Source organism: Miscanthus floridulus, chromosome 1 (genome assembly GCF_019320115.1).
Source record: "Miscanthus floridulus cultivar M001 chromosome 1, ASM1932011v1, whole genome shotgun sequence".
Classification (NCBI taxonomy): domain Eukaryota; kingdom Viridiplantae; phylum Streptophyta; class Magnoliopsida; order Poales; family Poaceae; genus Miscanthus; species Miscanthus floridulus.
In genome coordinates this window covers 15,839,783-15,908,964 of record NC_089580.1, presented here as the reverse complement: position 1 = coordinate 15,908,964, position 69,182 = coordinate 15,839,783, and the positions used below count along the sequence as shown (strand labels likewise).

At 45.2% G+C, this 69,182-nt stretch overlaps 6 protein-coding genes across 7 annotated transcripts; 2 read left to right on the top strand and 4 right to left on the bottom strand.

The window, feature by feature from the left end:
* Nucleotides 1–11,973: 11,973 nt before the first annotated feature.
* LOC136549313 (chloride channel protein CLC-d-like) lies at nt 11,974–24,945 on the top strand. 2 transcript variants are annotated; one of them, XM_066540642.1, is made up of 23 exons: nt 11,974–12,563; nt 12,670–12,742; nt 14,873–15,094; nt 15,165–15,211; nt 15,289–15,387; nt 16,089–16,163; nt 17,439–17,527; nt 19,955–20,095; nt 20,192–20,262; nt 20,716–20,795; nt 20,884–20,910; nt 21,137–21,196; nt 21,289–21,363; nt 22,243–22,394; nt 22,585–22,720; nt 22,796–22,927; nt 23,036–23,113; nt 23,198–23,253; nt 23,435–23,512; nt 23,603–23,759; nt 23,842–23,943; nt 24,030–24,076; nt 24,436–24,945. In XM_066540642.1, exons 1-23 carry the CDS (start codon nt 12,366–12,368, stop codon nt 24,512–24,514), a joined length of 2,274 nt encoding a protein of 757 aa, XP_066396739.1. In that variant the 5' UTR covers nt 11,974–12,365; the 3' UTR covers nt 24,515–24,945. The 2 variants fall into 2 exon arrangements, with proteins under 2 accessions (XP_066396739.1, XP_066396681.1); XM_066540584.1 differs by having other exon boundaries at nt 20,884–21,033.
* A 481-nt stretch (nt 24,946–25,426) lies between these two features.
* On the top strand, nt 25,427–28,218 carry LOC136549518 (proteasome subunit beta type-2-like). The gene is made up of 3 exons (XM_066540853.1): nt 25,427–25,694; nt 25,851–25,974; nt 27,680–28,218. The coding sequence occupies exons 1-3, from the start codon at nt 25,537–25,539 to the stop codon at nt 28,028–28,030; spliced, it is 633 nt and encodes a 210-aa protein (XP_066396950.1). The 5' UTR covers nt 25,427–25,536; the 3' UTR covers nt 28,031–28,218.
* Nucleotides 28,219–28,388: 170 nt separating this feature from the next.
* Nucleotides 28,389–28,757, bottom strand: LOC136452526 (non-specific lipid transfer protein GPI-anchored 5-like). Its single transcript, XM_066453139.1, has one exon. It carries the CDS (start codon nt 28,755–28,757, stop codon nt 28,389–28,391), a length of 369 nt encoding a protein of 122 aa, XP_066309236.1.
* Nucleotides 28,758–29,874: 1,117 nt separating this feature from the next.
* Nucleotides 29,875–30,696, bottom strand: LOC136549594 (non-specific lipid transfer protein GPI-anchored 5-like). Its single transcript, XM_066540965.1, has 2 exons — nt 30,241–30,696; nt 29,875–30,118 (listed from the first exon to the last, which is right to left on the bottom strand). The coding sequence occupies exons 1-2, from the start codon at nt 30,587–30,589 to the stop codon at nt 29,994–29,996; spliced, it is 474 nt and encodes a 157-aa protein (XP_066397062.1). The 5' UTR covers nt 30,590–30,696; the 3' UTR covers nt 29,875–29,993.
* A 1,284-nt stretch (nt 30,697–31,980) lies between these two features.
* LOC136549444 (FLUCTUATING-LIGHT-ACCLIMATION protein 1, chloroplastic-like) lies at nt 31,981–36,615 on the bottom strand. Its single transcript, XM_066540758.1, has 6 exons — nt 35,785–36,615; nt 35,163–35,265; nt 34,543–34,598; nt 34,050–34,214; nt 33,645–33,758; nt 31,981–32,361 (listed from the first exon to the last, which is right to left on the bottom strand). The coding sequence occupies exons 1-6, from the start codon at nt 36,406–36,408 to the stop codon at nt 32,269–32,271; spliced, it is 1,155 nt and encodes a 384-aa protein (XP_066396855.1). The 5' UTR covers nt 36,409–36,615; the 3' UTR covers nt 31,981–32,268.
* Nucleotides 36,616–53,173: 16,558 nt separating this feature from the next.
* LOC136474162 (zinc finger BED domain-containing protein RICESLEEPER 2-like) lies at nt 53,174–55,153 on the bottom strand. The gene is made up of 2 exons (XM_066471757.1): nt 53,327–55,153; nt 53,174–53,242 (listed from the first exon to the last, which is right to left on the bottom strand). Exons 1-2 carry the CDS (start codon nt 55,151–55,153, stop codon nt 53,174–53,176), a joined length of 1,896 nt encoding a protein of 631 aa, XP_066327854.1.
* Nucleotides 55,154–69,182: the final 14,029 nt, after the last annotated feature.

Below are 69,182 nucleotides of genomic sequence, written 5' to 3'. Positions count from 1 at the left end.
GGACTGCGCTGCGTAGCGCCTCATGCTCCCAGACCTCAACATCCAGTGCCGCTTGCGCTGCAATGGAGGCCTCAGCCGCCTGGGAGGCCTCTTTCTCCAGATCTACGTCGCAACGAAGGGTCAGAAGTCAAACGCAAACCAGAACAAAAAGAACAAAGAGCACGATTCGGCGGAACTTACCCACGGCCTTGCTCTTCCAATCTAAGGCCTCGGCCCAAGAGGCCTCGGCCGCCTTGGTAGCCTTGACCAAGGTGACTTTGGTCAGCTGATGCTCGCTCTGCTCTGCACCCAGCTGCCCGGCTATGGCCTTGGTAGAGGCCGTCGCTTCTTGGGCCCGAGACCTAAAGGCGTCTCGCTCCTCCTCCAGTTCCTTGATCTTCGCTACCAGAGGGGCAGACTGCTCCTTAGCCGTGGCCAACTCGGCCTGAATGTCAGCACAACGAAGGCGAAGGTCCTCCACTTCCGCACTCCGTGCCGACAAAAGCCCCTGAGCATCGGCGAGCAGGCCTGTCTGCCACCGGAGCTGGTCCTAGATATCCTTCTCCCTTCGTAGGAATACCAATTTCCCAAGGGATCGGGTCTCCAGCTCCTAAAGGGGCAAAACAAAAAACGCACGTCAAACATTGCGAGGGGGCTCGGAGAGGAAACAACGCGGCACGGGAGAGGAAAAGTACTTACCTGGGTGACACCGGGCAAGTCCCGTCCCACAATAGTCATCGCGGTCTGCAGCGATCGCACTGCAAGTTGGCGGTACTGCTCGAGGGTATCCCACCGCCCCCCCTCTGCGATATCTTTAAGGGCGAACACAGGCTCCCCCTCGGGATCAGCCCGGTCCCGCCAGAAAACACGCGGGAAGTTCCACCCACGGGGCTCGGGCCATAGCCGGGCAAGGGCCGAACTCCCCTCGGTAGAATCTGGGACTGGCTGCTCCGCGGTACTGGCCGCCTCGACGTCCGCCGCCTCCTTCCTGGGGGAGGAATCATCAGACGAGATTGTCTAAACCAGGGGTGGTGCCAAAACTTGCTCCGTCTCCACTTCCATCGCCTCGGCCTCGACGGATCCAGGGGCTCCGGCCTCCGCCATCTCTACCTCGGTGGCCCCGGCATCCACCGCCCCGACTTCGGAGGCCTTGGGGGCTCCGACCTCACCCTCAATGGCCTCGGCAATGGTGGACGACCCAGCCTCCTTCGCTCCAAGACTCACGACATCGCGAGGCGTGGGCCCCTCCTCCTCCACTCGCTCCGCGGCCACCTCGGCACCCTTTTCCTGGGCAGCCGCCTCCTCCGAAACGGCCCCGCCCGACGCCGTGCCACGCTGCACGCCAGCCTGCGCCTCCGCTGCCTGATGGGTGGAGGAGCTAACGTTCACCTTGAGCGCCTTACGGGGCGCCAAGGCAGGATCTTCCACCAGATGCTTCTGGCTGGAAGCAAAGACACTCCCAAGGTCAGCATGCGACCAAGGGACAAACAAGAAGTACTATGGACTCCACAAGAAAAGACGCTTACCGCGAACGGGGATGCAGCCCCACCGTCGCTCGCTCCACCTCCACCGTCGGACCCATCGGGCTGACGGCACGCTCCTCCGACACCCGCGCCTCGGGCATGTCAGCCTCAGCCCCAGGACGGGCCACCACCGGCCCCGGGACACCTCCTCCTCCTAGGGGCGTCCGGCTCCTTGCCGGCGCCCCGGGCACCATCTCCCTAATGTCAGGGAGGTGTTCTAGGCAGGCCGTCCCCACCTTGCGCCTGCCGCCGTCATCCAAAGAATCCGACACGGATGACGAGGGAGACGGCTCCAACGGGAGACCGTCGAGCTTCTGACACCGGTGACGAGCGTCCAGCTTTTCGCGCATGAGGAGCTGCTTCGTGTGCTTCGCCTCCTTGGCATCTTTCTTCTTCTTCTCCTCCTCGGCGCGTGCCCTGTTCACGGCTCGCAGCTGGGCATCCTCGGGAATAGGCGGTGGGGAGTCTCGCACGTCCCTTATCCCCTACGGGAACGACGAAGTAAGACAGCAGACAAAAAAGGTGGAAAACAAGAAGGCCGCGAAAGCGTCGGCAACATCCAACTCACCAGTGAAATGTACCCCCATGAAGGGCGCATCAGGAACGGCATCAAATCGTCGATCTTTGGCTTCTCGTCTACCGCCTCTCTCACCCGACGCAGGGTCTCGTCGTCGGTAAGGGCGAAGGCGGACATCTTGATACCGGCAATCGGGTCGCGCGGGGTCATCTCGAACAGCCGCCGTCGTCGGGCCATCAGCGGCAACACCCTCCGGCGGTGAAAGGCCGCCACAACCATGGCCGCCGAAAGGCCGCGGTCACGTAGCTTCCCCAAGGCCCGCAATAGCGGCTCTAGCCTGGGCTGATCAACCTTGATGACGCCGTATCCCCACTTCTCTAGTTGACTCTCTACAACCCGCCCGGTATAAGGAGGAAGTCCTCCGTCATCGTTGCGGAGGTAGAACCAGCCGTCGTACCAACGACGGTTGGACGATGACAGCTGGGCTGGGATGTAGAGGGACTGCCGGTCTTGGCGCACATGAAGGGTGCAGCCGCCGGCCCTCTGCACCTTCCGAGCCCCCCTTGTTCCCCCTGGCTTGGTGGTGAACATCGCTCGGAACAAGTGGAGCCACAACTCCCAGTGGGGAGCGATCCCTAAGTACCCCTCACAGACAGCGACGAAGATGGCCGCCTGCGCAATGGAGTTGGGGCTGAAATTGTGAAGCTCCACGCTGTAGTAGTGCGGGAGCGCCCGCATGAACTTATCCGCCGGCAACCCAAGGCCTCGCTCGTGGAAGACGACGAAGCTCACCACGTAGCCGTCGCGCGGCCTTGGCTCCGACTCATCCCCCGGAGCAATCCACTCTGGCTCGTCAGGGTCGGTGATCGGGCGAAGAAGACCGGCCTCCACGAGCGACTGTAGCTTCTCCTTGGTGACGTCAAACCGCTCCCAGGGATCCGCCGGGAGGATGATAGGACCACTAGCCATTGCGCGGCGAAGGTCGCTGCTACGGCGGTAATCTCTCTCTTTCTTTCAGTCTCTCGCTCTCGCCCTTCTCCTCCCCGGCGCTCTATGCTCTCAGCAATGGCACAGGGGCAGCGAAGGCAAATGCGGAAAAGGTAAGAAGGGGGAGGGCGAGGCTCTTTGCGTATTTATGCAGGGACGAGACGAAACCACCGGGCGACGAAATCGGGGAAGTTTCCCCAAAAAGTCCGGCGCGGTTATCCAGATCCGGTCTTATCGCCCACGCGCCCACTCCCTCCTCATTAATCACGCATGCAGGCACGTCCCGTCGGCTAGCGCCATGTCGCGTCCGACCACAGTAGCAGCAGGCACCGTTTTGCCTCCCCGAAAAAGCCGCCTCAAAAGACGCGCCTGCCGTTATCAGCCGTAGGGAGAGAAATAACCCCCCCGATTCCTTTCAGGCAAAGGAACTGGGCACCGAGCCGTTACGGTCCAGGGGTTCGAAGGCTGGGCCCTTAGGGGTTTTGACAGCCGCCCCAGGGCAACAGAGTCAGGGGCGACTACGGGCGAGCCTATACGAGGCCGAGACCCAAGCAAGCGAAACGCTTGGGACACCCTGTGTCGCGTCCGAGACTGATAGGGAGGTCTCCGAATGGGATCCCACCGTAGGGAGGCACCGAGCCACCGAGGCCCAGCGAACGGCCTCGGCACCCACTAGAGAAACCCTCCGGTACTCTTGGAGCGCGTCTCCGGACCGCTAGCCGACCCCTAGCGAACGGGGTATGGGCCTCCACTCGGACTTACCCGATAACAGCTCACCGGAAATGCCATCGCTCGTGCCCACCGAGGGTAGCGCGGCATGTCCCACCCCTCCTTCCGAGCGAAAAGGAAGCGCGAGGGTCGAATAAAAAGTCAGGAGAATCCCCGACGGCCCTCTTGCTCCATGCAGAGGCTAAGGGATTCTTCCTGCAAACCATTGCCGAGGCCCAGCGACTTGGGCTCGCACACAAGGGGGCTCGGCAAAACAAACCCTCCTTCCGAGCGAAAAGGAAGCGCGAGGGTCGTTCAAAAAGCCAGAAGATCTCCCGACGGCCCTCTTGCTTCGTGCAGAGGCTAGGGAGCTTCTTCTGTGAAAGACGCCGAGACCCCGCGACCTAGGCTCGCACCCGAGGGGGGCTCGGCGGACAGACCCTCACGCGCGAGGGGTGAACCAAAAGCCAGGGGGACCTCTGACCGCTCTCTCGCTCCGTGCGAGAGACTCGGGGGCTCCTCCTGCAACTTTGCCGAGACCCAGCGGCTCGGGCTCGCACGCGAGTGGGCTCGGCAAACAGCCCCCGTCCGAGCGAAAAGGACGTGCAAGGGACGGACAAAAAAGTCGGGAAGACCCCTGACCACCCTCTCGCTCCGTGCGGAGGCTCAGGGGCTCTTCCTGCACCCAAGATAAAGACAAGCGACCAGAGCCCGTTATGGTCCAGGGGTTCGAAGGCTGGGCCCCTAGGGGTTTCGACAGCTGCCCCAGGGCAAAAGAGTCAGGGACGGCTACGGGCGAGCCTATATGGGCGCGCCCTGTGTCGTGTCCGAGACCGGCAGGGAGGTCTCCGAATGGGATCCCACCGTAGGGAGGCACCGAGCCACCGAGGCCCAGCGAATGGCCTCGGCACCCACTAGAGAAACCCGCTGGTACTCTTGGAGCGCGTCTCCGGACCGCTAGCCGGCCCCCAGCGAACGGGGTATGGGCCTCCACTCGGACTTACCCGATAACAGCTCACCGGAAATGCCATCGCTCGCGCCCACCGAGGGTAGCATGGCATCTTCCACCCCTCCTTTCGAGCAAAAAGGAAGCACGAGGGTCGTGCAAAAAGCCAGGGGAACCCCTGACAGCCCTCTCGCTCCAGGCGGAGGCTAAGGGGCTCTTTCCGCAAGCATCGTCGAGGCCCTGCGATCCGAACTCGCACCCACGGGCCCGGCGAACACGAAGAAAACCCCTCGCTCGAGAGAGAAAAAAGTCCCTGAAGAAGTGAAATCACTCCTCCAGGGCCTCGGGGGCTACACCCGGCGGGTGCGCTCACGCGCACCCACCGAAACCTCAAGTACAAAACACCATCCCAATAGGAACTATCAAGGGCCAATACTCGTCAGAACCTTAGGGGGAGTACCTCCACTCCCCCTAAGGCTCGGGGCTACTGTCGGATACAGTGAGAAGGGGTACCCTAAGCAAGAACCAAAAAACGGCTGCTTAGACTTCGTAAAAGTCGAAACCAGCTAAACACCGCTGGCCTCGGCCGATTCTCCGACTCGCCCGAGGCCCCCTCACCGCTGGCCTCGAGCGACCCCCCACCAAGGGCCTCGGCTAGGCCACCGACTCTCCGTCTCGTGCGAGGTAGGCTCGGCAGCACTCCGCTGCCTCTTCCTTCACCCGCCCCTCTGACAAAACGTCATGTCACATTAACTCAGCCAACTGCTACCCCTGACATCGGCCGCATGCTCGGCACAGTACAGCAGAATGGCCGACGGGACAGGAGGCAGGACTGGGCAGAAGTTACCCGCCACTGTGCTAACCACTAAAGCACATAGTTGACGCCCATGCCTCACTGTGCTACCAACTCCTGCTCCGAGAACAACGCAGCGTGGGGAGCCACGTCGGAGATACTGTGGCCTCGGAATCAGCACCTAGGATCAATAATTCCCCCCAAGGCCCCGGCGGTATGCTTCAGGGGCTCGGCAGCCTGAGGATCCATGTCCGTCGAACCCCCCACGATGGCTCGGCCTCACCATCTATAGAGCCACAGCTCCCTACGACGTCATCGCACGATGACCAGCACGTCACCCGCCATATCCTGCATCAAGCTATACTGAGAGCCCCACGACGCACAAGATCAAGTACGACCAGCGCGTCACTTCTACACGACAAGGACGGGGCCACTCCATCAACCATACCACAACAGTGGCTGGCTACAGGGCTCGGACACGCCGCCCCCGTTTATAGAGCGAGAGATCTCGGCATCCCGACGCCAACTCCGCTTCGTGCGAGGCACCCCAGAGGAGGCCTCGGCAAGGGGCCTAATCTCCGTCTCGCGCGAGGCCTCATTCTCTATGTCGCTCGGGGCCGGCTTGTCCGCGGTCCGTCAACCCTCCCGACAGCGCGTCACGTCTCATTAATACTTTCAACCACTCCCGCAATCTCCGCCGGACTGCGACTCAACGTCACAGAATGGCCGATGCGACCCGAAGTCGCATCAGCGCCGTATCGGCTGGGACAGGGCACGGCGGGGGTTACCGGCAACTGTGTCCCAGCACTGTGTCCACGATCAGCACCTGGGACAGAGCGTGATGGGGGTTACCAGCCACTGTGTCCTAACGCTGCACCCGTGACCCGCCGCCCGCTCAAGGCCTCGGCACTGTACACCGGGGCCTCGGCAATCTCGGGGTTCGTGCCCGCTGAGACCTCCACCGTAGTACAAGCCTCGGCACCAACCAGGCCTCGGCCTCGCGCACAATCTGTCCACCAGGGCTTGCACGTTTGCCGTCACATCCGCTCCGAGACATTTCCGGGGCTCCCACAACGCACAGGACCTGATGGGACAACCACGCCGCTCTAGTATTCCAAGGACGGATCGCTCCTACGGCCACGCCACCACCAGAACGGGCCACAGGGTTCAGACGTGCCACTTCTATTGACACTACGTCGCATAGTGATACATGTACTACCTTCGTCCTCCCTTCAACTATAAAAGGAGAGGACTTGGGCCTCGTAGGGAGAGGAGAAAAAGGAGACGAACACACCGATAGAACGACACACTTCTACGCTACTTGAGAACAACGCCTCAAGCAGCCCGCACCACCCTCGCCGAGACCTGGGGCTTGATCCCTCTCTCACCCAGCCTGTAACCCCCTACTACGAGCACTCCGATGCAAAGAACATAAGATCGATCTCTCAGACTGGACGTAGGGCCTCGATTGCCTGAACCAGTATAAACCTTGTGTCTCTTTGCATTACCATCCGGGATTAGGGGCACGCAGCACAAATTCACTCGTCGGTAGAGGGACCCCCGGTTCCAAAACACCAACAAAGTGTGCCCTAATATTTGCCAATCAAGAACGTACCATCAATGGAGAAGATAGGACGACAGTGCCTAAAGGCCTCGACACACTAAGGGAAGCACTAGAAGGCATGGAAGAATATCTGCCTCCCATCCTTCCATGCATAGGTTTTGGGATGTACTCATAATGCATGTCTGGATTCACCGCTTTGATTGCATTGAAAAGAACTGGCAGCTGCTCATACCCATCCTCTCAATCCCCATATATCATCTTCCACGCTCGCTGCTTAGCTCTCCATACTTTATCATAAGTTATCACATATCCTCCATACAATGCTTCAACGGTCCTGATAATTATCCTCACCTTCATGTTGGGTTCTCCCTGCAAAATTCCCATCAACCACTTGGCAATGAGGGCAGATGTCAACTATCGATGCCTCAGTGTTAGCTCATGGTCAGCATAATTGTGTGGCCCGACAACTTTTGTGATCTTCCATTTTCTGGTTACCTGTTGCTTTCTTGCACAAACCCTCCATGGGCAGCGTTCCTTGTCACACACAACTGTGTAATGGCGCTCTGCATATGAATGCAATACCCTATAAGTCCTCTTTCGTATCACTGCAAAAGCCTACAACCACCTTTTCAAAGCAGGGAGGTCATTGAACACCCTCCCATTCTCAATTACCATGTTAGGACCGACCTCAGGAGCTCATCATCACATCCTTCTACAAATGCCTGATCGGAATGAGCAAGATCGTTGAACTCGTGAACTCTAGGATCACGGCGGCTAGGAAAGATACGCCTCATCATCTCAACATCACTCTCTATCAGCTCTCCAACAGGGCGATCATCATCAGAATCAAGAGCCCTAGCCATCTCATATGGCTCCGAATCATGCATAATTTTAACACTATTTGACCCACGAAATCTATCTCCAAAGTGCACTTGCGCAGCAATAGGGGCACATCCACATTCTCAGGAATGTCTCCTGCAACATCATTACAGAAATAAGGAAAGAATGAAAGAAATAGATGTAAGGAATGGGGTAAGCTCAAAAAAAAACATACGGTTAAGACACTTACTCGGATGATTCTGTGTCAAAGGGATCTCATAAGGAGGATCTGCCATGGAAAAATAAGTCTGACAACCATCTCCAAATACTGCATTGGGGGTAGATTGAGCATCGGAAATCGTAGGTGCAATCTGCACATGCAGGTAAGGTTCCAGAATGGGAGGGTCGATGTATGCCTGATGATCCATTACTAGGATAAACCCATAAGGGATGGGATCAACTAACACCCGACGCATAACCACGTCTAAACATTGCAGCTAGCTCTTCATAGCCGATCTTACATAGTTCTCCCACTGATCCGCACAACCAATTGAGATCATTCGTCTAAAAATGTTCGGAGGACAACCTAGGTGCAGTACACCATCAACTGCAATGCCATCATCTCCAAGGCAATGCAGCTCCTTCCAAGCCCTTGTAACAATGTCACTAAATGAAGGCCTATCATTGAATAGCACATGCACGCTTTGCATGTCAAGAAACTCAACATATCTATAGCGATCGTTTTTAATGGTGCCTCCATGATATATGGTCACTAGGTTGTCCATCTAATTCAAACACGTAACGAAACACATGTTCTTTAGTCCAAATTAGATGATAGATAGTATCTAACAAGTACTTTCTAACTATAAACTAAGTAATTAAGATAATAACTACGTATATATTTATAGTGTACTCACTAAATAGCTAGATCATATGTAGATAACTAAAAATATAACTACATATCTAAGTAGCTATCTAACTATATCTATGTGCCTATGTGTCTATGTTTCTATCTATCCACATATATATCTCACTAGATCACTAACTAAATCAACTACCTGAGTCATCACATTAACTAATAAATAACAAATGCCAACTAAGTAGATACATTACATATTCATAATTTTTACCTTTCTGGGCCGGCGGACGATAGACGTGGGTCAGGCCAAAGATCCGGGCCGACGGTGGCGCGACAGACGACAGCGGTGCCGCGCGGCGGGCGTGGGATGCCCAGGGCTACGCGCGGCGAGTCCAGCTTGACGGGCGCGGGAGGCACGCCGGTGGTGGAGGACTGCAAGGCGGGCCACGGCCGAGGCTGACGGTGGAGGGCAAGGCGAGGACGGCGGTGTAGGGCGACGGAGGCGGCGCGACGCAGCGCGGCGGCCAACCATGGGCAATAGCATGGCGCGGGGGGCGGCGTAGTGCTACAGCACGCCGAGGCGCGGCGTGGCGAGGGGCAGGGGGTGGCCTCGGGCGTGGGCGCGGGAGCAGGCGTGGCGGCGTAGGCTCGGCGCGGGGCGACGGCGCGGCGCGACGTGCTGCGGGCGCAGCGCGGTGGCGGTGGCACGGCGGGGGCGGTGGCGGGCGCGGGCGTGGCCTCGGGCACGGCACGACGGCGGTGGCGCGGTGGGGGCACGGTGGGGGCGGTGGCGCGGCAGGGACGCGGGCGTGGGCAAGGACGGCGGCGTCGGCGGCAGTGCTCGTCTAGGGCGAGAGAGGGAAAAGAAGAGAGGAAAGGCGCGGGCCCGTTAGATATTTCTGAGCTCGGTGCCAGAGTCACTGGCGCCGAGCTCGGCGCCAAGATCTACGGCGCCGAGCTCGACGCCAGTCACTATGGCGCCGAGCCCCCTGGCAGGTCATCAACCGTGCCCAGGAGCTCGGTGCCAGAGACGCTGGCGCCTAGCTCGGCGCCAGCATCAATGGCGCCGAGCAGGTCATCGACCGTGCCCAGGAGCTCGGTGCCAGAGACGCTGGCGCCTAGCTCGGCGCCAGCATCAATGGCGCCGAGCTAAGGGTCAATTTCCTGAATTTTTTCCGCCAGGGGCCTATTTGTGAGAAACTTTCGAAAAAGGCCAAATTATAAAAAATTCGGTAGATGAGTTTGGTTTTGCACAATTGATTGGGTTGTTTAGGCATAGACTTTCTTGCAATCGAGTGATCGGGTGGATCAAATATGGCGCTCAAATATATGTTGCAGAAAAAACATTTTACATGTACAGGCAAAACATTTAGACATAGTATTTTGAAAGAAATAAATAAACTATGTCAATACATGGTGTCTATACTAGAAGTTAATCCCTCTAATGCAAATGGGTGGTAAATGAACAAAATTTCACACTCTTTAAACATCTGGTGATGATCATTTAGAGCAATTAGTAGGGTCATTACTCAGACCTCTAAACCTAAGTTGCAATGAAAATGGTCATCAGTTTTTTTGAATGTCACCACTTTGCATGGATAATCAATCGTGGTGTGATGCATAGTCAATCATTCCAAGCCTAACATTATATCATAATTATTAGATCTCCCAAATAAGGACTCAGACAAATTTAAGTTTTTTAAGGGAGGTTACCAAATCCTACTTAGCCTTGATCTGATAGGCATTGCTAAATAAAATATCGCAAAAAGCTAGTTGTTTGGCTGAAGGTTTTTGCGGCTGATAAGTCGGCTGATGCTGGTTTGTTGTGAGATGAAAACACTATACCATGACTGATAAGCCGGACGATAAGTTCAAATGAACGACGCCAATATTACTGCATGTAGAAAAAACACTAAGCACCCACATTATACATCCTCTAATTAGTGAGCTATTACTCCTCTAACTCGAGTCCTATTTAACTATTACTACATGTAGAATAGGAAAAAGTCTACTTAACCCCCCACTTTTCATACATGGTCTACTTCACCCCCAACTATGAAACCGTATGTTTTATCCCCTAAACTTTCTAAAACGTCTATTTTACCCCCCCCGGACGGTTTTCAGCGGCGGTTTTGCTACAGTAACGTGGTTTGCTACGGTGCAGTGTTTTTTAATTTTCTTTTTTTATTTATTTTCGGTGAATTTTTGAAAAATCATAGTAAATCATAAAATAAACAATCTAATTTTATTAGACTCCACATGAGTAGATCTACACAGTAAATATATAATACGGTATGCTTTAGTATAAATTTTTTTTGTAGCTTTAGATTAATTGCAAAATCCAATTTTGTCTGTAATTAATTAGAATTTATCTATAACTAAGTTATACATAGTCCAATGAGTATGAAATTTTTACTATAGTTCAAGCATACAATAATTAGCGTACCATAAAAATTTCACCACAATTAGACCATAGAAGCTGTAGCTATGAATTATTCCAATTAATTACAGACAAAATTAGATTTTCCAATTAATCTAAGGCTATAGTAAAAATTTTGTACTAAACATACCGTATTATATATTCACTATGTAGATCTACTCATGTGGAGTCCAACAAAATTAGATTTTTTATTTTATGATTTTTCTATGATTTACTGTGATTTTTCAAAGACTCACCGAAAATAAAAAGGAAAGCCAAACACAATTACTGTAGCAAACACACTGATACTGTAGCAAACCACTGTTACTGTAGCAGACCGCCGCTGAAACCCGCCCAGGGGTAAAATAGACGATTTTAGAAAGTTCAGGGGGTAAAACAGACGGTTTCATAGTTGGGGGTGAAGTAGACCAAGTATGAAAGATGGGGGGTTAAGTAGACTTTTTCCTGTAGAATATTATACTTTACATATATAACTCGCAACGCCATGTTATAACCTCTTGACATTTTTTTCTTCTATTTTAGCATACTTCCTTTTCCATGAAACAAATACTTTATCTCAAAACAAATGATCCATCATTGGTAAAAATATTCTACTTGATTCAAAAAAGACTATTGAGTCAAAAAAGGCTTAATTAGATCTTACTCCATTCATTCTAAATTAAAGTCATTTCAACTTTGTGTGAGAAACTGAGGATCAAAACATACCAAATTTATATAAGCCGGAGAAAACTACACTCTCAATTCTCAACATCGCCCTGGGGGCTGCGGGGACAATCATTTTCGCTATGTGGAGTTTAATTGGACTTTGGGCCGTGGCGCAGCCACTCTTCCCAAGTTAAGGCCCACCACGAGTCTACGACCAGTTGACTAGCTCCGGCATCTCCTCCGCCGGTGGCATCTCCCCCGGGCGCTGCGCCGTCGATCCCCCGTGGCGCAGTCAAGCAGCCCAGCGGCGGTCTCCGGTTCAGATTCCAGCACCGCGCCAGGGCGCGCTCCCCTACCGCGGCGAACGACCGCCAAGGACACGCGCACGCAGACGCAGGCACTCTCCCAGCAAATCCCGTATGCCACACACATCCTAAACACGCCACAAATTGACGGGATCAACTAGACGAACTCTTGGCTCCAAAGCTTTCCCGGCCAGTCTCGTAGCAACCCTTCCCCTACCCCGATCGAGCCGTTGGAATCGCGCGTCTCGGTCGGGATCCGGCGCCGCCGCAGGCCGATCCGATGCTCTCCGGCGTCGACCACGACGTCCCCGACGGCATCGGGATGGCGCGGCTCGCGTGGACACGCCTCCCCACCGCCGACGGGGAGGGGGCAGGCCCCTCCACTTTCGCGGCCGCGGGCGGCGAGCTCTTGTCCGCCGCCGCCATGGAGAGCCTCGACTACGAGGTCATCGAGAACTACGCGTACCGGGAGGAGCAGGTACGCGCCGCCCCCGCCCATCTGCTCCTGATACTGCCCTCGGCTCTGGAGCGTGTGGTTTTGGTGTGCGGTCAGCTTAGTTGTTTGTGTTGCTGGGTCGGCGCAGGCGCAGCGGAGCAAGTTCTGGGTGCCCTACTACGTCATGCTCAAGTGGCTGTTCTCTCTGCTGATCGGCGTTGGTGAGCACTCTGTTTGATTCTTTGTTGTCATCATCATGTTATAATTAGCCATTTGTCTGGTTCTGTGAGCTTAGTATAGCAATCGTTTTCCCCTGAGGTGGTCTACTTGCCTGACTACACTTGTATCACTTAAACTGTGAGCCTAATTGCACAAAATTTAGTTCAGATGAGTGATGAGTCTCATCCAACTGAGTTTCGGACTTGGGTTTGTATTATCATATTACTAATGTGTTACGCAGATAAAGAAAATGTCCAATGCAACCAAAAAATCTACTACAGTATTTTTGAACTGAAAGTGCAGAACATGGAAAAGCGAGTTTCGGACTTGGGTTTGTATTATCATATTACTAATGTGTTAGGCAGATAAAGAAAATGTGCAATGCAACAAAAAAATCTACTACAGTATTTTTGAACTGAAAGTGCAGAACACGGAAAAGCCATGTAAAATCAGCTGTATAAAAGGATTAGATGCCCTCATGGTTTAGGCTGTGTAATTGCTAAAAGGTGGGGGTGATTGGCTTAGTGCTGGTTACCATTTTTTTCAGAACACTGAATTTAGCATGAAGCCATGAATGGGCAACATATGGAGTAATGGTTAAGCGAGAGCTTTGCTGCTATACTGCACACTTTCTGTTTAACGAATTGCGCATTCTTATCATATATGGCACTGCTCCTTCTAAATGTTGTACTGTATTTTATGAAAGTGGAATCCCAGAGTATGGTTTAGTATTTGTTATTTACCACAGTTTGCAGATTCTCTATTACCTTCATTCCTATTTGAGTACTTTTATCACAACACAAGGGGCCTGTTTGGTTGGTGCCTGCCAGGCAGCTACACCAGGTGTCTGATTTCGGTCGCCTAGGGTCAGATCCACCTGCCTGGGTGCAGGCCCTCAGGCCAGGGCGCCAACCAAACACCCCCAAACTTTTGTCCTCTATTTTGTTAAGTTGTATCTGATAGGATGACCATTGCAGTCCGTGCATCTGATCTAGTTTATTCTATACCTCATTATTTGATTCACAGATGGATTCTGGTGCTCACCATACATGAACAAGGATTATGCTTAGTAATTCTTTTTGGAAAACTTGATGGATTCGGGTGGGTAGCATCTTGGGTTCACTAAATTCCCAGTTGGGGTACAAACAGACATCATGAACTCATAAATAGTACCTAAACATAAAGATTGGTGTTGCAGGGTTCAAAACAATTCATGCAACATGTTACAAAAGGAAACTCTTTTTGTGACGGTATAATGGCCCTGTTTGGAATAGCTTAATTTTTAGGCGATTTTCTCAATAGCTGGCTTTTTCTATGAGCAATCTTTTCTAAGAAGCGCTTTATAGGAAAAGCTGCCTGTGGGCATCATGCTTCAGCGAACTAAAAGCAAGCTCCTGAGCTCAACGTTAGCCACAGGGTAGAGCTTGTCGCTGCCCCAATCAACCTTCCAGGCAACCAAATTGAGCACCTAGTTACGCAAATCGAACTTTAGTACACAAATCCCAATCAAACCCACACAAGCCAGCGGAGCTGGAGAAGCTGTGTGGCCAAGGGCTTGTGGAGCAGAAGTGGTGAGGGGCAGCATGGTCAAGGGCTGGCGGAGGTGTGCTGCTGGCAGCTCAGAGGTGCATGGTGTGGCTTCTCCTGGGCAGTGGCGGCGTCGACCATGACCTCAACGCCGGTGTGCCGTCTCCGCGAGCGAGCTTTGGGGAGGTGGATGTTGCCTGGTGGCGCTATGAGGAGGCCGATGCAGAGCGGCACTGCAAGGAGGCGGATGCAGAGGGAGTCACATGGGGGAGGAGAACGGTGCTAGTGAGGAGGGAGGGAGGTGCTGTGAGTTAGCGAGGAAAAAAGCTGAGAAGCTGGGGTGCGATGGCTTCTGAGCATTTCAAATTTCACGTTTGGGCTGGCTTGTGGCTTAAAAGAAACATAAGCTGAGATGGGGTTGCCAAACAGGGCCAACATATGTTGAATGATTCAGCTAATGAGAAACTATGCCTTCTTCTTCCTTTTTTTTGAATAGAGACTTTAAGCATATAAGACTGTTACTGTTATGAGATATATTTTATACTCCAAGTTTTACTTGCATTGTTTGATTCTTCTTGCACTTGATATCATTTTCTGGTTTGTAGGTACTGGATTAGCTGCTATATTCATAAACCTGGCTGTTGAGAACTTCTCTGGATGGAAATATACTGCGACATTTGCTATAATAAAGCACTCATATTTTGTGGGATTCTTCGTGTACACAGTTTTCAATTTAGCCCTGGTCTTCTCTTCTGTATATATAGTCACAAACTTTGCTCCAGCAGCTGCTGGATCTGGTATTCCAGAGATCAAAGGTTACTTAAATGGTAAGGTTTAGTTACTGAAACATTTGGTACTGTCGTTGAGAAATTGATGTAGTTTGAAGTCTTTATGCAGGAGTGGATACACATGGAATCCTCCTTTTCAGGACATTAGTTGGGAAGGTGGGTTTACAACTTTTTACATTGCTTTCTTCAGCTAATATGATGTATTATCTCATATATGCTGCTTTGTGCCATAGATCTTTGGGAGCATTGGATCAGTTGGAGGTGGATTGGCTCTAGGAAAAGAAGGGCCTCTTGTTCATACTGGGGCCTGCATTGCTTCGCTTCTTGGACAAGTGGGTTTATGATCATGATTTGAACATCTCCATTCACTAGTTATCCACAAGTTGAAGATGTGGATTTATGCTATGTACTTCACTACTTCTATCATGTCTATTGTTGTCTTCTTTGGTTAGAATAGATTTCAAAAGAACAGGCCGTTGTGGTATCTCATTGTCCTGAAGGATAGTAAATGAGCTGTCAAAGTCAAAAAGTAAAAAACAGATTCCCACAAGCATCGATTTAGGAACCTTGGAGACGTTCTCAATAAGTTGTGGCATTCAACATGACAATTCTCATGTTCATATTGTGTGCTGACAAAGGGCTTTGATACATGTCGACAAGTGTAGCTTTTGGTGTGTTTGTATGTAGAAAGATATAACCAATGGTTGGCTACTCAGATTTTGGTGCTAATATGCTGTGCTTGGGGCAAAAAAGGTAGATCTGCAACAATCAATGATGTTATACTAAGCAATAGTGAACTACTGAACTAGTGATGCTCACAAAGTGAACTAATCGACAGCTTTAGGGTCAACCTGTATTTTGAATTGATATTGACTGGCCCAACAAAATCTGTTCACCAAGGCCAACACATAAAGACATGACAGCAGATTAGCTTTTTTGTTCTACTTCATTTCCACTTGGAAGTATTTTGTTGCTATCATATGAAAATGCTTCATACTATCAAGTGTCGACTAATTCTATGCATGTGGTATAGGGTGGATCTGCAAAGTACCACTTGAGTTCTAGGTGGGTACGGATTTTTGAAAGCGATCGTGATAGGCGAGACCTTGTAAGTTACTTTTGGCCATGCAATCTATCTATTACTTATGCCTCCATGAATAGCTATTAGGTAAAGTCACTCAAGGCTTTTTTTTTTTGTCATACATTATACTTAAATCTTCAAATTATCTTGAATTCTTGGTTTCTTTGTGCCATTTAGTTGTACTAGGCCATCTTGTGACATGAAAAAAAAAGACTGTGTAAACAAATGTAAACCACTCATACCCTGTTTGCAGCCCAGCAGAAATTGAGTGTAGTCTGGTTCAAGGACATATTTTTGGACTTTTGGTAGTATATGAAAATGATGCTGTATTATTTACCGAGACATTTGCCTTGTCATAACACTGTTGGTCAAGATCATCCGAGTGGAGTGGTTCAGATGTGAATGTTCTTGGTTTGTATGGCAATTGCAAGACTTGCCTGTTTAGACTTTAGACACTCAAGTCTACACTTTGTTATCCTAGTGTTGTCAAATGACAGACATATCTGCTTGCAATACGCCAATACCTTAATGGCCCAGCTGCATCTTCTCTATTGAAATGTGAGGATTAATAGCAAGCACCACTGTCACACTTCCTTGCTGGTGCATCCTTACCTACCACATGAGAATTGAGCCTTATTGGCTGAGATTGCTGCAGCAGCAGCTTTGCAGCTGCTGAGCACCAACCAACCAGTTTCAACAGCGTAGAGTAGTACTGAATCCATGCAGCAGCAGCTGCTGCAGCTAAAACTAGCACAGCCGATCAGGCCCTTTGCTAATACCTTAGCTTCTCCCGATCAGTCAACCTTAAAAATTCACTGGAATTGAAATGCCTAAATAGATGAATCCGTCTCAAGTTTTTTTTTTTTTTTTTACTAATCCGTTTCAAGTTTTCCTTTTTCATGTGGCAACTCATTTTTGTTTTCGAGGTTATACAACTTAACATTCTTTGGCCAAGTCATGTAGATATTGTTAAAGCAAGCCCTCAAGAAAAGGCTGTTAAGATAAAGCAGATTGTTAGCAGGGAATCAAGTTTTAAGGCTAACAAGCTGCCAAACAAGTCTTTATTCAAATTTGTTTTTTCTTGAACTTGTTGTTTTTAGCACCTTCTGATACACATGCTCTATCAGACTCTTTAATTTCTGGAACTAAGGACAATAAGGAAAAAAGGAAAGTAATATGGAAAATTAGCACCTTTCAATCTTGAAGAATTCTTATATATAATGTCGAATGCATTCCGAACTTTTTTTTAAGAATGAAAGGGTTATAATATTGAAGCTCTCAAAACTATTAATGTTTCAAAAGGTGACATGTGGATGTGCAGCTGGAGTTGCTGCAGCCTTCAGAGCTCCTGTTGGTGGGGTACTATTCGCCTTAGAGGAAGTTACTTCCTGGTAAGATTGTTCTATCAACTTTTTACCTTATGATGGATAAATTGACACATAATTGGAAAGTTAGCGATTTAGAGCGCTGATGTTATGACCGGCATCCCCTATGCCAGGCGCAGGCCCAATAGTGGCTAGGGGGCCGGTCTGTTAAGGGGCTTAGAGGCCCAATTTATCGCTTATTTGGTATTTTCTTAGAGATAGATATAGTTCCTTAATTATAGCATCTATAGGGAAGGATAAATACTTGTAATCGGGGATTATTGGAATTAAGCAGAAAGCAACAATTAAGTTGCTGGCTTCCCTTGGGAGCCAGCCGTTCCTGCCCTCTCCCTCGTGTGAACAGTACCCGCGTTACTGTAACGCGACGTGAACTCTAGGGCTGCAGCAGCAGCCGTCGCTCTCGCTGCCACGGCCCCTCGCCGACGTCGAGAGTACAGACGACGTCCTCCCCTCTTCCACCCCTATAACCTGCGCAGCAACACCGGTAGGGCATCAAGTCCTATTAGCTGATGACTTGTTCGAGTTTCCGATCTGTAGTTTCCCTAATCGTCTTCTCTGAATTTAACAAACTACTATTTCAGTTATAGAAATATTGTGTTTTATATGCTTGAAAATAAACAGTGTTAACAACTCAGCTTTTGTTATTTCTTTTTCTTTTCTAACTTATATATCTTTTTTGCTACTTTATTTATTCCTTTAGCTGCTGGCAACAAAATCTTCAGTACTAATATAGTAATGTGATTCACCTTATGGTTGACTGTAGCAAGTTGAAATGGCTAGTGACATGAAACGCTTAAGAGTTCATTCTGGTCATTCTCATCTCTCTGGTTAATCGATAATAATACTCTTGTAATATGACTTCTATGCAAAATCTACTTATATGAACTACACAGGATCAGTATAAAGTTTTTAAGTTTGTTATCCCTCGAAGGTTGAGAGTTGACTGTATTCCCCATAGTAACAAGATTTTGTGACTGGAGGGAGTATTTAGTGTTTACCACCTTATTAACCATGCCTGTTATGAACTCCCTCATGATAGGCTGCTGTTCTGCCTGCAACATCATGAATACGTGATTGCAAGGTGCAAATTAATTCTAGATTGAATTACAGAGCGCTCTTTCAAGTAGAAGTTTATCAGGAACTGGCTACCTGAGGTGTCCTGTCCCGTAAATGCTATCACCAAACCATCAAGATTTGCAAACGTGAACTCAACAAGTGAACACAATGTTCATTGTGTGTGTATAATGTGATCAGAGTATGGTGGGTGGTCCTGAAATTCTATCCTTAGCGTTTTCTGACTGCATGCTTCTCAAGTTTCAGACTTTCAGTGTAGGATAAAACTGAGAGTTTGACTTGTAGTAGGACACACGGAGATATCCTGAAATATTAAGGTCATATAATTGCACAATGGTCTTAGTGCTATTGACATTATAGTTAACTAAGGCTTTGTGAGTTCATTGCCATCTCCCTTTCTGATGTATACATTTCTTTTCTAACTTTGTACCTAAGTGTTCATACTTCTGTGCGGTGACCTTTCATGCTGCTTGCCAGTTGTTATTCCCTTGCTTCACCTGAAAGCTTGTTTTAGATTTCAGAATAATACTCATTAGCTAGTTTTTGTGGATTTTGTTGGGTACTTTTACTGTGACCTAGAGCCGAGAAACCTAAAATGGATATATGTTATTTGTTAAATTTTTTGTTTTCTGCCTACTGTATTCTTCATGATGTGAATGTGGTTTATAGTTTGTTTTCTGATTAAAAATTTATTTGCTATTTGCACTGTGAGACTGTTTAAGAATATGGATGCGAATGTGGTATGAGGTTTTGGGGCCTGAATGTTATTTTACTCGGACTACTATGTTAGAGTTGGGTCCAACAAAGTTGCATGCATATTTTATTGCACTATGTCTAACTAGCTCGGAGGTTTACATTTTATAGTGTGATGCACATTTCTTCTGGTGAAATAAATAAATGAAAATGCTTAAATTGCTCTATATGAGGGTAAAAAGTCTTTGATGCCTTGATATATAGCAAACTATAATGTTATCTATATTTGGCCAAACTGAATGGATATTCAATCCATATTCATGTTTGAGCATATTTGAATTCATTTAGAAAATACAGGTAGGATGCTTTCAATCCTGAGTAGCATTCATCAGTTTTCATCCCAACATTTACTGTAGATATTTTGCTATTTTAACATCACAATGATATTTTGCTATTATAATACCGTTAACCATTTCGCCACTTCACCTTTGAAACACCTCTTCAGCGTATTTTGTGTCCATGCATTGGCAACCTCATGCAATAGATTGTTTCTTAGTATGTCTTTGTACTCAATCAGAGTGGCCAAATGACATGAAAAACTTGCTTCAACTGTCTGCACTGCACTGCAACATTTGATTGATTCTGTTCACGTTTACATTCCTGAAGGTGGAGAAGTCATCTTATGTGGAGAGTATTCTTCACATCTGCTGTGGTGGCCGTTGTGGTGCGTTCAGCCATGAATTGGTGCAACAGTGGAAAATGTGGTCATTTTGGAGCTGGAGGTTTTATAATCTGGGACATATCTGGGTAAGATAAATCCCCACCCCCCCAATCAGACTGGTCGTGCTTCAATCAGGAAATGACATTTGTGATATAAATTGTTCTTATCCTTTTGATTTGAAGAGGTCAAGAAGATTACTCATATCAGGAACTGTTTCCTATGGCAATTATTGGTGTTATTGGTGGACTTCTTGGTAAGTAACACAGTGTCGATCCAGTGTATCTATAAAAGACAAGTCAGGTTTCACTTAACAATAGTTTCTGTGCTGATTAGGACATCTTAATCCTTTAAATGTGGTCCTCGTCTTTGCATAGTTTATTGTCTTCTTATCGTGCTAGTCATTAACCAGTATAGGGCGGTATAGCTGCATCCTTACAAAATCACTATGCATCTGCTCTTAGGCTGCACTGTACCTATTTCCATGTCAGCTAGTAACTACTCTTTGGAGTCTTTTAGAGACTCCACTATTCAGAATTGGATGAAGTTCTATGGTAAAATGTTGTTATTGAGCGACGCACACAATCCTGAAAACTCATGCCCCAGTAGATTCAAAGTTCCAAACCGATTAACTGAATAAACAGTCCTTTCATGTGTATTAATTCTTTTATCAAATTTTCCTGAATCTAATGTGTTAGTTTCTTTTCAGGGGCATTATTTAATCAACTCACCCTGTATATAACTAAATGGCGGCGAACGTATCTTCATAAGAAAGGGAAACGAGTCCAAGTATGCTGAGTATATGATGGATTTTTAGTGGTAGATTTGCTTCTGTTGTCTGTAGTTCTATTTCTGACATCCATAATAACATTTTCAGATCTTTGAAGCCTGCCTTATATCTTTGGTAACATCCACGATTTCCTTTGTGTTGCCACTACTGAGGAAATGCAGCCCATGCCCTCAGTTAGATACTAATTCTGGAATCGAATGCCCTCATCCACCTGGTACAGATGGGAATTTTGTTAACGTGAGATTTACTTTGTGAATTTCTGCTCAACTTGCATGTTCTCTTCAGCTGTATGATAATGATACTTTCTTTCTTTTATTAATCCTTTGTTTGCATTATGCAGTTCTATTGTTCAAAAGATAGAGAGTACAATGATCTAGCAACCATTTTCTTCAATACTCAGGTTAAGTATCATTAGAGTACTTTCCTTAGTCGAGCATTTTCTTGTAAGTGTACAATTCCTTATGGTCTTATTCGACATGATTTTGTTTGCAGGATGATGCAATACGTAATCTTTTCAGTGCAAAAACATTCCATGAATACAGTGCACAAAGCCTGATCACCTTCCTGGTATCCTTTCTTTTCTTTTTTTATATTTGCATATGTAGTTTTGTTCCTTAGGTATGATTTCTCTATAGGGCTGGAATTGGCTACATTTTGCTGAACTTGTGGTTATATTGATTATCTAGCTAACATTTTGTCATTGTTATTTCGCTGTTATTTGCTATCCTACAATCTTCCAGTACTCTGCTAGGGTTTCATCCTATGCTGTTTATTTACTACATGTTATATAACTGTGGGGCCACTATTAGAAAGTGTCCATCAGATCCAAATAGTCATAATCTCTCACAGCCTGTTTGGATCCTTTCATTTGGTTGGAGTCGGAATCTACTTCATGAACTAGGCTATTTGGCTTAAATTTTGATATTCCACCACTTTCCAAATCTTAAGTGTAGACTTGTATCAAATTTAGAGAGTAAGAAATGGAAAGGGAAACAGTAAGAAATGGAATGTGAGATTCATCACCACCTCCACGGCCCGATCTCCTTCACTCGTCTCTTGAGAGTCTAGACAAAAAGCTCTGTGTGGGGGACTCTCACGGTTGTCGTCAAACTCTCACCGGCTGCAACACCTCAATTAAGATCTGAAATAAAATGTGATTCTTAATTCTTGAAATAAGATTGAATTCCATGGAAACAAACAGGCTCATAGAAATTTAGTTATCTGTTCTTGCCCTGGTAGTGCATTTTGTCCGTAGCTCTCCTGCATGTTTGAGAGAGAAAAGAGAACACATTCTATCAAGTAGAGTAAACCATGATGGGTCACCATTTTTACTGTACCAAAATCTGATATTCGGTTAATCAAGCTACCAAGTTGGCTTTGCTAAAATTAAATGATTACTTTGATGAGTTCTTTCATCTACTTACTTTTCCCCCCTTTGGGTCTCAGGTCATGTTTTATTCCTTAGCTGTTGTGACATTCGGAACTGCAGTTCCGGCTGGCCAGTTTGTTCCAGGAATAATGATTGGATCTACATATGGAAGGCTTGTTGGAATGTTTGTTGTCAAGTTCTATAAGAAACTAAACATTGAGGAGGGCACGTGAGTCCTTGCCATCTCTTTGTATTCACACATGCAATATTGCCATATTAATTTATGCTCGCTTTGCGTTATAGTTTTTGCGTTGAATAGACCTTGACGTCACTATTCTTTTGTTCAAATGGGGATGCTATTTGATGGTTTCTTGGTTGGAACTTGACACAATTTTTATTCATTATCAATATTCTTGTAGGTATGCACTCCTTGGTGCTGCATCATTTCTCGGAGGTTCAATGAGAATGACTGTATCTTTATGTGTTATCATGGTTGAGATTACAAACAACTTGAAACTCTTGCCATTGATCATGCTTGTTCTTCTAGTTTCTAAGGTACTAACTTTACAACCCATGACTCCTAGTTGAATAGAATGAATGGAATGTGTCTGCTGATTTCAGTTTATGTAGGCAGTTGGTGACTTCTTTAACGAAGGGTTATATGAAGAGCAAGCCCGATTAAGGGGCATCCCTTTACTGGACTCCAGGCCTAAGCAAGTCATGAGAAATATGAATGCAAGGGATGCGTGCAAGAATCAAAAGGTTCTGAAGTTTTTACTCCATTTATCTATTTAAGTGGACTGTGGACATTACCATGCATCACTATTATTACCAGTTCTGATGCATCCAATCTTTTGCCACCTATTTAAGGTTGTCTGCCTACCACGTGTTTCAAGGGTCGTTGATATCGTTTCTGTTTTGCGAACCAACAAGCATAATGGTTTCCCTGTAAGTTTCGTTCGCAGTTGTTAAACAAAGTTTTCATGGGGTTTTGACTAATTGATTTTTTCTCCCATTCTTTTCTTGGTTCAGGTTGTTGACCGTGGGCAGAATGGCGAGTCCCTTGTCATAGGTCTTATACTTCGTAGGTAAGATGCAATGCTATGTACTCTTGAACTTGTTTAATGTTTGGGAACTGGGGGTTTTAATTATTGCATTCTGTGAAGGAGACCTAGGTCAATAAGTTATGACAAGTCAATGGGCCAGTAAAGTGAATTATATTATGCATATATTAATCAATACAACGATCTTGTTGTCCTTTTGTTGCAGCCACTTACTGGTACTTCTACAAGCTAAAGTAGATTTCCAGAACAGTCCTTTCCCTTGTGGGCCAGGCGTACTGAACAGGTTTTTGTTTTTATTTTTATATAAGCCAATATAATAACACATCCAATGCACGTTTTCTGGTACTAATCCAATGTTTTTTCTATTATTTAGGCACAATTTTAGTGACTTTGTTAAACCAGCATCAAGTAAAGGAAAGTCAATTGATGACATTCATTTGACAGAGGATGAACTGGGGTTGTATTTGGATCTTGCCCCATTTTTAAATCCTTCACCATATGTAGTGCCAGAGGACATGTCGTTGGCAAAGGTAAATCATGTCTTTTACTTTTGGATCTTACATCTATTTTGCTGAGTCAGTTATGTAATAATCTTTATACCGATGATTTCAGGTGTACAATCTCTTCCGTCAACTTGGATTGAGACATATATTTGTTGTTCCTAGGCCTTCTCGTGTTGTAGGATTGATTACCAGAAAAGATTTATTACTTGAGGTGATAAGTTATACTTTTAGCTTAAGAGTTGAGGAATATATTTTTTTATATCTGGAATCCCTTTTACGAGTGTTATGGTATTTCAGGAGGATAGCAACAATGTGATGGCGGAGCTCCAATCGACGAGTGTAAGGTTTTGATGCTCCTGCCCCCCAGATATTATCTGCATCTGCAAGCCTGTACATTGTCACAAGTAACTTATATTCTGATTGCATTTGCTTCAAAACTGAGGTTTCAATTACTGGGCTGCTATTGGTGCCTGCCTGGTGAACATTGTTAGGAGCTCTCCTGACATTGCATTGGCTATAGTAAAAAGCCCATTTGCATAGATTTTTGGTTAGATGCTCATGACATGCTAGAGAGGAAATCTTGGAAGGCAGGATGTATCATTGAAACATTCTGGTTGCATCTGTACAACACTGTCTTAGTTAGCGTCCGTTTAAGAGAAAAAGGGTCAACATTTTGGACTGATAGAGTTATTTTTATGCGCAGGAGCTTGCTGAACGGCAAAATGGTCGGCGGTAATGTACATCTGGAACGTCCTCTTCTTGACAACCTAGTGATTGAATAGATTATAGATACAAAGCGGCATGTGTCTCGAGATAATTTTGATAGCTAGCAGTTAACCTTGCACTGCATGATGGGCCATATGGGTATCCCATTCCCTCTTACTTTACATGAATGAAGCGGCACTGAACGGATAATGCAGCATGGTTTGGACTGCCAAGTGTTGCGCATGCATGTTGCCGTTGCGCATCACTTCGCTCTGTCTGCGGTGGCAATGGAGGTGATTTCCCGGTGCCGTGTGTATAGTTTAGGTGATTGTAACTCAAATTGTTCATACACATCATCCATGTATCCCCACATTCCCACGGTAAATTTCCAAGGCTCTGTTTTGGCGGTTGTAAGTAGATATTTGTCATCTGTGATACGATGACAAAAGCTACGTAGATTTGCTTGTACTTTTCATGAAAGTATGATACGAGGCTACAAATTTCCTTCCGTTCCGGTTGTAATCGCTGGAATATTCCATTGACTGCATTACATGCTGCCCGGTCTCGATCTGTTTTTGCGTGCCTGAGAGCGAAAGCTGGAGCTTAACGTAAACGAGTTTAATCCAACACACAGAGGAGTTCGAATCGGTAGATCCCGCGTGTCCGACACTGGTTGTGGTTGTAACAGGAAAGGGTTGTCAGCACTTGACTATATAAATATAAATCAAGGGGCGCACTGGACTATATATAAATAAATAAATTAAGGGGGCCTATGGCTTGCACCATTGAGATCAGTAAAATTCGGTTTCTGATTACTGCAATTTCATCACAACAAGAAAAGAAGGCCTGCCCAGCCCGCACATAGCAATCAGAGCAACAGAAGAAAGCCCAGCCAGCCCGCAACACAGCTGCGAAGACATCAGGCCCGCCAAAAAAAAAAAAAAAAACCGAACGCTTCTCTTCTTTCTTCTACCCCAAGACGAACTCGGTGAACTCTTTTCCGGTTCGTTCCTCCCCCTGCCTGTCTATATACGCCCGTTTCTCTCTCCTCGCGCAACATCGGAAGCACGCAAGCGAGGAGTCCAGTCCAGTCCCGGCAATGGAGTGCGTTTTGGGCGTGGTTGGCCGCGACTTCGCGGTGGTGGCGGCCGACACCTCCGCCGTGCAGAGCATCCTCGTCCACAAGACCGACGAGGACAAGGTGATGGTCCTCGACTCGCACAAGCTGATGGGCGCTTCAGGGGAGCCTGGTGACCGGTAGGTTCCTCCGCCCTTGCCGATCCGTCCGTTCGGCGGCCCGGCCCGTCGATTCCATGTTCGCTTTTTTTAGGGTTTTGTGTGTGTCGCGCGATCTGATCCCTATCTGCCTGGGTTTCTGCGGGTTCTGATTGGGGGGCGTTTCTGTTGGCGCAGGGTGCAATTTACGGAGTTCATACAGAAGAACCTCCACCTGTACCAGTTCCGCAACACCATCCCGCTCTCAACAACTGCCGCCGCCAACTTCACACGCGGCGAGCTCGCCACAGCCCTTCGCAAGGTACCAGTCCGAATTAATCATGTTCCTTTCTTTGCGTTACTGGGTTTGCCTACAAAAAGGTCGAGCTTTTAGGGTAGAATTGGATTTCTAGAGTTTGGTTCAGGGTGGATTAGGGTTAGGCGTAGTCAGGTGGTAAGGCCGATGCGGGTGTTCAAGGTTCGATTGGATGGATATTATTGCATGGTGTTCAATTTGTGGTCGATGGTGATTAAAGAGCAAGCTTAGTTTTGTGAAGGGGGGCTGATTTCATTAAGCCAGGGGCATATGGGTGGTGCGATTGAGGAATTATGGGCAACAGAAACAGGGGATAAGAGACGTGTGTTCAAGTTTTCTAAGCACTTTACCCATTGGGGAAAAAAATGGTTTGTGGATGAACTGGTTCAGTTGTTCAGTAATAACCTAACATCTTCGAGTTTCAAACACATCACATAGCAGCACTGAACCGATAAGATTTGACGAATTCAATCGTGCAGTCTTGCTAAAGATTGTATTTTTAATGTCTCTGTATGTATAGTTTAAGGTCATCCCCTGTGTTGTTTGAGGTGAAATATATGGTGTTTGCATATGAAATTTGCTCCTAGAATCAGTTAGCAGCATTTTTGTTCAGTATTTGCTTCTAGTTTGAGCAAATTTGTGGTAAATATTCCTGTATTTAAATTGTAGCACAGTTGTGTGATGTGGACTACTTGCAAAATTCTTAGGCTGTGGAAATCATATTTATGTTATATTTTGTCTATTCCTTGACGTCTAGTTATCTTGGTAATATATTCTCTTTGAGCCAGAATAGTTTTAAAAAAATGATTACATATTTACATCCTATCTTCGTTGTGCAATGTCTGCCATTTATTTGGTATATATATCATAATATCATAATTTATCGTGTGGCCATACGCCTAGACCCAAGCAAGTCTTAAGATAAGTCAAAGTAAAACATAGTTGCAGATTAGGTGGAATAGTCTCGCTACACATGGTGTATGCTTTGCATTCCCCAACAATTTTAGCAGCATGCTTTCAGTTCTCCAGCGGTAGGTTCATGTTCATGGAGCTCCTGTAGACACCAGTAATCCATGTACTACTAGATTCACTCTGAGATTTCAGATTGATTGTTGCAATGGGTAGGACTGATTATTATGTTTCCTTTCAGGAAGATTATACCCTTTTTGTTTCTTTGTATTTTTCCTGTCAATCATTTCTTGGGTGTAATTGCAACTGTACAGTATATTGTGGTATTTTGATTTTTACTTGATCAATGTTGCTTCACTATATATGCAGATGGAAGTTTAGATTTTACTTGATATAGCAATATGAAATCTATGGGCCTGGAATAATAGTCATGGCTACTAATATTAATTTGTAGACATTGTGGAGTGATGTTGCAGTATTTGCCTGTTCTTGAATTGCATTGGCCTCTGATTGCAATTGTACTTCGAGGGAGCACTGGGCTGTTTTCATTTTAAGAATTCCAACTGTTTGCTTTTGATGCTTGCTGCGGCGATGAAATGTGCTGCATATGTGCCACCATTTGTCATCCCATTCATAAAGAATTGCAGCCAATTAATAAATGCTTGTTTGTTTTGCTGTTTTTCTAAGAGCACTTACGTTGATAACATCTTTTTCTGCATTTTGTCAGCTATGTATTATCCTCTTTATTGAGGTTTTAACATGTCCCTCTCCCCTGACACATGTTTCATGTTTACGTTGTCAGAATCCATATATGGTCAATATTATTCTTGGTGGTTATGACAAGGATGTTGGCGCTTCTCTGTACTACATCGACTACATTGCAACCTTGCACAAGATTGACAAGGGTGCTTTTGGGTACGGATCATATTTCTGCTTGTCTCTGATGGACAAGTTGTACCACCCGGACATGACTGTTGAGGAAGCAGTAGATCTTGTTGATAAGTGCATTAAGGAGATTCGGCTGCGATTGGTTGTCGCCCCCCAGAACTTCGTGATCAAGATTGTTGACAAGGATGGGGCGAGGGAGTACGCGAGGCGTGAACTCGTCGGCGACAATGCACCTGTTGATGCTGCAATCACAGTTGCTGCCTGAGGCATGAAGTTGTTGGAAGTTAAACTGTGTTAATTGTTTTCTCAGCGAGGCTACTTATGTAATCACAGGATACTGGTGGGGGTCCCAGAACTGTTTTATCAATTTTAGCTCAGACTTGTAATTCTGTTTCTGCACTATTCTTGTATTTGCTGAGTACAAGTTTACAAGTAGTGTTTGACGCTTGACAATGCTGCCTCTGCGAGTGCACCATTTCTGATCACTGAAATGAACAGAAAACCTGTGCCAGCTACATACGCTGATGGCCTGATGCTGGGCATCCTTGTCCGCTGACTATTACACGCCGACCCCTTGGAGCTACGTACCATACAATGGGGTGCCAGGTAAGGCGTCTTCACCTTCACCTACAAACCGCAGGCGGAGCCTGCGTCGAACCCGCGCCCACGGAACCGCTGCACGCGCTCTCGCACTCGCTGACTGTCTGGACGTTGCACACAACACGGAGGCTGAGCGCGGTGGTCCGGTCGACGCCGAGCGCGGCGCAGAGGCACTGCGGCCTCGACCGTGCCACGGACCTGAGCTGCGAGCAGCACCGGGCGAGCGCCGACGTCGCCTCGTCGCGGCACATGTAGTCGACGCACGGCGACAGGCTCACGAGCGCCGACGTGCACTCGCCGGGGCCGGATCGCGCGGACGCCGCCGCGACGAGCAGCGATGCCGCGGCCAAGAGCCAGAAGCGCGCTGCTGTTGCTCTCCCACGCGACGCCATTTTTTCCTTGGAATGTTTGTCGTGCTAGCTATCTGGTACTGGTTCATCCGCTCCATGCCTTTATTCGGCGATCTTGGCGACGCGTCCACTACCTCCTTGCCTGGCGTGTTGAAATTGTCGGCCTACCTCCACCCGGCCAGGCCGCTACAAAGCAGGCCATGGCCCATGTCCCATCACTAGGCAATCCTTTTCTTCTTCCTTTTGTGATCTGATCGTGTAGTCAACGTTTTTTTGTGTTTTTTCTTCATTGTTATTTGATTGAATATTATCTTCTTTTAATTTCCTGGCATATTTGTTCATATTTTCGTTTCAGCCTTTGTGATGATTTTTTTTTACATTTATATTATTATTTTTTGTTTTGTATATACTTTTTTGTTCCTACAATATAATTAAATTGTTCACACATCATTCTAAGTGTTCCTTGATATATTTTTATTTTTCTACCAACAAGAAATGATTATTCCAACAAAACAGCTCTGTAATTGAAATATTCCGTGCTCCTTTTTTTTGTCAAAATTCGTCGTTCCAATATAACAATTCAATTATTCCTATATATTTTGAATTGTTTCTTCATATATTTTGTATTGTTCTAGCAATGGAAATTCATTGTTCAGTAAGACAATGAAACAATTCCTCTATAATTTGGAATGTTACATGTAATATTTTGGATTGTTCTAGTGATGAAAATTTATCATATTAATAAACAAATTCATACAATGCATAGTTTTATTTCACAATTGTATAGGTCAATGTATGTAAATATTGCATAGTGTTATGAAATGAAATATTCCTATTGGAGTTACATTCGGTTTCCAACGCATGGAGATGAAACAAAAACACTATCAATGGAGTTTCACTCAATTTCCAGTGCATTGGAAACGATGTGCGGTAGGTTTCATCTAGATAAAACTCATATCCCTCTCTTTTAATAATACTTATGCGATGTTGTAATTTTTTTCTCACGTATTAGCTCATTAAATAGAAATTAAACTTTCATCCAGACTGGCCTAACACGCTTGACGCTTTTTTAAAGTAAGGCATGGAGAGTACGGAAGTGAAACCATGACACACATAACACATTGCTGGCAAATTTATTGCGACCGTAGGAATAACCGAACCAACCAATTTCACGAATGGGTCAAGCCATAGACACACAAACCACTCAACATCCTCCCTGTCCGTTCTGAAAAACGAAAGCTGACACGACGCAACGCAGCGCATCCTGAATCACAACGCTCACGCAGCTGCCACGGCGTAAACCGCAGCCGCGGCGAGCCCGAGCACAAGACCCGCCGCCCCCCGGAGCGACGCACCGCCAGATGGCAGGGAAGGCGTCGCCTTCGATCCGCCGCCCGACGACCCTGCACGCAAGCGAGCAATCGCAGGAGGAGTCAGTTAGTAACGTGAGAAGGGAAAAGAAAAAAAGAGTAACAATCAGCGTGAAATGAAGCCGAAACAGCTTCCACGGCGGCCGCGTACATACCGTTGCACTGGCTGGCGGGTGGGGTCTGGACGTTGCAAGCCGCGGGGAGGGCGAGCGCGCGCGACCGGTCGATGGTGGCGCCGCCGAGGGAGGTCGAGGCGCCGTCGCTGCCGAGGGCGGCGCACAGGCACTGCGGCTTGGACTGCACCACGCTCTTGAGCTGCGAGCAGCACGAGGCGCTGGGCGCCGACGTGCCGTTGCCGCTGATGTAGTCCATGCACGGGGACAGGCTCACCAGCGCCGACGTGCAGTCATCGCTGCTGCTGCCGCCGGACTGCGCGGACGCCGCCGCGACCAGCAGCGCCACCGCGGCCGCGGCCAGGAGCCAGAACGGCGCTCTCGCGGCCATTTCAAACTTGCTTGGATTCGCTACTGTCTGACTCTGACGTGACCACCTGGCTTGCCAAGAAAAAGTTCCCGGAACGGGTGTTCGTTGCTGGCTGATTTGTTAGTCTGTTGCCGTTGCTTTTTGCCGGTTTCGGGCTTTGGCCTGTGTGGGTTTTATAGGAGTGATCTGCGATGGAAAATGAACGAGTTGGTAGATGCTGGTGAGCTGCCGGTTCCTACTTCAACTGGAGTTGATCCTACCACCGCAACACGTAGACGATTGAGTCTTAAGGACTTTTTTTTAAGCATGGACTCACAGTGTACAAGTTGACTCACACCACTACACATGCACACCCCTAACTACAACCTATACACCTTAAACGTTTTTCTGAAGATCACCAAAACCACATGAGCCTAGTAGACGACGGGTATGTCGTAGTCCTATTATAGCGCCACGCGACGGATATGTCGCAGTCTTATTATAGCGCCACGCGAATGTTAAGGACGTGGGTGGGTGGCCTACACGACGGGAGCGCTCACCACTGCGCTACAAGCGCGTTGGCATTAAGGACTTTCGGCCTGTTCGCTGGTTAGTTTCTGAGCTGATTTGGGCTGGCTGGTGCTGATTTATTGTGAGAGAAAAACACTGTTGACTGGCTGGTTTGGACTGGCTGAAACCAACAAGCAAACAGGCTGTTTGTTTAAGAAGAGAATGGCTGCGAATTGGTTTCGGTGTTCAGACTGAAATCAGACGCTGATTATTGGCGTGTTAAATAAGGCCAGCAACGGTACAAGTATGTTTATGAGTTTCGTTGCTTGTCATAGGCCTTGTTAATTAGTTACTCCTCTAAAGTTTACTCCCTATCACATTAGATGTTTGGGCACATGCATGGAATATTAAATATAGGCTAAAAAATAACTAATTGTATATATTGTGACTAATTTGCGAGACGAATTTTTTAAGCCTAATTAGTCCATAACTTGACAATGTGGCGCTACAGTAAACATATGCTAATGACGGATTAATTAGGTTTAATAAAAATTCATCTCGCGGGTTACTGAAGACTTCTGTAATTTATTTTATTATTACTATTCGAACACTCTCATGTGACACCCCAATATAACATCCCTAAACTTTACTCCCTAGATTTAAACACCACCGTAATGTAATATACTATTTGGGTTAGGAAGTTGCTTGTGTGATTGTATCAATCTGGCAACTAGCAGCAGGCCAACATAAAAAAGTACGGTCTTGTTTTCCACACAAGACAGAACAATAAAATGGTGCCCCACAGTGATCTCACGCACGGTATTCTACTGCAGCCATGGAGACCGTCGACCGTGGACTTTGGAAGTCGGAACTGACATGCAATATCTCATCAATTCTTTTTATTTTTTGAAAAAAAAAATCCATATCAGAACCGGTACACACACAAGTGCAGACTCTCGTGTTCTTTCAGAACAATCTATTTACAAGTTTGTGTTATTGTGTCAGGAACAATGAACAAGACTATCGACAGAACAATTGCAGATTTGCACTGTGCGCTATATGTTCTGAAATGAAGGCTAACAGTGACGTCAATTACAAATTATATACTTCTTATACAAACGCAAGATCTGCGCTGTAGTTAGTAAGAAAACCACCAAAACTGAATCTACAGCTTGTTCTTTCTTTGCAGGGGCAACCTTAACTTTATCTTTCTACAGAGGCCTTAAGAGCGGGTAATCTTCAAGGAGCTCTCGCTCTGACAACGTGTCATTCTCATTTTGTGGAGTCCATAGGACCTCGACTGCCTGTAAAGAAGATTAACAAACATCAGACATCACTATTGTAGCATATGAATATGAACAAAATGCAGACAACATGAATTTTAAAAGAAAGTAGGCTAGCAAGATGTTGGTTCGTTTAGTTCTTCTCTCCCTTTTTTTATTCTTATTTTTATTTTCCCTTTATTTTTTAGAGCGAATTTGTGACTCTTGTTGGTTTCATCTCTAACTCCGAGTTACCGCATCTTACTTGGACTAAATGCTTTGTAATCTAGCAAGATGTTAGGGGGTGTTTAGATTCACCTCCTAAACTTTAGTCGTTGTCCCATCGGATATTTGGACACATGCATGGAATATTAAATATAGACTAATTACGAAACTAAATGCACAGATTGAGACTGTTTTGCGAGACGAATTTTTTAAGCCTAATCAGTCCATGATTTGACAATGCGGCACTACAGTAAACATGTGCTAATGACAGATTAATTAGGCTTAATAAATTCGTCTCGCGGATTACTGACGGATTCTGTAATTTGTTTTTTTATTAGTATCCGAACACCCCATGCGACACCCCCATGTGACACCTCATAAACTTTAGTCACTGGATCCAAACACCCCCTTAGTATGTTTCTGTCTTCGCCTCAAAGAAAATATAGCAAGATGTTGCTTATTAAATGTCAGTATGTCACTACAACACAACATTGATTTGCTGCAATTTTAAATTTGCTAACTACATCTGACAGCCTCATACAACAGAAATGGACTACAGAACTATGTTCGGACCAGTCTGGATCAAATTTTGGAGCAAATACCATTTTACAGAACTGTAGATGTTAGTGACAACCAGGTTGCTGTCAGTTAACATTATTTTACCCCAATACAATCAGCCCCCCTTTGGAACAAAGGAAAAATGGAATAATGCTAGAGATTCAAATCCTATATAGGAAATTTTCCTATAAACCCCTTTGGAACAAAGGATTGGATTCCTACAGATCCTGTGATATTCTTATGGAATGTCTTGTTTCATAGGAATTTTGGAGGAATTTTATCAAGAGGTTGAATCTCATGAAAGTTTCCTTTGTGTCACTCTCGTCAAAATCCTGATCAAACTTGCAGTTTCATGTGTTTTCTCAATCCATAGGATTCAAAATGTTAGGACATTCTATTCCTATGTTTTTCCAATTCTTGTGTTTTTAGAATCTTGCGTTCCAAAGAGGCCCTCGACATGGAATGACTCCTGAGTAGGGATGGTAGACTAGAATTTAAACTTGATGATATAACAAGAGAAAAAAGAAACGAGCAAGAAATACCAGTATTTTGCTTGATGGTATGGCACCCATCTTTTGTAGAGCTGTCTTTAAGTCATTGCTGCTATTTATAACCGGCAGCTTATGTACTCCCTCAGCAGCAACCAATATGGTTATCTGCAAATATGAAATTAATAAGGCTTAGATATCATGTGATCACTGCTGTGCTGAGTGATACTAGTAAAACAGGTAATCAGAAATATTAATCACACAAACGTACACAGTATACACGATGGAAATCATACCCCCACCCCCCCTACTGGAATATAAGTTTGTAAACAGTGTTTCTTTAAGACAAAAATCTTAATTCGTGAATCACAATTGGCATCTCAACTCTATCAGCAAAAATATACTCATTGCATGCACATAAGATACTATTTGACAGGCCTGGTGCCATCTGTTACATACCACAATGTACTCGTTGCTAAAACCACTTGATCTTTGGCTGCCTCCTTTATTCCTCTTGATGCTGTTCACATTCACAAGTGTCTCTTCATCAAACTTGCCCCTCTCCTCAATTGAAAGCTGATTGAAACGTTTCTCACCATCATCCATGCTTCGTTTCACATCCACCTTTTTAGAACAATAAACGTGATTAATAGGCATTGAAATGAGAGATTACTGAATTCCAAACCTTTATGACCCTGACGCTAAAGACATGATAAGGTGCTCATGCATGAAGTATTGATATGACTTACAACCTAAAAAGGAGTTTATGATCATTTCATCACTGGTGAAATAGGAATGTAAATGAAAAGGTAGTTTTGCATTTTTCTAGGAGTTATGCATAACATTACATTGCAGGACAAGTCATAGAGTTACATTTAGATGGAAACAAGAAACACACTGCAATCTGCTAAATAAGCTAAAGAATACAAATTAAAGCAAAAGGTGGGCTTACCGATGAGTAAGCTGAGATACAACAATCCGGATGCCGAAGTAATGCCAATGTTGTCTCTATAGAACAGCATAAAAACAACTAAACAATCAGCATGATTTCAAGGCAATAGCAGAATGGTCATAAGCCTTACAGAAATAATAAATCTTACAATTTAAAGCAAAACAAGAACTATATCAAAATTATTGAATTTGTATCAGGTAACATGAATTCTTGCCCAAAACAGAGATCGTGAAAACAAAGAAGCAGCACTGCGATGGACTATCACAGATAGAAATTGTGTCCAGCAAAGTACGAAAGTGATCCTTACCAGCAATAAGGGCGAACAAGGCCCAATGAGAAATGAAAGGAACCAAAACATATCAGAACAGAAGGCTAACATTAGGTACATTACTTCAACTAAAAGCAACACACCCCAATGAGACCCAATCCCTCCGATGTTTAATCTTGATGGTTATCCTCAACAACCACAGTGTTCCAAGTTCAGGTTTGCCCTTTTTTTGCTCTAATATGGTCCATGACGCATACTAGTTCATGGCGATTGGTGATATAAATAGCTTGCCAGCTACATCACCACAACCCCGAAGTAGTAAAATCAAGCAGCATGTATGTTTTTGTTTTACCTGTCAACACATAGCTCAACCCAGCTGGGGTAGATGTATCTGCTTTCTCAGCTATTTGATCAAGCTCCTTCTGAAATGATCGTGCCATGCCCAGCAAGCCAACCTACCAACAATGTTAATTTATTAGAATGTTTTAAGCGGATGCCTATACCTTGTTACTTAAATTGGATACATACTCCTAATAAAGAAAATAATAGAAGTAAGCATGTCTTATTTTTGTACATCTAGGTACATTGTGTAAATATCATGATTTGAAAAGCCAATAATACCAAGCACTAATTACTTCATTAAGTTTAAATATATAAATATACTCCTACCAGATAAAATATACACGTGACAAATGAGCTATTCACATCCAAACAGTCACTGATATGGATTCTAGGCAACATATCCAGCGTACTAACCACAAGGCCAGGCTCAGTTGCAATGCCATTTAAGCAATGGCTTAAACCTTATGTTGAAATGGTGTGTCAAATCAGGAAGTATGCTACAAGCAAAAAATAGCCAATGTAACAACAGTTTACATATGTACTACACTATTTTCCACTAATCAATGAAGTGGCTATGGCAACTGACCCGAGCAAATGTGAATGTATCCACCAAAGCAACAGCCAAAACCTACCTGTAGCTTGAGGACGGTGGTCTTCTCCGTGTCTATGAGCACACTAGCACTGCCGGACGAGTCGGACAGGAACCCGGCGAGGTAGAGGAAAGCCGCGAAGCCAATGAGGGTGAAGAGGAACCCCGATCCCCCGAAGCCGATGCCGATGGCCGGGCCGACGGACACGAAGGGCGAAGGCGAGTAGAAGGGCGCGGCCCTGTACCCGCCGCCCCTGGGCGCCGGCGCGCTGTACCCGTAGGACGGAGGCGAGGAGGAGCGCGAGGAGAAGGCGGACCCGCCGACGCGGCCGCCCGAGGCGGCCAGCGCCGCGGGGTGCGGCCCGCCCGCCGCCGCGGCGAGCAGCGCGCCGGCCAGCAGGAGCGCGAGCGCGGGCCGCTTGAGCGCCGCGAGGGTGTCGAGCACGGATCTCCTGAGCGCGTCGAGGACCAGGAGCGCGCCAGGCCTCGCCGGCGGCTCCTGCTCCTGCGCGTCGAGAGGAGCGGGGCGGTGGAGGTGGGCGCGGAGAGAGGAGACGCGCGGCGGGGTCCTGAGGAGGTGCGGGTGGAGGCCGCGGCGGGGCGGGAGAGGGCGTGGGCGCGGGGTAGAGAGGAGGCGAGTGGCCTCCAGGAGGGAGGCGGCGGCCATGATGATGGCGCCGCGGGCCGCCGGAGTGGGGATGGAATGTGGTGCGGAGGCGGAGGAGGAGACGGCGGCGGACCGGCGGTGGTGGGAGCGGGAGGGATTTTTTTGATAAGTGTGTGGGGGAGGAGGATCAGGTTGTGAGGCTCCGGGCTCGGGATGCCGGGATCGGGTGACGTGGCCGACGACGACCGGCGGCCGTTGCGGCTGGGGGGAGGAGGGCTTCTTCACTTCACGTTCGCTGTCTTGTTCGGAGGCAAGAATCCGGCCCAGACCATTCCCATTTTCCACGAAAAAAAAACAAAAGTAACTAACGGCCCAGTAGAGCAGATGGAGCCTGGCCTGAAATCAGAGGGTACAAAAGGCCGAGCTGCCAAGGAACAGCTGCCTTCTCGTGCCAAACGGGGGTTACCGAGTACCGAACACTATGACTATGAGGTGTGGCGCCGTCACGCACGGCCGAACGACGCATGGAAGACCAGCCGGCCGGCAGGCGCTAGCTGCTGGGCCGCTGAGGCAAGGACAAAATCACAAAACGCAAGCGGTTTTGCTAAAAAAAAACACAGCGAAGAGCGAACGGGGGCTTGCATGTGTTGCCGGACGGCCGGCGGAATCTAGACGCGGCGGCGGTGCCAAAGCCGACGATGCGGCGTGGGCTCTCTTGATTCTAGCTAGATCGATCTCTGACGTTGTCCTCCGTCAGTTCTCAGTTGAGTCACCAAGTCTCGATGATGCTCCCCTCAAAAAGAATAAAAAAAACCCCAAGTCTCGATGATGCAGTTTTACAAGCACATCATTCGTCGGTCCTCTCGTGTCCGCGGTGTCTATGCGCGGAGAAAATTTAGCAGGCAAACGACCGGCGATTCGGTCAAGGGAGTCACTGCATTATTTTACTAGAAGCGAATCACAAAGCAAAATGCTATATCATACTTAAAGAGTGGTCATCGTCGTCGTCGTCATTATTATCGGATAATAAGATGCAGTTGGGCAGAGGGCCTGTTTAGTTTCCCAATTTTGTCAAAAAATTTGCTATTTTATCCCATCTTTTGACAAAATGAATCTAAACACCATGGACAAAAAACAAAACTGGGGTTTTAAAACTTTTGGCATTTAGGACCCAAGATGCCCAAAATTGACCAAAAACACGGGGGAGCCGGACCCTATCCATTCCCCCGCAGTCACTCCCTACCGCTCCCGCTCTCTCCCTCCACGCGAACCCTAGCTCCGCCCGTCGCCGCAGCCGCCGTCATCGCTCTCACTCTGAGCCTCCGCAGCCGACCAGATCCAGCTCCTCCTCCACGGCCCCTAGATCCAGCTCCTCCTCCTCGGGCCCCAGATCTAGCTCTTCCTACGCCGCCGCCCTGAGCCAGGTCCTCCTTCCCAGCCTCGCTGATGGACGGCTACAACGTTGACGGCTACGGCGATGACAACAGGAACGGCGATGGCTACGGCAATGGCGACCGCACCAGGGACTTCTTCTCGGAACCTAATCCGTTTTCCCCCACCGGCGTCTACGAGAACTTCACCGACGTGGCATATCCCTTTCCGGGCTCGAGCAGTGTCAATGCTCCCCGGGCGGGCATGGCGGCGCTTGACCTCAACTCCCATGGCCAAGAGTGTCCCAGAATGATGGGCTATGAGGGCCTCCTTCGCTCCAGCCCGCAAGGTGGAGGCATCGGCGGCAGCATGGGTCCCCTCCCGTTCGCGTCCGCAGTGGTAGTCATACCATCGGCTTACGCGCGGCTCGCAGTGGCGGTGGAGGAGGCGCCACGGCCACTCGCGCCTTGTCGTCATCCTCTGGTGGTGGCCGTGGACCTCCGTTGCCTCCTGTGACCGCCGACGTTCGCGCCTCGTGTGGGTCTGCATCCGGCGCGCCTGCTGGATCCAGGAGCCACGGTGAACGTCGACGACCCGCGACGTCAGCTGTTGCGGAAGACAACTTCGACGTCAACAACCCAAATGAAGCTGATGATGACGAGATCCAACAGATCTTTCCGAACGCTCAAATCCCGTTTTTTGTTCAGAACCTAGAAATATGCTATTTGTTTGATTTTTGCCGTCTTCGTAATATATGTACGTATTCTTGTTATGCATCGTTTAGGATAGAGTCGATAGGGGGAATTGGTCAGAACCAAATATCGGGAAACTGTGTGAGATTTGGGTTGACCAAATTACTAAAGGTAACTGCATGAATGGTGTCATGAACAAGATAGGATGAGGGAGGTCATAGGAAGGTACTATTTTGCAACCAATTTGGTTCATGATAGAACCCAGATCGGTAATATGATTAGGCAATTGAAGGGATATTGGTAATTCATACAAAGACTGTCCAATGACACTGGCTTAGGCCATAGATATGATGGAATTGTTGATGCCACTAATCAATAGTGGGAAGACAACACTAAGGTAATTGCCAAACTGCTTATTTGTTGTTTATGTCCAGTAAGCTCTACCCTTGCTCACAAAGATAAGTCCTGCAGGGCCACCCAGACTGGAAGAAATGCAAGTGTGGCTGGTCTGGTTACATCAATGAATTAGCAAAATGTTCCATGGTGTAGTTGTTGATGGCTCCACCTCATTTGTTCCTGGAGAAAGTGTCACTGTGGATGAGGAAGAGGAGGAGGAGCCACCTGAGGACCTTGATGTTCAAACCCCAATTAGCATTAGTATCCATAAGAGAGCAAGCAACACAAGCACCACTGGCTCTAGTTCTAGCAAGAAGTCCAAGAGCCCAATAGTTAGGAGCATGGACAAGTCCAGGAGCCGCGGTGGACATCGACGACCCGCGACGTCAGCTGTTGCGGAAGACAACTTCGACGTCAACAACCCAAATGAAGCTGATGATGACGAGATCCAATAGATCTTTCCGAACGCTCAAATCCCGTTTTTTGTTCAGAACCCAGAAAAATATGCTATTTGTTTGATTTTTGCCGTCTTCGTAATATATGTACGTATTCTTGTTATGCATCGTTTAGGATAGAGTCGACAGGGGGAATTGGTCAGAACCAAATATAGGGAAACTATGTGAGATTTGGGTTGACAAAATTACTAAAGGTAACTGCGTGAATGGTGTCATGAATAAGACAGAATGAGGGAGGTCATAGGAAGGTACTATTTTGCAACCAATTTGGTGCATGATAGAACCCAAATCGATAATATGATTAGGCAATTGAAGGGATACTGGCAATTCATACAAAGACTGTCCAATGACACTGGCTTAGACCATAGATCTAATGGAATTGTTGATGCCACTAATCAATAGTGGAAAGACAACACTAAGGTAATTGCCAAACTGCTTGTTTATTGTTTATGTCCAGTAAGCTCTACCCTTGCTCACAAAGATAAGTCCTGCAGGGCCACCCAGACTGGAAGAAATGCAAGTGTGGCTGGCCTGGTTACATCAATGAATTAGACAAAATGTTCCATGGTGTAGTTGTTGATGGCTCCACCTCATTTGTTCCTGGAGAAAGTGTCACTATGGATGAGGAAGAGGAGGAGCCACCTGAGGACCTTAATGTTCAAACCCCAATTAGCATTAGTATCCATAAGAGAGCAAGCAACACAAGCACCATTGGCTCTAGTTCTAGCAAGAAGTCCAAGAGCCCAACAGTTAGGAGCATGGGCAAGTTCATGAGCGAGAACGCCAGGATTCAAGCGGAGAGGAATCTGATGTTCAAGAAACATTTGGAAAACAAGTAGCAGATTGCCCATCAGCTTGCCTAGTAGAAGGAGGTTGCTAGAGCAGAAAAGATTAGGTATGTGCAGCAGTTGGCTCGAGAGTGTGGTATAGACGAAGGAAACAAGCGGTTGTGGTGTACTGTGCACAAGATCACCAAAGATGACGACAGCATGGAGTTCTTCATTGGAACATCTACACCAACAGGAAGGCTAGGCTTCATTGAGTACTTTGCTGGGGTTAACAACTAGATCATCTTATCTTAACTATGTCTGTCATTTGAACAATTCATGTCATGTGAACTATGTAAGTGTGTCATTTGAACTAAGTCTAATGTATTTGCACTATGTCATTTGCACTATGTCATGAGAGTTTGCACTATGTCAGTTGAACTGCGTGATGAATTTCATTTGTGATTGTGATGTGAGCTTGTGATGCATGATCAATTTTTTCACTGGCATATATAACTGAGATTGTCATGCATTTATATGTCAGGATGCTCATGCAGCGAGGGATGGGGACAATTCTAATGAATCAAGTGATGAGGATATCTACAAAATGCTTCTCGAGGATGATAACAGTGATTTTATGAATGGTATGTACCTATTTGCTATTCACCATGACAAATACTACAATAGGGCTGAGAGGAGGCAACCATTGCTAATTGGACTGGAATGGTTAGAGAGAAAGCTAGGAGATAGAAATAGCTGCTACAACATGTTTAGAATGAGCCCAGCTGTATTCCATCGACTTCATGATCTGCTGGTTGAGTCATATGGCCTGAAATCTAGTACCAAGAGTACCTCTGGTGAGGCTTTAGGAATGTTCCTTTGGATACTTAGAGCACCACAATCAGTTAGGCAAGCTGAGGATAGATTTGAGAGATCACTAGGCACAGTTCACAACAACTTTGAGAAAGTTTTGCAATGTGTGGTTAAGCTAGCTGCAGACATCATTAAGCCAGTAGACCCAGACTTCATAACAATTCATCCTAGATTGAGAAACCCTAGGTTCCATCCCTTCTTCAACAATTATATAGGAGCAATAGATGGCACTCACATACCATGTGTGGTGCCAAGTGATAGGCTGGTTCAGCACATGTGCCGCAAGGGCATGACAACACAAAATGTGATGGTTGTTTGTGACTTTGACATGAGGTTCACATTTGTTCTTGCTAGATGACCTGGTTCAGTACATGACATGAGAGTGTTCAATAATGCTATGGGCAAGTATAGCCATGTCTTTCCACATCTACCCACAGGGTAAACACCTTGCTGCTGTTGCATTTGCATCTTCTAATTGAACTAGTTGAATCTTATGAAACCGATCTATTGTGTAGGAAAATTTTACCTGGTGGACTCCGTCAACCCAAATCGTCCGGGTTACCTTGCGTCCTACAAGGGAACCAAGTACCATCTTCTGGAGTATCGAGACGGCCTAGAGCCACAAGGTAAAAAAGAGATCTTCAACTACGCACATTGATCTCTTAGAAATGTCATCGAGAGGTCGTTAGGAGTTTTGAAGATGAAGTGGATGATTTTATTGCAAATGCCAAGTTATGCACCTCATAAGCAAAGTCAAATTGTTGTTGCATGCATGGCACTACATAACTTCATTAGAACGAGTGGAATAGTGGATAGGAACTTTGATCATTGTGACCGTGATGAGAACTATGTTCCACCTGAAGCATCGTCCTCTCAGTCACGTACTCGTCAAACACTGGCAAGGAAATCTGCAATGATGAATGCTTTCCGTGACTCGATTGCCCTTGGTTTGTTAAATAGATCATGACAATTGGAATGGTGTATTTGAAATGTAACGTGTGTTTTTAATTTGTATGGTTGAGAACAATTGAATTGTGTACTTGAACTATTCAATAATTATGAAATAAAATATAATTTTTATGGTTTCTAAATGGGCATGACATCGAAGGCGAGCTGCAGCAAGGGCGAGTAGCTCCGGCGAGCAGCACCAAGGGCGAGCAGCTCTTGCATGCAACCTGCATGGTTGTGCATGCATGACATTAATGGAGCAAATCAACCATTAAATGAGGGCAAATCAGTCTTATATTAATATGGTGTTAAAGTTTTGCTATGAATCTAAACACCTCGGCCTATAGTCAGAATGGCAAAACTTTAACACCAAAAGATTTTTTGGCATGGCTGTTGCATCTAAACACCCCTGAGCTTACCTCCGAGCTGAGACAAGATGCCACGTCAACATACACTCATGCTGCTCGTCACCATTTTTTGCTATACATGCATGGACCCCGCCGGCCCCACAGAGCGAGAAGAGACACAGCGTGCACAGCACGAGACGAGACCAGCCGTGGGTAGGCGGCAGGCGCCGACGCGGCTGGAGCTAGATGGAAGGAACGACAAAACGTGGAAACCCAAGCAGCTGCACAACACAGCAATGTCGTGGCAGCGCGCACGCGCGGGTGGCCGCCTAGATGATAGCCTAGGCGCCATGCGAGTGCGACCGCGCGCGCGTGGCCGGAGGCAAAGGCAACCGCGAAGGTTTACGCTCGCTTGAGTTATAATCCATATTTTTCAATTTATTTTTTTATCAAAAATATTATTTTTTTCTCGTAATAAATCGGTCGATATTATTGAGGCATGCCTTATCAGCGAACCGGGCCGAAGGGCTGCTGAGTGCTGTGCGATGCACGCGTCAGGGAGACAGGGACTCAGCACCACCATCGTACTGCGTACGTGGAAGCCAACGCAAGTGGAGCGCGACTTGCATTGCATTGGACGCGCGCTGCCTTGCTCATGGCTGCAAAAAGACAAAGGACTGTGCTCCTCCAAGCTTAATTTGCAAGTACGTCATGCTCGGTAGTGACAATGAACACGTCATGCTCCTACAAGAAGCGCTGTTACAGCACTGGTGCTGCACTGTCTATCCAAAACTTCCAAGTTCGCATAGGGACTCCCGCGCTTCCGATCCGGCCGACGATAGACCGTACGTAAGCATGCTGTCACGACTCACGTGTCACGCTGTTCAATAGCAAATAAAGGTAATCGAAGCCGGCGCTGGCAAGCTTTACTGCTCCGTTGTTCATCCGGCGATTAAAGGTTGTGTTTAGGACGGCTCCACTAAAAAAATGAAGTTTGTGGAGTATCCTTTAGGTGCTCTCATAACTCTACTCTTTTTTCTCGAACAGAGTGCGTAGAGCTAAAACCATTTGGCTAAAAAACGTGGAGCGGAACTGAAAACGTAGAGCGGAGCAGTCCCAAACATATAAAGAGCAAAAAGTTAATCAAATGTCGTCCACTCTTTTAGAAAGTTGTTACTGCTCATTTTTTTCCCGGCAACAGCAATGGGGAAGAAAAAATAAATAAAATTAGGCCTAGAAACATGAACGACTTTGAGATAAAACCGAGAACACCAGAATGGAACATATTTTGAATCAAACAAAGTGTTTGATCGCAAACTGGGCGTAGCTCGGCTGGTTAGGTTCTTTGTAATGGAACATGACAATCCGGTGCATTATTCTTTCAGCGCTATTTGCCAGCTCAATCTCAGTCTTTCGATATGGCGTCTTTCAATAGAGTGAGTGTCTGTATCTGTAGTGTTCACTATAAACGATGTCTATGTTTATATTTATGTCTATATTTGTAGTGTGATTCGTAAAAATAAGAAGTATAAAAACTTGACCGCAGTTAACTTTTGAATAGTTTAGGTTAGAGAATAAAACTTTACTAAACCAATCATCTAGATTACCCACATCCACTATCGTAAAAAATAACCTTAGTAAACTGACTCACTTTAATCTAAATTGCTGGCCTCATCACATTACTAAATATAACCCAATGTCCATCTAAATTCCCAGCCCAGAGTTGCCACTTGAAACAAAATGTCTATTATATATACATTATTTTACATTACTCACTTTGGATCATCATTATAATATATATAAAAAAAACTAACTCACAATATATGTACTTGTGTGCGAATCACACATGTGGGCCGATTTTTTTTGTTTTTAGCCATTTTTTGAAAATTTTTCACAAATATACCCTTGGAGGTATGATTTCAAAATCTGGACCTTTAACTCGACGCCATTGTTACTGGCACCGAGGTCTTGGGCTCGACGCAGACGTGACGGTGACTTGGCAGGCAGCTTGGCGCCATCGATCTTGATGCCGAGCTTGGCGCCGTCGATCTTGGCGCCAAGCTTGGCGTCGTAGATCTTGGCACCGAGCTTGGTGCCGTGGTTATTGGCGCCAAGCCCTGTCTTACGTATGGGCCCTCTCTTCCTTTCTCTCTTCCCCTCTCTCTACCGCTCCCCGAACCAGCGCTGCCGCACCGCCATTGCCGCGCATAGCCTCGGCCGCCTGCGCCCGCGCCTACGTCGGCCACCGCGCCCGCCATGCGTCGCTCCTCTCGGCCCGCACCGCCTCGTCCGTCTTGGCTCGCTGCGTTCACCGCACGCATAGGCGCTCCCTCCGGTGACCCTGGCCGTGACACGGCCCCTACTCTCAGCGCGCCGCGACCTCATCGTCGATCCTGTCCTCCACGTCCGCGTCACATCGTTGCATTGACTTGGACAGGTAAAATTTTTGAATATGCAATATAGGTACTTAGTTAGCTTGAATTGTAGTGCTACTTTGATTATTTGGTAGTTTCTGGTAAATGACATGATGTAGGTAGTTGATTTAGTTAGTGAGATAGATATAGTTAGATAGCTAGTAACATAGGTACATAGATATAGTTCTTAGATAGCTAGTTGATTTAGTTAGTGAGATAAATATAGTTAGATAGCTAGTGACATAGTTATTTAGGGTGTAGTTGGTTAGTATCTATTAGAGAGGTACTATATAGCAGCTACTTTGGACTAAACGAACTGTATTTTAATTTTTGTTTGAACTACTAGATGAACAATCTAGTGAGCATATATCATGGAGGCACCGTGGAAAAATATCGCTATGGATATGTTGAGTTTGTTGACATGCAAAGCTTGCCTGTGTTATTAAATAAGAAGCCATCATTTAGTGAGTTGGTTGCAAGGGCTCGCGAAGAGCTACATTGCCATGGAGCTGCTGATGATGATGGCATCGCAGTGGAGGGTGTACTTCACCTAGGTTCCCCTCCCAACATCCTTAGGAAGATGATCCCAATAGGGTGTGCAGACCTGTGGGAGAACTATGTGAGATTGGCTATTGAAGGGTCGAGATGGTGGACTAGAGGGGGTGAATAGTCCTTTCTAAAATTAATCGCGTTGGCTAACCAAAACAAGTGCGAAATTATAACTATCAGTCTAGCCAAGACTACACCCCTCTATCTATGTTCTCTAGCACCTTCCAAAGATACTAATTAAGCAACAAAGGTGCCGAACTATCTCGAGCTCACCTAACCAATTCTAGGAGTAAGGTCACACAAACCTATGCCACTAGTACTTTAAGCAACAAGGGAGCTCCTACACAAACTAGTAAGCAAAAGCACAAGGCTAACTAAGCTCACTAGCAATGCTCAATAACAAGGCAACCAATGCCAAATTAGAGAGCGCAATTACTTAGCTACATAAACTAAGCAATGTGACTAATAAGGTTACACAAACCAAATTAGCCACGCAAGGGAGCTACTTCTATGCTACACAAGCAAGAAGGTAGCTAGTAAGCTACACAAGCTAACTAATTACAAGAGCAACTACACAAGCACAATGTATATAAAAGTAATTCTAAGCTTGTGTAACGAGGATGCAAATCAACGGGAAGAGCAAGGTTGACACGGTGATTTTTCTTCTGAGGTTCACGTGTTTGCCAACACGCTAGTCCATGTTGTGTCGACCGCTCACTTGGTGGTTCGGCGACAAATTGGCATCACCCGCCAAGCCCACACGTCGAGCACCGCAAGAACCTACCCCGAAGAGTGAGGGTAGCTCAATGACACGCTTTACTAGAGTTGCTCTTCGCGGCTCCCGCAGGGCGAGCACAATGCCCCTCACAAAGCTCTTCTCTAGAGCACCGCACAAGCTTCTTGCTGGCTTCAATGGAGACCACCACCAAGCTGTCTAGGAGGTGGCAACCTCCAAGAGTAACAAGCACCACCGACTTGCAACTCAATCACCTAGTGCCACTCGATGCAACCTCACGATACAATTGCACTAGAATCGCTCTCTCACACAAACAGATGATTACTATCAAGCATATGTGAGATGGAGGGCTCCTAAACACTCACAAGCATGGACACAAAGTCCCCTGAGGTGCTCTGCTATAGCCATGGCTGAGGCCACCTTCTATTTATAGCCCCACGGGCTAAACTAGCCATTACCCCTTCACTGGGCAAAACTCAAGACGACCGGACACTCCGGTCTGATCGACCGGACGCTGGACCACAGCGTCCGATCGTGCGATGCACGCCACATGTCCCCTACTTTAAATACTGTTCACCCGATCTCAACAGTCATCTATTGATCGGACATTGTAGCTTGAACTGACCGGACGCAGCAACCTCAGCGTCTGGTCGTTTCCAGTAAGGTACCAGAAATGACCGGACGTGTCTGGTCAGTCACGATCGGACACAGTGCCAGTGTCTGGTCACTTCCAGCTTCTCTGCTCTGCCTACGTCACCACACGTCACCCTGACCGGACACATACGGCCAGTGTTCGGTCACTTCTAGTGCCAGCGTTCGATAGATGACCGACGCCTGCCCGCTGACTGCCACTACTGACCGGATGCTAGAACCCAGCGTCCGGTCACTACGTGACCAGAGTTCGGTCCACTCTATGGGACCTTTCTCACCTCTATTTCATCACTGAGTTGATCCATATCAACTCCAACTTCATCTCCTTTGCAAATGTGCCAACACCACCAAGTGTACACCACTATGTGTATGTGTGTTAGCATTTTCACAATCATTTTCCAAAGGATTAGAAACTCAACTTGCCACGCCACTCAATCCTAGCGACGATGCAAAGTTAGATCACTCGAGTGGCACTAGATGACCGATATGCAAACAAGTTTGCCCCTCTTAATAGTACGTCTATCTATCCTAAATCCATAAACTTCTCTACACACCTATGACTGGTGGAATGAAATGTCCTAGGTTATACCTTTGCCTTGCGCATTCCATTCCATCTCCTACAATGTTGATACAACACATGCACCAACATGATCAACAATGATATGATCCACTTCATATCATCACATGATCATATTGGTTCATCGATCTTGACTTCACTTGCTTTTCACTGTTGCCTTCATCCATCGGCGCCAAGTCTTGCTCAAGCTTCACCGCCACGTGGTCCATCGCTCCAAAGCCTCCAACTTGCCCTTCACGCTTGCAACCGGTCCATCAAGCCAAGTCCTATCTTAATCTTCTCCACCTTGATCACATGACTCAATGTCATGTCTCATTGCAATGAGCTCCTTCATCATCATATGTGTGAGCTTTGCAACATCTCCAAGCCATTTTCACCTTCATGGCATATGTTGCTCACACATATATACCCATGGACTAATCACCTGTGTATCTCACATAAACACAATTAGTCCACCTCGGTTGTCACTCAATTACCAAAACCCCATAAGGACCTTTCAATCTCCCCCTTTTTGGTAATTGATGATAACTCTACAAAGATATAGAAATTAAGCTCTTATGAATTCATGTTGCTTGCCCAAGCAATTTTACCATGTATAAATGATTTTGGACAAGTACCATAAACCCGAAATGGTAGTATTAGCTCCCCCTACATATGTGCTATAGTGTTTGTTTTGAAGCTCGCACATATGCATAGATTGAAATTATGGGAGAGTAATTACTACTAAATGATGCTAAGGTGTATAGAATAAACCTTTGAAGCGTGTACCGATCGGAGTTGCACCTTTAAGTTCATCCTTAGCACCATGGTTAGCTAGATATCACTTGGAAATAAAAGCACTAGATACCCTATGAGATCAACATTAAAAGCAAGGTACTATCATTACTTGAAAAGCATACTAAGTGTCTAGCTATCATTCTATACATGCTAGTTATCAAATCATCATTCAAGTTCTACAACTAGCATACACCACACATGCATGCATATTGAATTTGAAAGCTTATGCAATGCAAGTAAGCACATGAATATGCACATATCAAATGTAATCAATCAAAGTTCACGAGCTTGCTCCCCCTACTTGTGTGCTTCTCTTGTCCAAGAATTTTGATCCATCCCTTTTTGTCCATGTCCATGTCCAACCTCTACTTCTTTGAGCTTTTATATCTTATCTCTCCCCCTTGTACAATCTCAATCTCAAAGCTTTCATATCTTTGTACAATCTCTCCCCCTTTGTCATTAATTTCCATAAAAGGTGAGCTTCTCATTGATACAAAGGTATACATTTGGGGTAGATGGTTGAGGCTTGAATCTTGCATTTTTTATGGACATCACTTGATTGTTGGAATGACACCACTTGTAGATACCACTTGCAACTTGTACCACTTGTATCTTGTGTAGGGCTTCTTGAGATACCACACATAAGATTTTTGATCTTGAGATCAATTTGTGGGACACCTCCCCCTATGTGATAGCATGGGTCATCCATTTGATATACTTGAGCTCTTGTAGGCGAGGGATGCATTCTTCATTTGATGATCACTTAAAGTTGAGGATCACTTGTGGAACTATCATCTTGCATGATTGATACCATGTGTAGATGTGATACCACTTGAAAGAATCTTCTAGTATGGAACCACTTATTGGATTTATCAATAAAAACCATTTCTTGAACATTTGCTATCTTCATGAGTACCACTTATAGGATATCACTTGTGAGTTGATCTAGACATTACTTATAGATTCTTGATGAAATACTTGAGTCTAGATACCACTTGTATCAAACAAACTAGATATCCATTTGCATTGTTGTCTTGTGCTTGTACTCTTATCACTGTCATGAGCTTCTATGATTGACTTGAACTAAATTGATTTGCTTAAGCTTCCAAGTCCGGTTTGAACCAATGACAAGCTTCTTCACACCTCTTGTAAGGGTTATCTTGCCAATGTTGTACTTGTCACTTGTTAGCAATCCAAATTAAGTCAAGTAATTGGTTTTACTAGCTCATAAACAAATTCATATACTAACCACTAGATCAATTTATCATTCAAGCAATAGTGGTAGGCTATGAATTTAAACATTTTATTTGTTATGCATGATCCTATGAAGCATGTACTATATGCACTAACCATATACTAGTAAGGGATGAAATGATCATGCACATTACAATGATACCTTTGCTATGTTGGAGTAGAGGATAGTCACATAGATTCCAATTCATTACTCCAATAGCAATGTGAAGTCCAATTATAAGCTTGGTGAAGACCAATAGACACCATTTTGAATTTCACTCTTCACCCATATAAAATGAATACCACTTATGATCAAGTGCACTTTCTTGTTGTGGTTGGCTTGCTTCATCTTTTGATCAATGCTTGCATGAGAGCGTCAATGTGTGAATACCACTTGAAATATCATGATTAGCTCTCTTTTTGGGTGCTGCTTGCTTTTCTTGATCAATCATTTTGATTGCTTCAACTAAGCATCTCAAATGACCCTCGAATCACCACTTTCATGTTAGCCTTCCAAGTACCACACTTGGTTTACCTACTCAAAGGCGGCAAGCCCCTACACTAGGGAGAAGTGACCTCTCTCCAAGAACCATCCTTGACACTCACTTGAAATGACTTGATTGATTGATCCAAGTGATGGACTTAACTGGATGAGTAATCTTGATTCCTTCTTTAAGTCTTTTTCTTTCTACTTGTTTAAGTCTTTTTCTTTCTACCGAATGATCTCTAATCATATCTAGAACTTAAACTCTATCTTCAACTTGAGTTTGATCTTGATCTTCGTCTTGAGTACCAAAAGTGTGCAAAGTACACTCCACAATCAAATGGCCTTGTACTCTTTTCTTGTCATGCTTCTAGATTATTTCAAAACTAAACTTAGGTACCTCAATTACTTATAAACATGTTTCCAACTTAAGGACCTTTCAATCAAAGTGACTCTAGATCAATCCAACATTTAGCACTTTTCTGGCAGATTTTGTACCCTTCAAAGAAATAAGGATATCTCCCAAAGTACAAATCTAAATACCACTAAATTTGGTGGAGGTGTGCATTACTAAGTTATCTAGCAGCTATAAAAATTTGAGGTTCATTTGACTTCTAGATTACTACTAGATTTCAATTCTTCCACCACTGCTACACGCTGAAAACTGCTGCACTATAGCTGATAAGATTCACTCCAAAACTGAAGCATCTCTTATCCAATTCTCATGAAATTTATATAGCATCTTATACCATAAGTCTAGAGCATGCACACCAATTTTTATGCCAATCCAATAAGTTTTGATCACTCAAACATGGCTAAGATTACAGCTCACTTAGATTTTAAAATATAGGACAGATTTCAATCACTTGAGCTATACTTCATCAAATATGAATCAATCTTGAAACTAACTTATTTGAATACTTTCATAAGACATATATCCATTCAAACCACTTACTAAAAATCATCTCATAAATTTATCCAACATAAATCAATCCAAACTTGATTACCAATCAATTATCCATTCAATCATCTCATAGCAAGCAATATTGCATTTTTATCCAATTCAATCAACTCATATGCACCCCAAATGAAATGATTAACAAGAGATATACCTTGGTTAGCTCATGATCATCCAACTTGCAAGATTCAACTCAATTATTTGCAAATCATCAAATATATCCAATGAATCACTAATAACTTGAATTTGACACTTGTATGTTGTAGCACATTTGGACTTCACTCAATTTGTCATGGCATTGGGATAATGATCATCTCTTAGCAATACTTGGCTCAACTATATGATCAACAAGGTGAATATCATTTGAACCAAGCCTCAAATGCCGATGGTACCTACAAACAATCATCCACCTTTTGATGGTACCCAAACAATTTTGGGTCCTCTCAAGTTAGGTGCAACATACTTAGGCATAGCCTTAGTATGAATAGCAGGATGTTTTACAATAGCAACCATAGAGGTACCATTACCATACTTTCTAAGTACATTATTATCAACAATTGAAATAGGCTTAGAAATGTCACCTAGGGGACATAAATGTGCCATGTGTCGCCTTTCCCGGCATGAGTAGCACTTTCTTTTTTATTAAGCCTTCTCTTCCTTGCTCATATGGTGCTTCTCATTGCCTTGCCTCTCATGGATTGCTTGAGCCTTCTTCTCAAGCTTGGTAGGACACTTAGAGGCAAAGTATCACATACTTCCACACTTGAAGCACTTGATGTAAGCATAATCTTTCTTCTCATCTTCATTCTTGCTCATCATCTTAGCATCTTGAGTTTGCATTGGATGCCTTGCCTTTCTACCCCTTCTTGTTTTCTTCTTCTTTATCATCAAATCACCACCATCTTCATGGTTGATCTTGATTTGCTCTTGGGGTGTCTTCTCTTGCTCAACTTATGGCTTTGGTTGAGGCTTCACTTGTTGCTTTACCAATTGTTTGGTTGGACACATTGAGGTAAGATGACCCAAGTGCGGCACTTGAAGCACTTCACATGCCTTAGCCTCTCTTCTTCTTTCTTCAACTTGAGCTTTTCTTTATTGGGGCAACCATTTGCAAGGTGTCCTGCTTTATGGCACTTGAAGCATATGAAATGACAGAGCTTCTCTTGTTCTTGCTTCTTCATCTCTCTTTCATATCTTCTCTTACACCATCTTTTGCCCTTGATCTTGCTCTTGTTGAAGACAATGTCACTTATGTCATTGTGGCTTTCTTGATGATTGACTTTGCTAGTCTTGAAGCCGACTCCACTCTTGTCACCAAAGTTTCTTTGAGTCTTCAACATATGCTCAAAGGTGACTTGAGAGTTGTAGCACCTCTCTAACTTGTTGCTCAATTTCTTCACTTGTTCATTGAGCTCATTGTTCTCCTTCAAAAGGTTAGTCTCACAAGACATAGAAGTAGAACAAGTATCTTTATGCGAAGAATATGGCATAGCTAATAAATCATCATAAGAGGTGGATACATGCTTCTTGCCTACATCACAAGGGTTAGCAACAATATGTGATTGATCAATTGACCCATGTGATGAGCTCTCACTATTTTTAAGTTTCTTTGTTAACACTTTAATGAGAGAAGCATGTTGTTCTAATAATTCATCATAAGATGCAAGTAGTGTCTCATGATTCAATTTTAGCTCATCATGTGAAGATTTGAAAGCATCAAGTAAATTCTTATGTTCTTCACAAGAGTTCTTTAGAAATGAGTTTTCATTTTCTAATTTCAATGTTTTAACCTTCTCATTTTCTAAAGACATGGTCATGCTAGTAAGTCTACTAACAAGCTCATCATATAAATCAACATGATCAACCACATTATCATTTGATACCTTGATGTCACCTTGTGACATAAAGCAATGTGGTGAAGTAGGAGAGCTTGTAGTAGCAATGTCATCTGGGCATGATCCATCATCATAACTCAGCCTAGATATCGAGCCAGCTCGGCTCGTTATAGCTCGGCTCATTATAGCTCGGCTTGTTAACATACTGGCTCGATTCGGCTCGTTATACAAACGAGGCAACAGAGTAGCTCGGCTCGGCTCACTAAAAAGCTCGAGCTAGCTCGTTTGGCTCATGAGCCAAATCTTAAAAACACGATACAGGAAGATTATAAAAGCTAGTGAGCAACAAACACAAAGTACTTATAAATTTAACAATAGAGAATATAATCCATCCATCGATTGATCCACAATTCCATAAAGTTTTTGTCCAGCCAGCCCACCACGACCATGACCATGAGTCCATGATAGTCATACACTCGTACTCATATAGTTTACACATCAGTACATCACCCATTCATCCATACAGAATTCAAGAACGAAGCAAAATAAATGAGCTACAGCTTGAGTGGTAAACTAATCAGTTTTGCAGGTAATATATATACACCAAAAGCAAGTCAAAAGCAGCCATGGAGCACAGCCAACAGGTCGTTAGGTCCCTAGTTATGTTCCCCCTTTATATCTTGTAACCTATATGTGAAGAACACATCAAGTGAGAACAAATATGATATCCACCACAGTGCTGGACATTCTAAAATAGACTTACTAGTTGCTTTCCACCACACTGCTGGGAAGCTCCACACTCTCAATGTCACCATCATCACCATCTTCTCCCTATAAAAACAGTAAAAGAATTAAGCATTACATACACAAACTTTGGGAAAAATGGAGTTGAAAAATAGACTAAAAATCACATACCAGAATAATAGGAGGACTTTTAGAACCTAGTATCCAGCTAGATGCACAAACTAGTGCTTGAACTGTCGCTGGCTTCAAAGAACTCCTATAGTCATCGAGAATTCTACCTCCACAACTGAAAGTGGACTCAGATGATATGCTGCTAGCTGGGACAGCCAAGAACTTCTTTGCCATACTAGACACAACAGGAAATCTAAGAGCATTCACCTTCCAATAGTGAAGTAAGTTAAAATTCTTATCATGTAAAGGATGGTTTGCTTCATCTAGGTAGATAAGTAACTCAGATTTTGAACTTTCTGAAGCACTTGACTCTAGAAAAGACTGAAATTCACTTGAAACAAGACAAGCCACTGAGCTGGTTGTTTCCTTTGATGATGAGGTTGATTGAGTGGTTGATGAGCTGCTACTATCACCCATTTTCCGGCGTTGCTCCAACTCATGCTTCTTGTAGAGCTCTTCTAACTCTTTTTTTATATCAGCAACCTCTTGTTCACACCTTGAGGAGTCATAAAGCTGACTAAAATAGAACTGAATATATCTCATTTTGAACCTAGGGTCAAGGATTGTAGCAATAACCATTACATTGTTCTTCTCTTCCCAATATTTATCAAATTTGTCTAACATTGCAGCAGTCATTTTCTTTAAATATGGGTCCTTAGAATTTTTTGCCTTTAACAATGCAATCTTGACTTTCAAAATGTAAGGGTAGAAGACATTAGTAGTAGGGTAAACTGATCCTAAAAATGCAGTGGTTGCTCCAGCCATCTCTCCTAGAATTGGTCTAATCTTCTCATATATGTTCCATTCAGATTCTGTAGGTTTCCATGCATAGTTCTGGTCTACTTGAGCATAATAACCAAATGCAGACCTATACTCAATGCAAGTGTCAAGCATTTTATATGTTGAGTTCCACCTTGTTTTAACATCAAGAGACAAACATTTCCCAACTTTAATAGCATAATAATTGCAAACCTCTACAAATTTGTACAGGCGACTTGGAGACCTCTTGAAATATTTCACAGTATTCCTTAGGTCACTTATGAGACCTTCTATTTGGTCTAGACCATCATGAACAACCAAATTGACTATGTGAGCAGCACAACGAACATGAAAATATTGGGGATCAAACTGACCATTCTTTCTAGCAAGCAGCTTGGCTGACAAATTTGTAGTAGCAGTATCATTATTTGAAGCATTATCAAGGGTGATTGACATAACCTTATCCTCTATTTTCCATTCCACCAAGCACTCAAAAACAGCATGAGCTATCACTAAATCGGTGTGGGGAGGATCTAACTCAATAAAGTTAAGAACACGGCATTGCAAAACCCAATCACTATCTATGTAATGTGCCACCAAACACATGTACTGAACATTTTGATTGGATGTCCACAAATCAGTTGTCAAACTTATTGATTCAGCCTCTCTAAGACTCTTCTTTAGCTGCTCTTTCTCAGATTCATAAACTTTCATGCATTCATTTTTAATAGTCTTCCTACCAATACATTCATACTTGCTATTCATCCACTTCATCAAGATATTAAACCATTTATGCTCAACCATCCTAAACGAATACTCATGGACAATTATCATCTTTGCAATCAATTTTCTAGTGTGCTCATGGTCATATTCAGTAGGATTAACAACAAGACAGCCATCATCTGCAACATAGTTAAGTGTACCTTGAGCAAGTTGTTGTTTAGCCTTAGCAAGCTTATTCTGAAACTGTGTGTAGCGGGCAAGGTGGCGGTTCAGCTGTGAAGTTGCTCCCCTTGGATGGTATACATAACTCTTATGACAGAATCTACACTTAGCCTTTGTCACCATAACACCAAACTCCTTCGCAGATTGAACACTTATCTCCTTGAAATACTTCCAACAACCAGCCCTCTTTCCTCTCTTTACCTTGGTCTTAGAAGGAGATAAATGAATACCAGCCCCAACCTTCAATTTCTTCTGCCCTCTAGCTGCCTTTGAAGAATTTGATGGCACGCTTACATCATCTCCATCCTCCTCCTCCTAACTTTCATCATCATCTGACGGCATGCTTACAGATATAGCGGTAGCATCATTCATGTCAAAGTTCTCTCCGCCATCCTCATCCTCCGCCAAAGGCTCCATGTGCTGCTACATAGATTACATACATGTCAAAAATCAATTTTGCTGCACAACTAGCGTACAGACTACAGTCTACAGATTACACAAATCACATATGCTCATATGAATAAACATAAATATATTGGCATAGTGGCATCCTGCACGGTTGCACATGTTCACACGAATCACACACATGACACATTCTAGGCTACATCTCCTACAGATCAAAGCATCAAGAAAAATACATACCGTATCCGTTTCTACTGATATGGAGGCCGATGGAGTAGTGGACTTTGCGGCTATGGATCCTCGACCACGACCGCGGCCACCACGATTGCCTATCGAGGGCGGCACCATCTTGTGTTTGCTCCTTGATTCAAGACTTGCCGCCACCGGAGGAAGCATCCCTCGGACCTCTTCCTCATCCTCCATGACCAGCTCGAGCTCAGGATGGGATGGGGCAAGCCGGCGAGCTGCGTGTGGAGATGGGAGACCGGAGAGGAGCTGCGTGCCTACGTGCGGTGCGGCCGAGCGCGTGCGGTGTGCGGCGGCTCGGGGTCAGGGGTCAGGAGGGGGAAGGGAAAAGACTGTGACTGTCTGTGACTACAGTGGAAGACTAGAAGTGGAGTCGACTGCCTCTGCCTACGTGCTGCGGCTGCTGGTGTGTCATGTGTGGTTAGGGTTTCACGAATGGGCTGGGCCGAGCTGCCTAATTTCAGTTGCTGGCTTGATGGGCCATATGGGCCGACCCAATTTCAGTTGCTAGCTTGATAATTGACTGGCTCATTATGGCTCGTGAGCAGCTCATGAGCTGGCTCAAGCTGGCTCGTTATAAACCGAGCTGGCTCATTATAAAACGAGTTGGCTCATTATTAAACGAGTCGAGCTCGAGTCAAGCCATTAATGAGCGAGTCGAGCGAGCTAGCGAGTTTTGAGTTTTTCATCCAACCTTAATCATAACCATCAAGTGTGCATGGGGTAACATCATCATTTGCAACACTTGTGGCATCATCAATCTTGCCAAGTGAACTTGTAGTGGATTGATCATCATCATCACTTGACCATGTGGTGGAGCAATCTTCCATAATCATAGAGTTGTGGTCATGCTCAAGATCCTCATGTGCCTCCTTCTAGGGCTCCTCCTTCTTGAACTTGCCATCATCCCATGTAGAGGAATCACCGAAGGTGCACTTGATGGACTCCCATATCTCACGAGCGGTTCCCGTGTAGTTTACTTGTTTCATCAAATCAAAACTCAATGCATCCATTAGAAAACAACAAGCATGTGCATCAAGTTTATAGAGAACTCTTTGAGCTTTGGTGAGATTTCTATGGTCCAAGACATGAGTGAGACCACTAGTGACAATCCACCAAAACTTAGGTCCCTTTGCACAAAAATGATCAAGCATGTGATTTTTCAAAGTGCAAAGTTTGTGCCATAAAAAATGTATCTCACAAACATCTAGCCCACTAGATGCCATCCTCTCGGGTCAGTGAAGACCATAAATGAGAGACCTAGCTCTGATACCACTTGAATGGTTGAGATGGTGAACTAGAGGGGGGGGGGGTAAATAGTCCTTCCTAAAATTAATCGCGTTGGCTAACCAAAACAAGTGTGGAATTATAACTGTCGGTCTAGCCAAGACTACACCCCTCTATCTATGTTCTCTAGCACCTTCTAAAGATACTAATTAAGCAACAAAGGTGCCGAACTATCTAGAGCTCACCTAATCAATTCTAGGAGCAAGGTCACATAAACCTATGCCACTAGTACTTTAAGCAACAAGGGAGCTCCTACACAAACTAGTAAGCAAAAGCACAAGGCTAACTAAGCTCACTAGCAATGCTCAATAACAAGGCAACCAATACCAAATTAGAGAACGCAATTACTTAGCTACACAAACTAAGCAATATGACTAACAGGGTTACACAAACCAAATTAGCCATGCAAGGGAGCTACTTCTATGCTACACGAGCAAGAAGATAACTAGTAAGCTACATAAGCTAACTAATTACAAGAGCAACTACACAAGCACAATGTATATAAAAGTAATTCCAAGCTTGTGTAACGAGGATGCAAACCAACGGGAAGAACAAGGTTGATATGATGATTTTTCTCCCGATGTTCATATGTTTGCCAACACGCTAGTCCCCGTTGTGTCGATCGCTCACTTGGTGGTTCGGCGACTAATTGGCATCACCCACCAAGCCCACATGTCGGGCACCGCAAGAACCTACCCCAAAGAGTGAGGGTAGCTCAATGACATGCTTTACTAGAGTTGCTCTTCGTGGCTCCCGCAGGGCGAGCACAATGCCCCTCACAAAGCTCTTCTCCGAAGCACCGCACAAGCTTCTTACGGGCTTCAACGGAGACCACTACCAAGCTGTCTAGGAGGTGGCAACCTCCAAGAGTAACAAGCACCACCGACTTGCAACTCGATCACCTAGTGCCACTCGATGCAACCTTATGATGTAATCACACTAGAATCACTCTCTCACACAATCGGATGATCACAATCAAGCATATGTGAGATGGAGGGCTCCTAAACACTCACAAGCATGGACACAAAGTCCCCTGAGGTGCTCTGCTACAGCCATGCCCGAGGCCACCATCTATTTATAGCCCCATGGGCTAAACTAGCCATTACCCTTTCATTGGGCAAAACTCAGGACGACCGAACGCTCCGGTCCGATCGACCGGACACTAGACCATAGCGTCTGGTCGTGCGATGCACGCCACGTGTCCCCTACTTCAAATACTATTCACCTAATCTCAATGGTCATCTGTTGACCAGACACTATAGCTTGAACTGACCGGACGCAACAACCCCAACGTCCGGTCATTTCCAGTAAGGTACCAGACATGACCGGAAGTTTTTGGTCGGTCGCGATCGGACGCAACGCCAGCGTCCGGTCACTTCCAGCTTCTCTGCTCTGCCTGTGTCACCACATGTCACCCTGACCGGACACATATGGCCAGTGTTCAGTCACTTCCAGCGCCAGCGTCTAGTCGATGACTGACGCCTGCGCTGACTACCACTACTGACCAGACGCTGGAACCCAGCATCCGGTCACTGCGTGACCAGAGTCCGGTCCACTCTATGGGACCTTTCTCACCTCCATTTCATCACTGAGTTGATCCATATCAACTCTAACTTCATCTCTTTTGCAAATGTGCCAACACCACCAAGTGTACACCACTATGTGTATGTGTGTTAGCATTTTCATAATCATTTTCCAAAGGATTAGCCACTCAACTTGCCACGCCACTCAATCCTAGTGACGATGTAAAGTTAAATCACTCGAGTGGCACTAGATGACCGATATGCAAACAAGTTTTCCCATCTTGATAGTACAGCCATCTATCCTAAATCCGGTCATAAACTTCTCTATACACCTATGACCGGTGGAATGAAATGCCCTAGGTTATACCTTTGCCTTGCGCATTCCATTCCATCTCCTCCAATGTTGATGCAACACATGCACCAACATGATCAACAATGATATGATCCACTTCATATCATCATGTGATCATATTGGTTCATCGATCTTGACTTCACTTACTTTTCACCATTGCCTTCGTCCATCGGCGCCAAGTCTTGCTCAAGCTTCACCGCCACGTGGTCCATCACTCCAAAGCCTCTGACTTGCCCTTCACGCTTGCAATTGGTCCATCAAGCCAAGTCCTATCTTGATCTTCTCTACCTTGATCACATGACTCAATGTCATGTCTCATGTGCAATGAGCTCCTTCATCATCACATGTGTGAGCTTTGCAACATCTCCAAGCCATTTTTACCTTCATGGCATATCTTGCTCACACACATATACCTATGGACTAATCACCTATGTATCTCACATAAACATAATTAGTCTACCTAGGTTGTCACTCAATTACCAAAACCCTATAAAGACCTTTTAGCTATGAAGTGCTAGTTCCAAAGTTTGGATGTGGTTGTGTGTTGGGTGTTAGTTGATCCCATCCCTCATGGGTTTTCCCCACCAATGGGTCAATAGGCACACTTTGACCCTCTCATCGTGGAACCTAATATGGATGTGGAGGTTGCACCTATGGTTTTTGATGCTCAATCTGCCCCTAATATGCTAGTTGGAGATGCTTGTCAGACTCATAATATTGTGGCAGATCCTCCTCATGAGATCCCTTTGACATAGAATTATCTGAGTAAGTGTCTTATCCGCATGGTTATTGGGAGCTTACCCCATTCCTTACATCCATTTTTTCATTCTTTCCTCATTTTTCTACTTATGTTGCAGTAGACATTTCTAACAATGTGGATGTGCTCAATGTTGCTACGCAAGTGCTCTGTGGAGATGGATTCCATGGCTCTAATAGTGTTGAAATTATGAATGATTTAGAGCCATATGAGATGGCAAGGGCTCTTGATTCTGATGATGATCATCTTATTGGAGAGCTGACAGAGAGTGATGTTAAGATGCTGAGGCGTATCTTTCTCGGCCGCCGTGATCCAAGAGTTTATGAGTTCAACGATCTTGCTCATTTTGATTAGGCATGTGTAGAAGAACATGATGATGAGCTCCTAGAAGCTCCTAAGGCCGGCCCTAACATGGTAATTGAGAATGGGAGGGTATTCAAGGACCTCCCTGCATTGAAGAGGTGCTTGTAGGTGTTTGCAGTGATACGAAAGAGACCTTACAAGGTCTTGCATTTATATGTGGAGCGCTGTTACATAGTTGTGTGTGACAAGAAACGCTACCCATGGAGGGTTTGTGCAAGAAAGCAAAAGGTCACCAAAAAATGGAAGATCACAAAAGTTGTCGGGCCACACAATTATGCTGGTTATGTGCTAACACTAAAGCATTGACAGTTGACATCTACCCTCTTTGCCAAGCGGTTGATGGGAATATTGTAGGGAGAACCCAACATAAAGGTTAGGACAATTATCAGGACCATTGAGGCGTTGTATAGAGGTTATGTGATAACTTTTGGTAAAGCTTGGAGGGCTAAGCAGCGAGCATGGAAGATGATATATGGGGACTGGGAGGATGGGTATGAGCAGCTACCAGTACTTTTCAATGCAATTAAAGTGGTGAATCTAGGCATGCATTATGAGTACATCCCAAAACCAAATGCATGGAAGGATGGGAGGCAGTTATTCTTCCATACTTTCTGGTGCTTCCCTCGGTGTGTCGAGGCCTTTAGGCACTGTCGTCCCCATCTTTTCCATTGATGGTACATTCTTGATTGGCAAATATTAGGACACACTTCTTATAGCCATATCCTGTGACGCGAACAACAAGTTGGTTCCTTTGACATTTGCTTTGGTTGAGAAGGAGAACAATGGTAGTTGGGGATGGTTCTTGAGGCTAGTCTAGATACATATGATTGGGTCTAGCAGGGAGGTTGGCGTCATATCTGATAGGCACCAGGGCATACATAATGCCATGCGAGAGTAGATAGAGGGGTATGCACCTTTGCACCATCGTTGGTGTACTCGGCACCTTGTCGAGAATCTACTCCAGAAGGATGGTGTGAAGGATAACTTTGATCTATTCTAGGAGGCTACTCGATAGCTTGAGGACAAGTACATTATCTACTTGGTAATGTGTGCAACATTTTCACAGATCACAAGAGTCTTAAGTATATCTTTACCCAACCAGAGCTAAACATGAGACAGCGCAGATGGTTGGAATTGATCAAGGATTACAACTTGAATGTGCAATATCATCCTAGAAAAGCCAATATAGTGGTAGATGCTTTGAGCAGAAAGTCACATTACTTGAATGTGCAGCCATTACTTGAAGATGGGTTCGATCTGATGCATCCTGCTGTGTTACATAGTATTCAGATTAGTTGCTCTTTGGAGAGTAAGATAATAGAAGGCCAGAAAACCGACAAGGGAATATTCCACATCAAAGAGAAAATAAAAGAAAAGTCGTCTCAACACTTTAAAGTGGATGAACAGGGCATGTTATGGTTTGATGACCGTCTTGTGGTTCCCAAGGATCGAGAGCTTAGGAATAAACTCATGGATGAAGCTCACCTTTCTAAGCTATCTATCCATCCTGGAAGTAGTAAGATGTATCAAGAACTAAGATCTTGTTATTGGTGGACCAAAATGAAGAAAGAAATTACAGCATATGTTGTTAGATGTGACATGTTGTAGAGTGAAAGCTATTCATATGAAACCTGCCGGCATATTGCAACCCTTGTTAGTCCCTAGTTGGAAGTGGGACGATATCAGTATGGATTTTATCTCAGGTTTGCCCACTACTCAAAAAGGACATGATTTGATTTGGGTAATTATAGATCGTCTTACTAAGACCGCTCATTTCCTATGTGTCAAAACAGAATATCGACCACCTCAATATGTCGAGAAGTATATCACAGAAATTGTGAGGTTACATGGTATACCAAAGACCATAGTATCTAATAGAGGGCCCCAGTTCATGGCTCACTTTTGGGAACATTTACACAAAGGCTTAGGAACTAGTTTGATTCGTAGTATCGCTTATCATCCTCAGACAGATGGTCAGACTGAACGAGTGAATGCTGTTTTGGAGGATATGTTAAGAGCCTGTGTATTGTCTTCTATGGGATCATGGGAGTCATGGTTACTGTTAGCTGAGTTTTCTTATAATAATAGTTATCAAGAAAGCATCAAGATGGCTCCATTCGAAGCTTTATATGGCAGAAAATGTAGAACACCATTGAATTGGGTCGAGCCTGGAGATAGAAGGTATTATGGCATTGACTTTGTAGAAGAAGCCGAGAAGAAGGTTCATATTATTCAGCAGAATATGAAGGCAGCCCAATCACGTTAGAAAAGTTATGCAGACAAAAGAAGGAGACCCCTTATGTTTAAAGTTGGTGACTATGTTTATCTGAAGGTCACGCCAATGAAGAAGAAAAGGTTCGAAGTCCGAAGAAAGCTTGCTGCGAGATTCGTAGGACTATACAAGATCCTGGAACGAAGAGGTCCGGTAGCCTACAAGTTAGACTTATCTGAGACAATGAGTACCGTTTTCCTAGTTTTCCATGTATCACATCTCAAAAAATGTTTGCGTGTTCTGGAGGAAAGAATGGAACCTCGAGATATCCAACTCAAATCAGATTTGGTGTACCGTGAACAACCAGTCCGTGCGTTAGACACTAAAGAACGTGCTACTCAGAATAGTGTGGTGAAAACATACAAGATACAGTGGGATCATCATGATGAGGGTGATGCAACTTAGGAAACGGAAGAATATCTATAAAAAGCTTATGAAGATTTTTATAACAAATGGTTCGTAACCCAAATCTCGGGACGAGATTTTTATAAGGGGGGAGGGCTGTAACACCCCGGTGTTATACCAGCATTTAGGCACTGCAAATCATGCATATCATACATCATCAAGCATCCTAATCATACATGCCTAATCATGTAAATAACAACTGAAACACTACTTCGAAACATATGAAACATGTTCGTGAAACGTCAATGTTGCATACACCTGTTTAAGAGTTATTTTGCCCTGATTATGTTTGCTAGGCTAGTAAAATATGTTTGGCTATTATGGTAAATCATCTAGAACTGTTTAGCACAATTTTTGGAGCAAGGTTTGTATTTGAATTATTACCAAATTTTGCTTTTAAAAATAATTCTCCAAAATTAGGGTTTTGAGTTAAAATTGACTTTAATTTTTGAATTCAAAATCTATCAAGAATTTGGCTTTGATCATAAAAGCAAAGTTGTAGAGAATTACATTCTAATCAATTTTCATTTTTGGTACATTTTCAAAAGATGTCATTTTCTTGCTCAAAATGATATTTGAAAGCTGGTATTTAAAAATTTCTTGAAAATATATATTGAAAAAGGGCTTTTCTCATTTCGCGGGCCACCGCCTCGTTTCCGGCCCACGGCCGAAGCTGGCCCAGCAAGCCTCCCGCCGCGCGCCTTGCCTCGCCTTGGCCTAGCCCAGCCCAGCGTCGCGCCTGGCCTAGCCTTCCGCGCTCGCCCGCTCGCTGACGCGCCGCGCTGCGTCCCAACCATGGCAGGCAAGCCAGCCACGTGGCGGCCATGCGCCATCGATGCCGCCATGGCATCGTAGCCGGCCTACGCTGCTCCCACACGCCCGCCTACTTTTGCTAAAGCCACTGCGCTCGCCTTCACTCTCCCACGCTGCCTCTCTTCTCCGCCCGCACCGAGCTCGCTCTCTCCCCCTCGCAGCGGCCACCGCAGCCCACCGGGCAAATTCGCCGCCTCTCCTCTACCCTGGCCAGCAATCAAGCGCTAGCAGCTCCACCTCACTCTCTAGCACTTGGTGCTCGTGCCTGTGCCGACTGTTGAGCCTAGGTAGCGCCTTCTCGCGCCTCGCCACCATCGGCCATGGCGCCGCTGTGCTCGGCCACCGTGGAAGGCACTCTTCCTCCCTTTCTCCTCCCTGCCTAGCTACCTGCCCACACCCGCTAGCTTCTCGCGAACCATATGCGCTTGCTCGCTTGCTCTGGCACGGCCGGTAATGGCCGTCGGCCTCGTTGGCCGAGCCGTGCCGCCGCGACATCACGGCGCCGGCGTGGCCTTCACCTCGGCCGAGCTGGGCCGAGAGGCCATGGGCCGAAGCCCCTGCCGGGCTGCCTCCCCTTCCCTTCACTCGGGCCACGCAGGCCAAGTGTGGCAGTGGGCCGGCTGATTCCCATGGGCCGGCCCAATAGCAATAGGAGGATTCGTTTTCAATTTTTCTTTATTATTTGAAAATAGAAATGGTTTGGAAAATGTTTGGATACTCAAATTTGCTCCAAATCTATTGAAATAAATTTTTCTAGGTTCCTTATCACCAGATCTACTTGGGAAAATTATTGCATGTTATTTTTGGGATACTTTTCTGTGGAACTTTATTTAATCATGTATATTGCTGATAACTTGAAAAATGTGTAGAAAAACCTATAAGCTTCAGAAAAATATGATTCCAAGTTTGTTGATCTTCTTATGTAATGTACTTCCTAAGAAAAATATGTGTCATGCATGTGCTGTAGAAAAATTTTGAGGTGTAGTTCAAGTAACTTTAATGGCTGATTTTTGTTATTTTAGCTAGAGAGCAAACTTTATATAAAACATGCATGTGATAATTTTTGTACAGTAATTGTATGCTATGAAGAACATAGGAAAAATGCTAACTCTGTTGTTTGACACTTTTCGCAGTACAAAGTATTTTTATGTTCATAATCATGCCATAGCTTGTTATTTTTGTGTAGGCCTACTCCACTCATTCAAATGCCATGAAAATCTAATAGTAGACTATTTAGGGTAGTACTGTGCTGTAGTAATTTTCTAAGATTTTTCTAAGCAACAAAAATAGATGTTGCTATTCAAACCTATTATTAATTAAGGTTTAATCAAGTGTTGCTTTATATGTGATTAAGAAATTAGTGAAGCTTTGGTGTATCTTTGAAGCATTTAATAAGATGTGTTGATTTAGCATAGTAGTAGTAGAAGAGAATGCAGTAGATGACATGTACTTGTAGTATATGTTCTTGGATGATGTTGACTACCTTGCATTCAAATATATATTCATTGTATTCATCTCATTCGATGCACCGATTGCATACGTGCTTACGCACATTGCATCATATAGGATCGCAAACCAAGAACCCAGTCGTCATACCCGAGGAGCCTAAGGAGCAGCTCGAGGTGCAGCCGTAGGAAGTGCCCGAAGCCGACGAGGAGGATGTTGAGGAACTTCCAGAGTGCCCCGATCACCGCCAGAGCTCCTTCGAGAGAGGCAAGCCCCGGAGCATTTTCTCCCGGTTTGCAATTATTAATTAAAAGCTTTACTTTAATTGATGCATTACGTTCAGGAGTTGTTTACAAACGTTGCTGCATTATACCTTGTTTACCGTTGTTATACTATATCCTTGTTACCCTAGTATCCGCAGTCGAGTCAATGCTTAGCTGGCTTAGACCGGTAGAAGTCAGGGTGATTTCCTATCACCTTGCGAGCTATAGGTGGTTACCTAGATCTGCTTGGATGACTATGAAGTCATGGTATAACTAAGTGTTAAATGAAGTTGAGACCGGACGGAGACTTGCAGAGTTTTGGACTGTAGTGCTTTCCGTCTGTGTCGATTAAGGACCGACCGTTGTTGGGCCTCGAGTCATGTTGAACGCATGCCTTACATTTAGCTGGCCGGATAAAGTACCTTCCGACCACGAAGCTGGGAGATTATTTGGGCTGAGTAGATTGCCCGCAGCGCACTGTGCCAGAGCAGGTGTGGTAGGACACGGGGGCGAGATGATAAGACCAAAGTGTAGTCGGTCGGCCCCTGGGTACATGTGGTTCCTAGCAAACTCGAGATTCCTGGATAGTTGACTCGGTGATCAATATCTCACTTTAGCGGGTGAGTGAGGTTTGTGTAAGGAATAAATCACCAGCTGGTTAGGAATCGATTCGAATCGCCATCGCTCCTAGATAGTGAGCACTTGACTTTAGTTACTTCATCGTAGTAATGTTGATGGAACACTTGGATAGTTATAATGAATATGACATTATGAAAGTTGTTTAATGATCATTGGTTATCATTATCTGCTTAATCACATGTTTGCTCTAGTATAGGTGCAAATCTAGTCGACAGGATTAATAACAATTAACTTGACAATAATGCTTTTGAAAAGGGTCTTGAAATGCTAAAAATGCTTCTTTTTGCAAATGAGTCAGCTACCCTACTATAAAGCCCTTCATAATCCTTGGTGTCACTTATTTTAGGTTATGTCGGGTAAGTCTAGCTGAGTACCTTCTCGTACTCAGGGTTTTATTCCCACTTGTTGCAGATGGGCAGATGTATTATGGCTACTAGTATCAACTGCCTTTATCCTGCGATGGGTGATGCTTAGGACCATGGGCATGGTCATTCCTTACATCTTGTCTGATGCTTTTGTTGGAGATGATCATTCGCTAGGCACTGTATTTGAACTCCGTGTGAGTGTGTGTGTGGTTTGAACAAATGGCTTCCGCTACTTTATTCGAACTTGTTTTGTAATAACTATGTTTAAACTCTGATGTATCTGAGATGCAAACTTTTATGTAATATGTGATGGTGACCACTAAACTTATTACGATCTTGGCTGGAATGGAAGTTGGTTTGAAATCCTTCATGATTTCATGGACTACCGGGTTATACGGGCTTAAGTTTGCTAAATCGTCTGCTCTAGGCGGATGATTTTCTTACTTAATTTCGTATAATTGGTCGGTTCTGTTACAGCTGGTATCAGAGCATGGTTTAGCGTGTTACTGTTCATAAGTGTATTTAAAACAAAAAGGCATTTGGAAAATGTGATTTTCAAACTATAAAGTGTGCCAGTGGTCATATCCTTTATGCCCAGTTAAGGACTTTAGGTGGCTTAATTAAGTATTGACTTGGGGTTCTTGCATCATATTTCTCTTTCGTCGCTCATATGGCGTGCTATTGTATGAGTGCCACTTGTTTGAGTGGTAATGTATGGATCAATTGCTTCTACACCTCGGTAAGTGTGAGTTGTGAGAGCATGATCGGATACACCGCCGATCTAGGGTGAATGCTTATATGATGCTGGAGTAATTACATGTTCTACGCATGTTTTACAAAGGTATCTCATGTATGGGTCTTCCGTCTATTGAGGCGATGCCATCAATAGGACGATGGTTCAGGTAGTTACTACCGTTGTACACGTATCTGGGGATTCATGTAGAGCGTGTAGATAAAATTTACTGCTTTTATGCATTCATTGGGAATTAGGCTAAAATGAATCTTCTATAGGTACATAACAACGCTATCGTGTAGAACGTATTAGCTACGTATTTGAGAGATCATGTGTATGCCACCGAATTCATCATTAGAAATTATTCATTTCATAAGTTTGTGAGAACGTACGGCACGTACATACATCATATTACTTGTGCATTTCATTCATGTCGTGCATTCCTCCCCTTATAAATTGATTATCTCCTTTTGATAAAAGTTGTATCACCTAAAATATGTTTCCCCAGGGTAATGAAAGAACTTTTGCTACAGATGGCCCATACGAAGCAGACCGCCCATAAGTCCACCAGAGGGAGAGCACCTCGACGTCCGTTGGCCCTGAGGGAGCACCACACCACGGACACCTTCTTGAGCGAGTTTGGCATGCCAACTTTGCTTTGGAGAGTGCTCCATGATGTGGGGTACCCAGAGGGTCAAGAGCCAGTGTACTCCTGGAATGAGAGCCAGTTAGCAGAGGATGGACTTGTAGTGGTGGACATCATGGTTCCTACTCTTGGTGATGCTCCAGATTGGGATGGTTGGCACTTGGAGTTTGAGGGTCGCACTCCCGCTAGAGGGTGCAGAGGGAGCAGCCTTCCGTGTCATCAGGGATATTATGAGCAGATTTCCCAGTGAGCTTGCAGCAGCTCTAGCTGGCACTTTTCCTAGGGATGATCCTCATGATGCCATTTGGGTTCAGCCTCAGGGAAGTGCCTTGGTCAGAGGTCCAGCTAAGGGACAGGCTAGCGACAATCATTCTATGAGTGCTATGTTCGCCGCCATCAGAGCGTATGAGGGTCTCGAGAGTACCTACTGGACTTTGACTGGCTTGCGTGGTCAGGATAAGCTCAAGGGGAGAAAGCAGAAGAAGAGACAGGCACGTGCTATAGCCTAGTTTGCAGGAGCAGTTGGCTGATATGAACTTACAGTGAGACCAGGCAGTTGAGAGAGGTGATAGAGCTATGCAGCGGGTGCATACATTGACTCAAGCCAACAACAATGCAGACCGCATGATTGGAATAGTTGGTTCAGGAAAGGAATGAAGCCTGGGACGAGAGGGACCTTTTGCTATAGAGGGTCGATGAGCTAGAGGAATACAATGGCAACCTGCGCAAGGAGTTTCATGTGCTCTACAATGGGGTTGGCCCATATGCTCTACCAGACACCGCTGGCATGGGCATCGACGATGACAATGAGGACGAGCCTGTAGTTTCACCTAGGGGCGATGGTGACGTCTCCGATCCCGACGATGGCCCCGAGGAGTAGGCTAGTTGCCTTGCACTAGTATCTAGGTCCTGTCGCGATGATCTTTCTTTTGTTGGCATGTAACCTAATGTGTTTTGCTTCGAACGTATGAGACTTGGCATGTGGTTGGAACTTGATTAGGAGTGCGATGTCTGAACGCATAAAAGTCCAGTGTATGTATGCTGGCAATTTGGTTGTATGGACGCGATGTTTGCCGTTGAAGTAATTTGATTAAGTGATGTTGTTTTAATTGGGATGCGATTGTTGTGCCTCTATTTTATTGTATAAATTTATTCTCTCCAGTAAATTCAGTACGGCATAATTTTTCCTTCACTCGCAATTATTACAGCTTCACTCAATCATTACTTGTTGCTGAAATATGCAGATGACAAACACTCGCCGAACCACGTATGAGGCCGCTGAGACCGATGCTAAGGGTGCGGGGACCGGTGGTGGTGGTGGAAACCATGGCAACAACAATGAACCTCCCCATGAACCGCATTTGCCACCTCCTCCCTCGTTTACCCCCAAGATGTTCCTCGCATAGTTGCTTGGGAGTCAGCGCAACACAGGAACAATCCTAGAAGAACATGGAGGATTTTCTGTGTACCATCGCCAACAATGTTCAACGCGGTAACAATCAAGGTGGTGGCATGGGAGTGAACCAATATAGCAGCTTCAAAGATTTTATGGACACCAGGCCGCTAGTATTCAAGGAAGCAACAGAGCCACTCGATGCTGAGGAATGGATCAACACTATGAAGATCAATTCCGTGTGTTG

Bases quoted from the DNA above. Each gene is read 5' to 3' on its own strand.
- LOC136549313 (XM_066540584.1), top strand. From the start codon at position 12,366: ATGCTCTCCGGCGTCGACCACGACGTCCCCGACGGCATCGGGATGGCG. The intron at 16,164-17,438 runs GTAAGTTACTTT...ATGTTTCAAAAG, and splicing joins ATCGTGATAGGCGAGACCTT to GTGACATGTGGATGTGCAGC. The intron at 20,096-20,191 runs GTAAGATAAATC...TTTGATTTGAAG, and splicing joins ATAATCTGGGACATATCTGG to AGGTCAAGAAGATTACTCAT.
- LOC136474162 (XM_066471757.1), bottom strand. From the start codon at position 55,153: ATGGTGACAAAGGCTAAGTGTAGATTCTGTCATAAGAGTTATGTATAC. The intron at 53,243-53,326 runs GTATGTGATTTT...CTGTTTTTATAG, and splicing joins AAAGTCCTCCTATTATTCTG to GGAGAAGATGGTGATGATGG.
- LOC136549594 (XM_066540965.1), bottom strand. From the start codon at position 30,589: ATGGCCGCGAGAGCGCCGTTCTGGCTCCTGGCCGCGGCCGCGGTGGCG. The intron at 30,119-30,240 runs GTATGTACGCGG...GCTTGCGTGCAG, and splicing joins ACCCGCCAGCCAGTGCAACG to GGTCGTCGGGCGGCGGATCG.
- LOC136452526 (XM_066453139.1), bottom strand. From the start codon at position 28,757: ATGGCGTCGCGTGGGAGAGCAACAGCAGCGCGCTTCTGGCTCTTGGCC.
- LOC136549444 (XM_066540758.1), bottom strand. From the start codon at position 36,408: ATGGCCGCCGCCTCCCTCCTGGAGGCCACTCGCCTCCTCTCTACCCCG. The intron at 35,266-35,784 runs GTAGGTTTTGGC...CATTGTTGGTAG, and splicing joins CCACCGTCCTCAAGCTACAG to GTTGGCTTGCTGGGCATGGC. The intron at 34,215-34,542 runs GTAAGCCCACCT...TGTTCTAAAAAG, and splicing joins GTATCTCAGCTTACTCATCG to GTGGATGTGAAACGAAGCAT.
- LOC136549518 (XM_066540853.1), top strand. From the start codon at position 25,537: ATGGAGTGCGTTTTGGGCGTGGTTGGCCGCGACTTCGCGGTGGTGGCG. The intron at 25,695-25,850 runs GTAGGTTCCTCC...CTGTTGGCGCAG, and splicing joins TCAGGGGAGCCTGGTGACCG to GGTGCAATTTACGGAGTTCA. The intron at 25,975-27,679 runs GTACCAGTCCGA...TTACGTTGTCAG, and splicing joins TCGCCACAGCCCTTCGCAAG to AATCCATATATGGTCAATAT.